This window comes from Passer domesticus, chromosome 3, assembly GCF_036417665.1.
Source record: "Passer domesticus isolate bPasDom1 chromosome 3, bPasDom1.hap1, whole genome shotgun sequence".
Lineage (NCBI taxonomy): Eukaryota > Metazoa > Chordata > Aves > Passeriformes > Passeridae > Passer > Passer domesticus.
The window spans coordinates 49,031,826-49,103,914 of record NC_087476.1 but is presented as its reverse complement, the minus strand read 5'-3'; the positions used below and the strand labels follow the sequence as shown (position 1 = coordinate 49,103,914).

The window sequence follows — 72,089 nt, the reverse complement described above, 5'->3', positions numbered from 1 at the left end:
GGATATAACAAGTACAGTTAGTAGTCACTGGCACATTAATTAACAGTGGGCAGTAACTCCCCTTCTAGCTGCCTGTAACTGATCCCGGCCTCTATTACTCTGTATCTAATAAAACTTCTAATAAACTATTCTATATAATTTTCATAAATCAGAATAATTATTCATCATGTACAGAAATTAAGTGAAACAGGTGGACATAGGTATTCCTATTCTGAGTGGGATGTTCCCACTCAGAGAAACCCAGCAGAATCAGTCCGGTGACCGAAACGTATTTTAGAGTGGAAGGAACAACAAAATGCCATGGTTTTAACAGAGCAGATGCCATTAACTAAAAAGCAACATAAAAAGCATTTTTGACTTTCACTTGCTAAATGTAATCTAAGATTTACCCACCACAAGCCAGAGGTCAATATCTCTTCCCTTCTAGCAAATGATGGCTGTGGAGGAAAACTAAAGAGTAATGTTCTTCCTTTGAACAGTACTTCCATTAGCAGGAATACTGCTCTTTCTAAGTGGCTTTGCTGTTGAAGCACATGACATTGTACTTGAGAGTTTTAGACCTTTCAAAGCAACAATGGCAACAATAACTACTTTTAAGTAAAAAATCTTCTTAAACATTTTAAACAGAAACTTTCAAAAAAAGTTTGTGTCATCACTAAATGATAGAACTTTGCCTTTTAATATTTAGGTTGGGGAAGAAAATTACTTCTTTCCCTTCCTCTGGGTTTATGTTCACTTTAAAACAGGGTACCCATTCTTCACTTACATATCAAGCTGAAGTAGGGAACCTATTTACTGATACGTGCTCTATCAGTGGTTAATAAGTGGATGGGTGGCTGGGGCTTAATTTTTTTGAAAACCCAGCAGAATACCCACGTTCAATTTTCTTGCCAGCCCTTTATTTTGCTTTCTGGTTTTTCACAGAATGAGTAAACTTGGAAGGCACAACAGTGGGTCATTTGGTTCCAACCTCTGCACTCAAGCAGGGTCATCCCAGAGCACACAGGAGGTGCAAGGCACACAGTACAGGATGGTGCAGGGTTCTCAAGTATCTCCAGTGGGGGAGACTCCACAACCTCTCTGGGCAGCCTGTTCCAGTGCTCAGTCACCTGCACAGTAAAGAAGTTATATCTCATGTTCAGGTGGAATTTTCTGTGCATCTGTTTCTGCCCGTTGCCTCTTGCCCTGTTGCTTGGCAGCACCCAGCAGAGCCTGGCACCATCCTCTTGGCACCCCACTTTTAGACAGTGACAGACATTGAGGTTCCCTCTCAGCTGTCTCTTCTTGAGGGTGAACAGGCCCAGCTTCCTCAGCCTCTCCTTCCAATCCCTTAATCACCTTTGTAGCCCTGTGCTGAACTTGCTCCAGGAGTTCTACGTCTCTCTTGTACTGAGGAGGACAAAAATGAACCCTGCACTCCAGATACACTCTCACTCAGCTCCAGTGGGATCCAGAGGGGCAGGATCATCTCTTTTTTGGGGCATAAGGAGACTCTTGTGCATCACAGAGCTGAATTAGCAATGCCTGTGAGTCAGCTTCTTCATTCTTTGCTACAACTGCTTTCCATTAGTCTTCACACTGTCTTATACTACGAACTGAACACAAAAGATATTAAGCTCTAACAGATCAATGGTAATGTTTTGTATAACATTTCCAAAAGAAAAAATTCTCCTTGAGAAAAAAGAAAAGTATATGTATTGCTTGGAACATATGCTTGCATCCCTGATAAATTTCCAGCTTTGAAAATTTCTCCTAAGGCTGTGTTGTGTTTTGTACAATTTGATAAAGTTGCATGTGGCTTCTACAAAAAGTGCAATATTATCTCCCCTTTATTTTCCATTGTTTTGGTTAAGACTAGACACTCAAAATGGTTTTTGTCACTGAACTGGGGAATTAAGTCATCTTTTCCTGAATAATTATTGAAAAATAATTATCAAGGATTTGTTACAGTTACTTTTGCTCATGTACATTTTTAAAAAATTATTAGCAGACAAAAATATGAGCACACAGTTAAGATACTCTAAGTCTGAAAATGGCAAGTATTATATTTCATGGCAAACACCACATTCTATTCAGGAGAATTAGTGTGTAAATGTGCCCTATACACTGTTTACAGAGGCCCTTCCTCAGTATAATAAGGTGCATATTTATGACAAAAACATTGTAGCAGAAATCAGAGTAATTCTAAGCCAAGGTAAAGGTACTTCTTAGACTGTAAATAGCTGTATTAGAAGATATATCACTATAGTTGTACTTTGATTCAGTCTTTTCTTTGAGAAGAAATCCTATTCATGTTTTAGTGTTTTGATATAGTCAGCTTCATTTGGAGGTATTCAGTGGTTTTTGTTTGGGAAACCATCTAACAGGCACTACTCAGCTCTTTATGAATAGAAACTCAATTTCTTAAGTATAATAGACCTGTTCATTGGGTCTGTCCTTGTGTTGAAATTCAAAATATATGTTCATAAATAAAAAGTGACATTATTCAGTCCCATCCAAAAGGATAGAAACCTAAACATTTCTTTATTAAGGTAAAATGAGGTGACATGTAATGAAAAGGAGAGGCTTCTTTGTATCATAGTGTAGCTGGACACAACAAACAATGTGGAGTCTATAATATAACAGCTCTAAGAGATATGTTACAGGCTGCAATGGCAGTCTTCCCTGGAGTATTCTTCATATGGAGCTGAATAGCTGAGCAAGGCTGTCAATCTCAGAGCAGCTAAATAGCATATTTTTTGTTCTGAAAAGAGTGAGTGAGGCTAAAGAATGATTTGTAAATCTGGTCAGTATTTACTTATGTTTTTAAGTCAGGTTAATTCTGAATTGGCTGCTTGCAAAAGTGGTCTTGGCCAGCCTAAGGAGATTTTCACTCTCTTCAGTGAAAGATTATTCTCTAGGGCAAGAAATGTTTACCAGTGTACAATAAAAATAATATTTTCTCTAAGTCTTTTGGTTTTAGTGAAGGTGACTATAATTACAAAAGGGTTAATTATAAAATTCCTGTGGAGAGTAAGATCCTACAGATTTTTTTCTAAGGAGGTTTACAAACAGAATCACAGTCATAGAAAACTGGAGGAAATGCCAGTCTGCTTCTTGCTGTCCCCTTTCCCCTGGTATCTGAGTGTACCTGTGTCTGTTTTTCTCACAGTAGCCTAAAGCACCACCATGGAGCTTCTCCTGGGGTCCATAGAGGTTTCAGGGTGTGCTGGACCCCGAGGCTCCCTGCACCAATAACTTGCATCCATGGGACCACCCATCCCTTGCACAGCCCCTGTGTGGTGGGATGGATGCACCTCCGGGGCATCAGAGTGGGAAACATTTCCTAAGGCAAGATGAGCTGGAAGAAAGGATTATGGGGCACACAGGAACAGCTCCTGAGCATCACCAGTGCCCATTCAAAGTCCCTTTTTACCTCTCTGAATGGGGTACACTGAGGAGGTGCAAAGTACATAGAATCATCATAGAATGGTTTGGATTGGAAGGGACCTTAAAGATCACTTAATTCCAACCCCCTGCTCAAAGCCCTGTCCAACCCGACCTTGAACACTGCCAAGGATGAGGAAGCCACAACCTTTCTGGGCAATCTGTTTCAGTCCCTCACCACCCTCACAATGAATAATTTCTTTCTATTACCTAATCTAAATCCACCTCTTTCAGATTGAAGCCATTTGCTCTTGTCCTATCACTACACACCCTTGCAAAAAGATAACAATTTGTGGGGTTTTTGAGAAGCATGCTTCTAGGATTTTTGCTCAAACTTCAGCAACCAATGATGTCATAAACCAGAGGATGGAGCTTCAATAAGTTTTCCAGATTGAAATCCACTGCAGAAACTTTAAGCCACCAAGATTTAGGCATTTAATTTCCAAGTGGGGCCTACACCCCGAACCCCTACTCACTGGGTGTGTTGGGTTCTCAGCAAACTGGCAGGTGAGTTTGAAGATCCCTATCTGATGTTCTGAATAGAAGTGTTCCTGAGAGCTGACAGAAGTTGAATTCACAAAAACTTTTAGAAAAAATATTTTGGCACTCAATCATAAGATTTTTCTCACTGAATTCAATATGATAATTGTTTAATTTGCTATTTTAAATTAAGTATAACTTGTTTCTAAAGTTATATCCATTCTTCTTGTATTTCAAAATATCAGTTTAGTAAGTAAAAGGGAGATATTTTATTACCCTTTTCCTTTACCTCTTTTTAATTATGTTTTTTTTTCTCTGTTGTTTTGTGACAGAGACCTGGTTTGCTCATTCTTTCTGTTCTCACAGTGCAACTTGAGCTGTGTTCAGTGTTATGTTACTTCCTTCCTGCATCAAGAAACCTCTATCATGCCCAATTTACACTCTTTGCTTTCACTGCACATCATGTCAGCATTCCAGGCTGCAGTTAGTGGTGATTAAATAAGATAGAAATGCCTGAAATCCACTGGTGATCCTGCCTGAAACACAGGAGCTGGCAATTTCTCCGCTACTTGTTCTGTGCAAGTTCAACTTGCTTATACTCTTTGATTAAATGCAAAGGTTGGATTTTTTTTAAAGACAAGAAAAATCCAAAACCATTAATAACCTGGAAAATTTATCTTAATTTGGTTTAACAATTTATAAAACATCTTTGACATATGGCCTCAACATTTTCACTTCCACTGGGGTAATATTGCTAGGGCATACAATTGAGTTCAATTGCCTCTAGGTACAAGCTTGATTAAAAAAAATAAATATATATATATAGCTAAATCAATATGAAAGTAAGTAGTTAAGTAGTCAAAATTTAGGTTTGAGTGAGAAATTTCCCCAAAGCTATATTCTAGCCTTTCATGAAATTTGCTAGATTTCAAGTGACCTGTTTTGCTAAAAAAGTAGGATTTCTGTAAGCAAACTCTGCCCAGTGAGTGTATGTGGCTCTTTGCATGCTACTGTCCATCTCAAAAACATCTGAATGAAGAACAGAGGCTGCCATGATATTGGACTCCTGTCTTAAGAAAGCTCCATGAAACTGTATTCCTAAATCCTGAGAAAATTTCCAGATAAATGTAAGAATCACACCAACATTAATACTTTCTTTGAAGGCAAATGCTGCAATTTGAGCATAAAATCAACCAGATTATGAGTGAGCAGAAAATCCTTGCAAGGCAGCCACAGAAAACCTCTCTGCATGGCTTCTGCTGCTCATGGGATTATCCACTTAAACTCCTGTTCCTCCTCTGCTCCTGATGGTGAGGTTGGGTTGGCCATCTCCTCTAGCCTCCACCCCCACTGCAGGTGTTGGTTTCTAACAAAATCTTTCCCTGTGAGAGTCCCTGGAATTGTCACAGAGGGGCTCCTCTGGATGCAGTTATGAATGCACAGCTGATCAGACAGCAAGAGAGGGCTTGATAACCTATGGATTGATGCTCCCAAACACGTCTGTTGGGACTGCCTAGCCTATGGTATCATTCTAATTAATTTATTTCATCATTATGAAAGCCCTCCTTTAACTTCTACTGCCCTGCCTTGCTGAAGTGTATCATCCATTAGCCACCTCAAGTGTAAGGTTCCTCCCCTTAAGATCATGACTTCAAACCCAGAAATTGTCCTGTGCTGGGCTGGGATATTGTTTGGGGCAAGGCTCTGCTGCAGCAAATCTGGATTTCAGCTTGCTTGCTGTGAGCTGACCACTCCAAAAGGAGCAAACATGGAGATCAGGCAGATAGATAATGAGTGCTTGCTTTAGCAGGGTCTTTGGATGCCACAGGGGTGTGGAGAGGAGGATGGGTGTTCTCCTGCAGAGCGTGATGCCGGTGAAGTCTTCAAGGCAGGATCGCTGTGACAGGACTTCCTCCTCTGATCGGAAACGAGATAAGAGTGAAACTCTAACTAGAGGGCCTCTTCTCAAAAGTAAGATTTAATGGCTTCTAAATGATTGTGTGTCTATCTAATGGATTTAGCCTGTGGCAGGAAAAAAGGAAAAAGAAAAGGGTTAGGAAATCCTGGACTGAAGTCAAAATGACTATGAAGCAAATCTCAGCAAAATAAATGAGTACAGGTTCATTCTCTCCAAAAGCATTCAGGGAAAACAATAGAATTGAAAAGCAATTTATGTTTAAAATATTAACAAAAATAACTAGAAGCAGTTTATGTTTAGTACTCTAATAAAATACCTAGATTAACTTTATTCTTTTGGGAAGAACTGAGTAAAGACCAGGACTAGGTCTTTTATTTTTGCTTACCCTTTAATTATTTTCTCAAGACAGTACTAAATTAGAGATAAGCACGGAGTATGTAATGGCTGATAACAGCACACAGTTCAGGCAAGTGAAACGTGTGCCTTGTCACAATATTGATGCGCTTTATTTAGGAATGTTCAGAGACTGCCTTTGCAACAGTGTAAACATGACCATTAACCAGAGTGAAAAGGACAGCATGAGTATGGCAGGCACAAGCAGACATCTGCATCACCTGACAAAAACTACACCTTTCCAGCATTGAAAGACATCAGCGGTGTAAACAGAAAAGCTGACATGAGTGGACAGAAAACAAAGCAAATATGACCAGTGGCATTTTTTAGCTGTAAGTTTGGATCTCTGCTCTTTGGGGTAGTTGGTAGCATTGGCATGTGACTTGTGAGGCACTTCATTATCATCTGCCTGCTCTCTTCATGAACTGTATTTATTTTCATTGATTCTTACATATTCATACTGTCAGGTACTCAGGCTCTAAGAAAGAGAGAGGTGAGGCACATGCTGAAGTGGGCTCATGTGTATTTGCACTGACTCCAATACAATCCCCTTTTTTTCCACTTCAGTGGCTGAATAATCAGTCCCACATGGGACAGATCCCATGCAAACTCTTTTCCTCACCTGAATCTTTGGACCAGCCTCCACTGACGATGCTGTGAATGATGGGCTCCTGTGCTGTCTTGTATATGTTGGAGCAAGGTGTTTGGTCCCAAAACTGGGAGTAGGAAAGACGGAAATGCAAATATGAATGAACCTTAAAGACACATGAGCAGTTCCTTCCTCTCTGCTCTCTGAGACCTGCTGAACTCACAGCACAGAGCATTTTCATGTGAGCACGCTTTCAGAGACTGGCCTTCCGGATCCATTCTGGGCAAGTGGAGAACAACTGGCACAACTTAGAACAATATTATAAGTTCAGGACCTCATAGCACAAGATTGTAGTCCCCACTGTAGAAAACCAAAGGCCAAACCTGCTAGGAGGTGCTGATCTCACACTGTCCCCTTGGTTCATCCCTCCTCCTGCTTTCGGTTTCTCAGAGGCTTCAAATAATGATTCTGCCATTGGTGCAGGTTAGTGAGCACAGTTCCCCTTCTCCTCTTGCCATTAGGGTCTTTCATGTCTTATTATCGAGGTGTCTAATCTCCCTGCCCTTTGTTGAGCATTGCAAGCCTTGTTGCAGCTGTTCTGTATGAGTTTAATGTAGCTCACTAGATAGATGTGTGGATGAGACTCTCCAAATGCTTGTGTTCTGCTTAGATGTTATCATGAAAACATAGCAGCCTTGACCTTTCACATGACTTAGCCAGCCATGAATGGTGGCAAGCCCTGCCCCCCAGCCACATAAATTTCATGCCTGTTCATCAGCTGCTGTTATGCAGAAGAACATTTTATCTCACTTACTTTTGACGTCTTAATTTGGTTGCATGGCTTTCCTAGAAGCTACTCTTTGTATATTTTCATCCCCAGCTTTTGCTGGAAGGTATTAGACAACAAAGTGCTGCTGGGACACTTTCATTTGTAGAACATGAGCTAATTAGCACTTTTAATGGGTTTAATGGATTGCACCAGAGTCTTATAGAAACAATGCTTCTTATCTAGCCAGCAATAATTGGGAACACAAATGAGTAGATCCCATTCTTCCTTGTAATTGCATTAAATCAGCTGATGTCTGAGCTGGAGCAGTACCAATGTGAATCCATCTATGAAAGCTGCTACACCTTCCACTTTATTTTGTCTCTGTGCTCATACATGTTTGTACTTGTTTCAGTGAGAATAGCCACATGTGCTGTTTCTACTGGTGTGCAGTTCCCTTTACGTTTTGGTACCATTTACTGTTCATAATGAGATCCTACGAGACGACACAGCTTTGTGATGAAGAGCTGCCTTCTATTTCTTAATCCCCTGTTATGCAGTGTTACATGTATTAGATGGTTTACATATTAGATGTTAATTAAAGGGGAGCAGATGGAATCTGTCAGCATCAGAAAGGCTGTGTGTTCCAGTTTGTGAGCCAGCAGAAGCAATCCGCTGGTTTGTCAGGATACAGCCTGCTGAATAAAACTGTCATGTGTGAATGGACAATCAGAACTGCAGCTTCTTTGACATTTAACTGCAATGTGATGGATTAATAATAAAACAATTATAAAGTAGTTAAGGAAAACAGACTTGCTGAGCAGCAGCTGCTGCCTATATAAGTACATCCTTGATGGAAAAATAGTTCTAATGCAAAACATGAAGTGTTGTGCAAAAATTCAGCACTTTTGCTTGTATTCACTACACTCCTCTCACCTTCCTGCAAAGATATTTATTTCTGCGTAGTAAATAAATATCTGTGCAATATTTTTTCTACTGCTGGGGCATCAAAATTTCTCTGCATCTCTTACAGGCAAATGAACCTTTCAATTTTTCAAGTATGTAGAGTAAATTGAAGAGTGGGATTTGAAATTACTAAGTTACACAACAGCTTCTGGTAGGAAGACGGCAAGTGGTGATGCTTCCAGGCTCAGCCTTTTACTCACCGAGTCCCATCTTTACTCAGAAACATCCTCAAGCACTGAAGCAGGTAATTTGGTCCCTGTGGTGGTAATTGCCACTAGCCAGTGAGCTGTAATATTATTTATTTATTATATATTATATAATATTATATTATTTATTTTCTCTCTATGAGTCTCTTCTCAGTGGTGCACTGAGTGGTGCATGATACCTCTGTGAAGGGGATGCTCAATGACAGTTGTGGTAGTACATATAGTGAAACAAACATTTGGCCCCTTTTAAAAATTAGATAATGAAGCAACAGTTTTTTACAGAAAGCCCTAAGTAGTCTCCAGAGAATTTTGTGTGGGGATGAGCTGTGGAAAGATGAGAAGCAAATGGAAATAATGGCTGGGTATGGGAAAGAAGGAAAGGAGAAGTAGAAGAAAATGTAATGGATAAATATCAACATTTATGGGTATTTATCAAACTCCTAGTTTTGACTTTCAACATGTCCTAGTGCTGTTTCTTCCCCCAGGTCTGGAGCCTTGGTTCACCTAAACTGTATTTTTATATCAGCTTAGGACCTGACAGAGAGACATGAAGTGAATCTGCAGTGTGAGGGAATGAAAGGAAGGAAAGGGGAAAGGAAGCTGTCAAATGGGTGACAGTGCAAGCTTGTGTACAGAGCTCTTTGGTGGTTTCCAGCTTTTCACATCCTCATGTAAAGCAGCAGTCTTCTGATGATGGGATGCAGCTGGGGGAGTGAGTGTTAAATGCCTGGGGAGAATGAGGTGAGCTCCCAGCTGCCACACATTCTAGTGCATGACTGGACTTCACCTCTCCAAAACAAAGAGGTGCAGTAACAGCATCACAGCTGGCAGCAGCTTAGAGAATGACAGTCATGCCCACTAAATGTGTTTATGTTGGTGGGACTCATATCTGGAAAGCAATTGTCTCAGTTGGAGACAATTAGTTATGAAATAAATGAAAATATATTTTCTGTGATCTGATGACATTGCAGAATTTCAGTATTCTGCACTGTGAGAAATGCATTTTTGTGTTAAAAGGAAGGACCAGATCTTGATTCTTCTGGAAAATCCTTTTCAAAAAAGGCTGTACTGTCTCAGGGATTAGTGAGCAAGATTGTGTGCAAGCGGCTTTCAAGGTCACATGCTACATATATTAACTCCTGTTTTACATTATGGTAGTGGCCAGGCTTCCCAATCCATTATACCAAGTACTGACAAACAGAAAGGTTGCCAGGTTCAGAGCAAACTGGGGGTTTAATATCAGAGTGGCATTTGGTGCTGTATCAGATGTCTGGGATAAATCTAGGTTATACTATCAGAAAACAGTTGCATTTGTTGACCAAATTAATGTGACATTAGTGCTTTTTATGTTTAAGAAGACCCATGTACCAGAAAACATGCTGATTACCTTTAACCATATTTTTGTAGCTTGTAGCACCTTAGTCTTGGTCATCTTGAACATAATTATTTCTTGGTTGTCTTGAGTAGACTTTCATTGTTTTGCTTTAATTGTTTGCAGTTATAACTGCTAGAAAATAATTTGTTTTAAACACGGCACAGCAGCGTCTGCTAAATCTCTCAATTTTTACTGAATCCCATTCATAATTATCATGTCTCATCTATATTAACATGATGCCTGACATGGATTTATCTATTGTATATTTTTTAATGCCTTATATTGTTTTACTTAAGTGGTTGCTGATATTTTAGATATTCCTTTAATTTCTCTGAATTAAAACTGTATATTGCTTTTTATAGTGGAAAAATTTCCTTTTCTTCCCTTCTTATAATGGTTGTAATTAAATATACATATATATATCAAATGTTCATATCTTTTTTTAACTAGGAAAACATTTTCTAAGCAATCATTCCTTTCATAGCTGAGGAGTTGTATCTATTGGTCACCCATTCCTCAAACAATTCATACTTAAAACTGATTTCCAATTTTTGTTAGGAGCTGCTAAAAGCTTTTTGAAGATTCAAGTTTCAGGTATGCTGGTCTCTGCTGTAGTCTGTCCCCACCACAAAGAGGAACATTAGATCATAAAATTCTCACCTTGCCATATGTGTTTTCTGTATTTTTGAGTCAGTGATTTTTGGCCATCAGACAGAGGCCAAATACTGAATTAAGATGTAAGGGATGGAAGGAAACCACATCTTGCATGCAATCACTTAAAACCTTAAATCATAAAGTGCCCTGCATTTACAATGTCATTGTAAGAGGCTGAAGTGCCCTCTTGCAGTAAACCTTTCCTCAGTTTTAACAGCCAAAATTAATTTTCCTTTTAATTTCAACATTCAGGATGCAACCTGTGCTACCAGTATAACTTTTCTTCTGTGAGCTTATCCAGTTCACAGAGGGATTTTATGCCAAGTGCGTTTTAAGCTTCGGTGCAGTGCATGAGACACAGTAAAGCTGGATCTGATATTGGGCAGATGAAGAACAGGAGAAGTTCACTGCACTGAGGAGGGTCTGTGCAATTATTGACTGCATGGTCATGGTTCTGAACAACGTGGGCTGAAGTTGGAGGAAGTTGTTCCACTGACTTGATCTCAGAATATGGACCTGTTCCAGAGCTGCTGCTGAGGATGTGACACTGGCTAGAAGTTCCTTGTTGAAATATTTTACTTTAATTTCTTAGCAAGAGCTTCACATTAATTTTCATGTGCTGCACAGCTACATTAGAAAAATGTGTTTTCCTCCTGAGATTAATGTATAATGACATCTATCCAAAGAATGCTTAAGTATTCACACTTCAGAGAAACTGACCTTTAAGCCACACTTAGTGAAAGTAAGCTAAAATCAGTACTGCATTCTTGTTACCAAGGACACTTATAATAATCTTCTTAATTGTCCTTGACAATCTTATCATTAAAGATCTTGGCATTAATTAACTATATAATGTCTCCTGGTTGATAAAACCAGCCTTGCTGTCACAATAGGCATTGTATTTCCAGGCATTCTTTGCAGGACTGTATCTATACCAGGGGTCATTCATGCTACTAATGTTGCCTGGATGACACACAAACATTTGGAGCACTTAATTGTCTGAGAAGTGAGCTGAATGAAGGCAGTGGTGTCACTGTAAAATATGTTCCAACTCAGTGTTTCTTAAGGGAGCTTTTATGCCAAGATTAGTATCAATGTTTAATTGACAGCCTCTTCACTTAGTTAATTACCTGGGCTATTGTAGCAGAAAGAGAGAAATGGACAAAGGCATTTGTGATATGAATCACTACCAATACAGAAACAAATATGTGAGTCCTGTGAAGACCTACAGGAAAAATACCGAGTCTCATCTTTCTCCTGCTGGAGTATGATTTTTCAGCATTTTCAAAGGAAAACCTGAATCACCTCAGTAGCATTGGTGGTTCAAAGACAGCTGGGTTCAATGCTTTTGTAATTTTCAGATGACTGTTAGGAATGATTGCAAATAGAAGGCTGAAAGTTCAAACTGTGGGCTCTACATCAAAACACAATCAGACAGAAATTGCATGTAATTCTGTATCTGCTCACACATCACAAAAATTTTAACTTCTTTTTTAGTAAATGTTTTCTTAAAAATGGGCAGACTAGAATTTCAAGTGTGGTCTGCAAATTTCTCATATATTAATGCACTGACCGTGGATATGCTTAAAATGTTAGTGTGCATAAGGTCTTTCAAATACAAATGTGGGAATACAGCAGTCTAGCAGTCTTACAGAGAATGCTTTCCAGAAGGCACAGTCAGTCAACTTGGTGTCTCAGCCTGACCCCTCGGGTGTGCATGCAGTACTTACCTCCAGCTGTGCCACCAGCAAGCACTAGCCAAAAGTACACAGCTGCTGAAGGAAAGCAGTTTATACCGTGGTTCTGTGTTAATTTTGCTGGGAACAGCAAACTTATCCTTCTGTCTCAGTTCATCCTCCTGCCCATAAACAGAAGGAGACAACAAAGTTTTCAGTTTTGGCAGCAGGATCTTGGAGGGCTGTGTGACTTCCTACCAATGACCATGGCAGAAATCACTGGAACTGCAAATGAAGAAATCCCTGTCCTTCTCTCTAAGCAGACCTATAGGAGCCAATAGCCTAGAGCAGAAATACTCCTTATATAGCAGGATGACAGTGTCCTTTTTTTTTTTGTTGTTCTGTGGTGTTACATAACCCCTTTACTACCCTGTTGTTGTCTATCAGCACAAGCACCCATAGGACTTAAGCAGAGAAGTGGGAAGGACTATGAAACCTCTTCCATTTGGTAGTGCCACTGTCCCTCCATAGGGAACAATCAGGGCATTATGAAACTGAGCTTGAACTCTAAAACCCCTACAGACTATCCTCAAAAGACTGGGGATCCAGGGCAGGCCTACCAAAAGAAAAAAGATTTTAAACTAATATACTTAGCACCAGCAATCCTCTGATTCAGACCAAAACCAATGATCACTTGCAATTTTAGAAGACCTTGGCATGAACACCACTACTGTGAGCAACAGCTCAGCCCCATTAAGAGTCTTCAATTTCCAAGTGTGGACTCATCGGCGCACCACATCACTTTTTAACAGGTATTTCTGGGGTGCAGTTTCACTGCTGATTAACACTGTGAGCCACTGATGAAGAAGGAGTCCAGCTCTCCTCCTCTCTTGTTAGGTGTCCTCTCTTAGGTTCCTGGTGCCCAGCTGCTGCATGGCCAGGCTGAGCCACCTGCTGGCTGCTCTGGCTGAAAGCTGCCGGTGAAGAAGAGCAAGGCAGTTGATGGATGAAGTGTCCTTCTAGGGGAGAGCCACCATCTAGCCTGGCCTCAGCATGTCATGGATCCATGTATTTGTGATGTTCATGATGTGTCTGAAGGCAGCCAGAAGTTCACATAATGGTTCATTTAGAAGAATTGTTAATTTTAGTGGAGATCTAACGCAATCTGCCAGTCAGACTGTATTCGTCTTTTAGCACTTTTACCATCAAGCTTCATTAGACACAGCTTTTAATATGGAAATCATATTGATTATGAAAAGGAATAGACCTGTGTTGCATACTGTCTTTCTTGGTGATCCTTCCAGGAAGTCCTTCTCCACTAAGGAAACGGGTAGCAGGTACTGGGCACAGGGAGACTAATCCCCATTACTGCTGCCATTGGGTCTGAGCTGGACACAGACATCTGTGAATCTCTGAAATGTTTGTGCCCTGTAAAACATCAGGGCATCCAACTTTTCCATACAGAGCACTTATTATCTTTTTCTTCTCTGGTGGAATAACTCAAATTCACAGATTCAAATAAATTCTTTCTTATGTGACTCTGGTTTTACTTCACACATTTCTTTGCTTTTCCTTGTGGTTGTCTTTCACCTTTTGTTAGCCATTTTGCAGAACAGATTTCACAAAACACTGCATGTTCTAAGGCAAAGAAAAAGGAATTGCCGAAGTTTGGATTCTTGACCACTCTCCTCCAGACTACAAGGAAAGGGTTAAAGTTAATGCAAGAGTTTACTCTCTCATTTCCATTTTCCACAAGGGAAATATGAACGCTAGTGACTCTGTTGGGGAAAGCCCTCAGCTGAACAGAAGGGAAGACATAGGTGCCAATGAAATTTAACAGTAGAGTAAAAAGATCACACTCCAAAGCTTCTGTATTTGGATCCGGACAAGGTCTGAACAGAGGTTCTGAAGGCCACTGATGCTTGAACCCTGACTTGCTGTAGACTGAAATATGTCTTCCAGTTTATTCAGGGGCAGGGCTATATTTCATGGCTTTGGATACAGCTCACAAGCTTCCATCACCATCATCCTCAGCCCCTGCCAGATTTACAACTGAGGCCAGCTTCCTGTTACTTCAGGTCACTGTCATTTCATCTGCCTTTAGACACTATGTTTTCATAACTTTGAGGAGTGAATGCTACATTCATTTTCAACAGCTATGTTTTCACCCTGACTGCTCATTTTGGAAGGCATCATATGTGTCATAAAAGCATATCAAACAAAAAGTGTATCAAAGACTGGGCCTGTAAAGATGTGCCTTTAAATAACCTGTAGGAGTAAGAACATCTTGTTCTGCATCAAGTTCATCCAGTTTGCTTGTGATATTGCAGTATATAAACCAACCCTTTTTGTGCCTTTCCTCATAGTATTGTATTAGTCTTGTAAAAGTTCAATGACTCAAAAATGAACAAAGTATTTTGAAATTACATGTGTCATGGGAAAATATAAACTTGGAAAGAATGAGTTGGAGATAATAATAAACTGATTTCTGGGACTTATGTTCAGGAAAACAAGTCGCAATGAGGTCCAATTCTTGGCTACTTGTCCCTGTAGAGACAGCCCCTGGTAGGGCAGAGTGGTGACTATTGTCCAAAAACTTGACTTGGTAGCCAACTGCATCTGGGTGTTGGTTTCCTTGATACCCACTGACACAGGGGATTCCTTGTATGAAACGATCTCATTGCTCTGTGAGTCAAACTATCCTAGGCCTTCTGCTTGTTTTACTGCTGAGGTAAAGGAAGTGAAGCTCCAGAAAAAAAACAACTTGTGACTCACAGAGAAAAGGTGACAGAATGATAAGTAGGGCACACTTGACTGCTGTTTTCATCAAAAAAATCTTTCCTTTACTTAGTTTTGCTACAAGCAGTAGCTCTCTCTGTGTCTTTTTTACTAGTTCTCCATTCTCCATCTTGCAGAACTTCTGCTGTTATTTTCTCTGGCAAGTTACTAGAACCTTGAAGTAACAAAAAAAATTAACACAGGGGAAAGACTATACTGGAAAAAATAATCTGTATGGAAAAGTGCATCTGCTAGTCTCTGGAACAGTCTTCACAGGCAGACTCTGCAAAGGGTGTACTTCAAACAGAACCAGGCACTGATCAAGAACAGAAATGGCTGGAAGAAGATAAATAAGTTTAAGACATTTTGTTTTCATCTTGTCTAGCCCTGCTTATAGGCCATGCCACCTGAGGCAGTTGCAATGGCAGTCACCATCACACTGCTACCACTTGGATCTCAGAGTTAGTTTCCCATAAGACTAGTCACTTGGAACTCGTATTTTTGGCTTGCTGGCTGTCATTTTAAACAAAGTAACACTGATATGTGCTTAGAAAATTTATTTCTGAAGCCATAAAATCTAGACTTTTTATATATAAATTGTTTAATATGATTAAATCTCCAAAAGAGCACTGGGATTATCTTATCTATTTAAATACCCTTCCATAAAATGCTGAAGACATTAGTTTAAATTTTCAGTCATTAACCAGGTAAAACATGTATAACATCCTTATTTTAGTTTTAGATTTTGTGTGTCACAGTATTATTGAACAGTTTGATGCATGACAGATCTTTGGGTAGCAATGGCTGCAAGGTGAGACCTGGCTACAATAATAAATGTTAAAAAAAGAGATTAAAAAGTTAAACAATAATTTACCATTGGTACATTGAAAGTCCCAGCAGGTACCCACAAGGCACATCTCATAGGAAAAGCAGTATTGGTGTAAGACCAACATAAAGTGGCACGCAAGTCTGGGACACAGATGGTGGGGGGGGGGGGGGGTGCAGGAAGGGATAAAGTGGTTAAAACTGCAGTTTTCATTTCATTGACTGCTGGCAGCTGGGTGGTATGACTGTGACTGCCTCTCAATGTAAGAGATCTCCTGATGTCCAGTGCACAGGCTTGGTCCATGATCTGTGCACGTGTGCAACAGCCACAGCCCATTTGCAGTACAAATAAATGGTTTGCTATGCAGAGAGACACAGCCCAGGGAACTGGTGTGCCAGTCAAGGGGGAGACTTCTCCAAAGTGCAAAGGATAGCAGAGCTTTCAGCTCACCCTGCTTTTAAACATCTCCCACAAACCCAGAGTGCTGGAGTGTAGGTGTGTCTGCCAGCTCCTGTGTGGCTGCCTGCTCCCTTGCTTTTGCAATGAGCTAAGCTGTTGCAGGCCAGATACCATTAGCTGGGATACCATCTAACTATGTCAACATGCTCTTGGGCATGGTCTAATAAGCTCTGCTGAGAGGCAGCATCTGCTGCCTCAGTCTCAGCTTGGCACTAACAGGGATGTGTCTGCTGTCTTTTATCTGGCTGGCTTGGTCTCTGAGATGAATTATTCTCAACGTCTGATTGTTCACACCTTGAAGGAGGATTTTCTCCAGCACAAAACAACATTATTAATTCTCTTCTAAGATATAAGGTTTTCTCTCCCATTTTTAGGAAAATAATTTTAAAAACTCTTAAAATGGGAAAAAGCTTTCCATCCAATCTGATGCTCTGCAGAACTTGTAGACCTCCCCATTTATCCCATGATACTTTCCATAAGGATGGAAAGTGCTCAAACCTAGCGGCTTCAAACTGGACCCATATAAGCTGACAGAGACCACTCACTGCCTTCTGAAGGGTGAACATTTACGAAGGATTGCTGTAAGTGAATGTCATCTACTCCAAGGCAAGATGAAATCTTGAATAATTGCCAAAGATGAGCCAAGCCAAGGGACATGACTTGGCTCTCCCTGCCAGAGTCTTGACGGGGCCAAGGGAACTTGCTGCACATATGGCAAAGCATATAAATTAAACAGTTTTTGACAGTGGCCACCAGAAAGCAGTGTCAGCATCCTGTCACTGCTCTGCTCTAGCCCGGTGTCAGAGGCTGCAGCGAGCAGCTCAGGGTCAAGGACACAAAGAGCCAGGTCACACCTGAATCCACCCCTGCACGCTGCTGGTCATGAGCCCTCTTTGGTATGGCAAGGAGTAAGAAGGGAAAAAGCCTTCAGTTCTCAGTCCAGCTTTTATTTTGCCAGCTACTGGCATCTAACCATGGAAGAAAACACCGTGGCTTTTTTCACTTGTTTGTTTCCAGTGCAATGTTTTTGCAGTTTCCAGTGCAATGGAGACTGTGTGAGGACAAGAAAAATGAGGTACCAGCACTGGCCTTTGTGAAAAAGTAGTCACCAGCAGCACTGTTTAGCATTTCACATCACAAATCTGTTTGAATCGGATACAAGCCTAAATCCCATGGAACAGGAGGCATGATCTTCCTGGGATTAGTGAGCACACTCTGTTAATGTATAGCCTAACTTTTGGAATCTGCAGCCTTAATGATATTTATATGAAAAAAAAAAAAAAAAAATATAAATTACCCTGCTAATTCAAAACTAATGGCAGCTGAATGTACTATAATTTATCTCTAACTTGTGGCTAAGCATAAGATTCACAGTGCCAAAAATGCAGAGAGATTTTCCAGATATTTCCCACCAATGAAAGAAATGCCTGTAATGCCTGATGGTGGAGTTGACTTACACCACTCCAGCACCCACAGCCCTGCACAGGTTGGGAGGCATGTGCTGGAGATAAGGGTTTATGATACTCCAGCCAACATATAGATCAGAATACACTTTCTCTGCTGAATCACCTGGTACTTCTCCACAGTTTTTAGCTCATATTTCTTGATAAATAGATTAGATGAAGGATGAATATGTGAAATAAAGCTATGATATTTATTTCTTTTTGTGAAAGATAAATGAGTGAAATGGCAAAATGTTGCACAAACCTTTTAATACCAGTGCCAACAGACAATGTTGATAACTCTGTATAATGCAAAACCAACATATACTATAACACAGATGTATGAAGAACAGACCTGTTGTATATGCAAAGAACAAAACTGACAGTAAAAGAAAGTCTTTGCAGCTGTGAGCTTCCAGGCTAACTGAAAGGGTAGGATCCATGCTCATACTGACACATGGGCAGCTGAGTCATGCACAGCTTGAGAGGGGTAGCCTAAAAAGGGCAGTCAGTCTGCTGCAGCCCGGGCTAAATCTTGGGGGCAAGTCTGCTGGCTGAAAGAACTGAGCATTTTTTACAGAAGAAGAAATCTATGGCAAGTGACTCTGTCTGAAAAAAAGACAGCAAGAACTAGTGTTCAATAGACCTCTCTGTACCTTTTCATCAGCTCTCTTGTTAATGCCTGATATCTTCTTTACGCCCACTAACCTTTTTAATTAACCTAATAACTTTATAGGTTGTCTTAAACTCTCACTAGTTTTCTAGTGAGAAACTAGAGACTTTGTTTCTTTAGACAAGGAATTCAGAAAATTTGGAAAAAACCCAATTTGATCATGTTAGTGTTTGATTGAAGCTGAGGTTCAATCATTTCACAGGAAACACAACTGTGTAAATCAAGAGACACATCTCACCCTGAGTGTTTGTCTAAAATAGGTCAGATGAATCACTCCCTGGAGAAAGGACTACAGAATGCCTACAGAGGCTACATAATTAGGGCTTATGACTTTTAAGTTAATGAGATGAATCCTGTGCTGGAGAACTGTATTTTGCCGCGTACTATGGAAAAGGCCAGGCACTGAAGGCTATGTACAAAACTGAGTATTTTAAATGCCCCTTCATCATCCCATCAGAATGGTCTGAAAACCCTGCTGGTGTGGGGTTGAAGCAGCACATGGGGATATACTTCAAGGCTTTGCCACAATGTGTATGCACAACAAAGCAGAGTTAAGATTGTTCAGGTAGTTCTGTTTTAATTGATAACATGAAATAATTGGCTTAGCTTGGATTTTCCCCAGTATTGCTTAGACTGCAGAAGAACTTAAATTGTCTTTTAATGAACTTCATTTTATCTATCTAACAATTAATCTACAAAATACTTTCTTTTTTCAAGACTTTGCACACTGAATCATATAGTTAAAAAAAAAAAGTCTCAGGTTTATCTTCTATTGGAGGATAGTGTATTTAGAAAACTAGAGTAAAGGTGGACTGTGTAGCACATAAAGCAGACACATTTTTTTTTCCTGTATCGTCCCACTTCTTACCAAGACCTTAAGGCTCTATGGTCAAGGAAAATAGTGACCCAAGAGCATATTAAGGTTTGTTTACTTATTTAATATTAAGATTTTCTCTATTTTTATGGGAAAAAAAAAGTGTCCACTGAGGTCTCAGCCCTCGGACCTTGTTGTTTCCCAGAGTTGAGCCTTTTGCAATGGCCAATATATTTTCAATAAATTACAATTACATAGTACCAAAGTTTTGGCACAGAGAAACATTCGTTCAGGAAAAACAGCACTTTGAGAACAATTTATGCATGAAAGAAGAGTGCCCAAACATCATAGTTGCACAGAACAAAAAATCTTAAATATCAGGCATTAGCCAGCATGCCCTGAGAGCAGCTGTCTCTGCTGGGCCAGGTACCTGCAGCTATCCCTGGATTGTTCTCACAGGTAGCAGTGAATCCTTTGCAATCCAGTAGCCTTGATGGCAAATGGGAATCTGGGCCTCGGCGGGCTGAAGGACACAAGGATGGGAAGGGAGGCCCTGCTGCTGCACGGGGATGCTGAGTGCCAGGAGCCACGTGGGATGATGGTTAGAGGGCAGCAGGAGTGTCCTTCTGCAGGGAGAGATGGAGCGAGCAGGGCAGCTGGGAGGTGGTGGGGCTCCGAGTGGGGGGAGATGAAAGGAGGAGAAACTGAACACAAGTATGCACGCCTCCAGGTCTCCAAAGGCTAAAGCTGTTAAACTTTGGAACCACACTAGCTCCAGGAAATAGTTGAAGTTCACATCCTATCCTCACAGTCTGCTTTTAGCTGCACATTTACTCTTAAGTTTATTTTTAATTTTATGGCCAGTCCACATGCCACTTGTTGGCCTATGCTCCCGGCCCTGCCATATTACTTGGGCATTTCAAAGAATACTTTTCTTTTTTTTTCTGGTAGTACAATGCTAAATGACATTCTCCAACTTTCCTTAACGGTTTATGGCAATTTTTTCCACATTTCTATAATAACTTTCATTTCAGGTGTACACAAGATTATAGTGTAAGGAAGGTGGTTAAGAAGTTAATGAAGGTTATTAAATTATAACAACTCAGAAATTTGTTACTTTATTAACAAAATTAAGTGCTTTAAATCATAATGAATCTAGGAACGGAGGAAATAAACCCTTGAATAAGTCCCAGCACTTCCTAAAACTGGGAACCTCAATTGGCACCTCTGAATTCTGCAGAGTGGGATCTGGTCTGAGGAGACCAGCACTGAGTCTTTATCACCTCCCCCTGCAGGGGCAGATGGAGGGAAAGGATGGGGAAGAATGTGTCCAAGATCTCCAGCCTCTTAGCATTGCACTGCAGAGGGAGGATGAGGAGCAAAGGGAATCCCATCAGGGCATGTTTCTTTAGGTTTTCCTGACCCATTATGGGACTAGAGGAGAAAATCCATCATCCAAGGGAACATCTGTAGCAGATGGATTTTCCCCACAAACACCGGAAGAATCTGAAAACCCACAGTAGCTGCAATGATGGCAGCTTTGACAATAATATTCATCTTGGCTGAGGTCAGGAGCACACTTCTCTGTATGTGGAACATTCACAGGGAGTTAGTCACATAAACCCAGACAGCAAAGCCAGCCGCAGCACAGAAGACTTTACTGTGTGTCAGGGTTGGAGCTACAGTGAACTCATAGCACTTTGAAAAGAAAATATGCTTAGAGCATCTCACTACTCACATACTGCTCAAAGCCTTCGCACAGTTGTCAGAAGCTTCTTTTTTCTTTTTTTTTTTTTAAACTATGCTTTGTTTTCAGGGACACTTTTAAATTTATAAGTCTCATTACCATTGGGCAGAAAATTTTATGATGGGGTTTCAGAGGCAATTTTCAAAGAAATGTCTTAGTTCAACTCCTTAAAGAATCCTGCATTATACATATAGAAAACTCATGCATTCACCTCTGCTATTAGGGCTAACACTTCCCACCAAATTCCTGCAGACAGTGCCCTTGTTCACGTGAAATCAGCAGTGACAATTTCTGTTGGATTTTGTTAAGTTCCTGAGTGCGTTGTAGAAACCTGGCAGACACTGGGAAAAAACGAAGGTTTAACTGGCACCACAATGGTGTTAAAATGGGGATTAGTATTAGCATGTGCTTTGAATTCAGAGTAATAGAAGTAAAACCAGACGCGTTTTGTTTGGCATGTATTTCATGTCCCAGTGAAACTGGCATACCACCATTTGATCAGGCACGAAGCCATCCCAACAGATGGTCCCCAGCAGCAGCAGCCAAAAGACCATGTATGAACATCAAATGTGTTTGAGAAGGGCAGGACTCCAGGCTGCCAATGTCAAAATTGTTTTCCATTCCCAGCTTCCGTGCTGATGGCTAGCAGTGCTACGCAGCCCCCCCCCCCCACTGCACTGGGGACAAATCCAGCATCGTGGGGAGGATTTATGATCAGGAGCATTGTCAGGCCTTTTGTGCCCACCTTCATCTGGTCTCTTGCAGCAGGCCTTCATCATAGCAGCTTAAAAATGCTCCTGGACCCATCATTTGTGTTTAAATAAAAAGATGGAGAAAAAGCAGGCTTCTGCTGCATGATATTCTCATGGCCTTCATGCATAAGGGCACCAAGAGTGCTCACAGAATGGGTGCACCTGAGAGACAGACACATTTCTTTCAGGGCCAAATGAAACTAGCACAAACACTTTCTGTGTCAGTGCCAGCCACTACACATTGTAAGGAGAGATTTTTTTCAGTTTGCAATTAGATGGCTGCTGAGCGAATGTGCTGATCATGTTCCTGGGCTGCAGCCTACATAAGTTGTGAGGTTGGCTTGCACAGGTTTAGTTAATCCACTGTGGATCTGAATGAGACCCAGCTCTTCCCTGTCTCAGTCACCACATCTTTGTGTACAGCAGTGCCATTCAGGCCCTGTTGAGCCCTCTGCTTTCCTGTGTTATACTTGTGCAGGGATGTGCCTTCATGCCCAAGAAAGGCTGGAGCACTGAGATTACAGCCAAAATCTCTGCTTTTCCCTCCCATTTCTAATCTTACTCCAAAACAGATTTTTGTATTGCCAGGCTCAACACTCCCCCTTACCACATGGCAGGAGAAAGGAGGAGGCAAGAGAGTCTAAAACCTCGGAAGAATGTCTGTAACAGCATTTGGGCATGCTGCCCCCTTTGCCCACCAGTGCCCAGCCTGGCCGGGGCACAGCCAGGAACACGGAGCAAGGGTAGTGGCAGGAGCTGCCTCCGGCTGGCTCCTCATGGTCACGTCTCTTGCTGGTGCTCTGTGCAAAGGCAGGAGCACCCTGAGGCCACCAGGCTCTAAGGCATGATCCCCACACCACATGGAACGCAGGGGTCACTGGCTGTGAAGAGGGTTTTTCACCTCTTCTGCTTCATCTTCTACATGGTATTCCACTCTACAGGACATTTTAGCCTTTTGAATTACAAAGGTATCCTAAAGTTCCTTTGGGGTTCACAGAGCTGAGGATCAGCCTCTTTTTGCTCAGGTTCATGGCTTGATTGCCATCCACTGTATATCATGGTGTTGTCCATCAGGGAGCTTCCTGGAGCTTAACAAGCCAGACATGCAAGCTTCACAAGCATGCAAACATAGACATATGTATTCCAAATAACTTCTCTCATTGCTGAAGCGCAGCCATCCCGCCATGAATTGTGGCAATTTTTCAACAATGTGCAGCTGCATTACCAAACCATGCAGGATAGGAAGAAAAGGATACCTTATTTCAAGGAACTCAGGAGGAACCCGAGGTTGACTCCATAGGATTAATCCCACGTGAATTTGTCTCCTGGCCACGTTAAATACTTGGCAAGTGGGAAGGAAAGAAGAACATTTTTCCTTAATACTGGGGCTTTAATTTGCTTATATTTCAAAGCTTTTGTGTGTATGAACCTTGAAAATAGCTTGTGATTCAACATCAAATGCTTTTGTGCAATTGTCCTGCCAAATGAAACTTGTTTGAGCTTCACTGATGTTCCAATACCAACAGTTGATACAATCTGGCTAAACCTTAAATTTCCACTTGTTATGTTCTTTGAATGTTTCCAATACTAAATAAAGTGTCAAAAATGAAATGGATCCATGACTATGTTGGAGTGCAGAAAGAGGGGTTACATGCACTGATTTGTATATTCAGGGAATACCAGAAGGTCTTGAATCTGGCAAGGGTGAAAGAGATGGTGCCAAACTAACTCCAAACAGCTTTTTCAACAGCATCACCCCTTGTGAGGCCTCAGGTAGAGCAGCTCTAGAAAATGCTGACACGGTCAACATGATGGCACTTCCAGCAAAAACTTTCAGCACCACTTAATGAATTACAAATTTTTTTCCTGGCTCTACCTGCAGGTCAGTGGGAATTCCTCAATCACAGATTGAGCAAGCCTGAGTCTGGGGCCAGAGAGAAGGAGAATACGTGGCTTAATATTAACACCTTTGCCTGCACCTCCTGAGTGAAAGCTCATCTAGGAATAAGTCAGAAACAGTTCACTTGCAGCAAAAACTGAGCAGTTTTGCTCAGGTTTGTTTGACTTTTCAGGTACTTCATGTTTTCTACAGGTCTGGTTCTGGGTTTGCATCAAGCAGCAGATTCTTTTTGGGTCTGACATAAAGCCCTGCTTATCACTCTAACAAATTTTTAAATAATATTTTTTTACCCATTTGAGGCTTATGCTGGAAAAGAGGACAGAGGCATTTCACAGTTTTGTCTTTCTGTTGGGGTTGGTGGACACTTCCATATAAACTCTTAAAAGGACTAAAACAATGAAGTCTCCAGTTGTATCTTTGCCACTTCATCTAGAGGGAGGTTTATTTTTCTCTTGTGAAAGTTAGCAACATTTTGGAGTGAGATGTGTGCCTCACCATGCTTAGGGACTCTGATGCACAGTATCAATTTCAGTTTAGATTTTTAACTGGGTTCTGAGCAGTTCAGTTCAAGTATTTACTGAGCATATGCATGGGTTTCCCTTTTAAATTCTTCTTCCAGTGAGCAGAAGGGTGCTTTGCTTCCCTGAGAGTCCTGAGGTTTTGCTAACAGGGAGAGCTGGTGGGGGAGTTTTCGAGCTTTCCAGAACTGTGCTGCCATCTCCCGATCAAACTTGAGGCTTCTCCTAAAGAAAGCCTACTGGAACAAAGGCTAGCAACATTTTTCCTTCTCTTTCCAGAAAGGACAGTAGAACCAGAGAATCATTTAGGCTGGAAAAAACTTCTGAGATCATTAAGTCCAGTTCTGAACACAGCCCCGAGTTCACCACTAAACTTGTTCTATCGCTTGTTACTCGGGAGAAGAGACCAACACCTACCTTGCTACAACCTCATTTCAGGTAGTTGTGGAGAGACATAAGGTCACCCCAAGCCTTCTTTCTCCAGGGTAAATAACCCCAGCTCCCTCGGCTGCTCTGTGTATGACTTGTGTTCTGCAAGGAACCCCATCCCTTTCCTCACACCTGCTCTGTTTGCCATGAGTGCGTGTGCAGAGGACACCCACGGGCACTGAGGCTGGGTTCAGAGGAGGAGCAGAGCTGCTGGGAGCTGCTTTCGAGATGGGTTCTCCCCAGTTTTTGCAAAATTCAACCTTGACTTTTAGGAAAGCTTTTTTGTTTGGTTGGTTTTTTTGGGGTTTTTGTTTCTTTGTTTTGGGGTTTTTTGTTTGTTTGGGGTTTGTTTGTTTGTTTGTTTGTTTGGAGTTTTTTTGTGGGGTTTTTCGGTGTTTGTTTGTTTGTGGGATTTTTTTTTGTTTGTTTGTTTTTTTAATGCACAATCACACCTTTTCTGATGCACTCACCATTTGCCCACATGCATGATACAACTTCAATACCTACAGGTCTTTGCCCGGTCTCTTCCCTCCTCCCCACCTCAGTATTGAGACTTGGCATCGCTCTCTTTCCCCTGAGGCTACATGAGGCTGCACCAGCCTCCTTCCTTCCTGCCACTCGTGCCCTTCTTCTTCCTGGGGGGTGACTGCTTTGCTGCGTCCCTTTTAACCATGAGACCAAGGACGCTTTTGGGACTTCCCCCGCCGCACAAACACTGGGTGACACGGCTCTCACCATCATGGGTTCAGAAACAGCGCTGCCGGCTGTGAGCCGCACTCCGAACCTCCTCAGGAATGACGGCCTTGCGCGCTCCGCGCTCCTCCCGCACCGCACCGCGCCTGCCCCGTGCGCACACCTCGCACCGCATCCCGCACCGAGCCCTTCTCTCACTGCACCCCGCGTTTTTACCGCGCCCCACACTGTGCTCCGCCCCAAGCAGGCACCGCACCCGCTCCGCACTCGCTCCGCACTCGCTCCGCGCTCCGCACCGAGCCCTGCGGGGCCGCGCCGCCACCGCCAGGAGGCACCCCAGGGCCGAGCAGGCGTCAGCGCTCCTTTGCCTTCCCTTACTTTATGTCATTCATTTTACTGTACTTTATCGCAGTTTTATTTTATTACTTGGGTTAGTTTGGTTTTTTTATTTTTTTTTTTATTTTGATTTCTTTAATAGTTTCCTTTTTTGTTTCACCCAGAGGCAATAAACCCTACATGTGGTGGGTCCAAGAATGCCCTTGGCAGCAGGGCTCTAAGATCACGCTTGCTGCCTTGAAAAGAACAACTAAAGCATTAAGTGCCCCGCCGAGTATTTGTAGCGGCAAAGGGTTTCCCTCTCAGCTATTCAGAGACTCTTTTGAATCCAAACTCAGAGGGGTATTTTTTCTTTAGCCCCTTTATTCAGGTTTATTTATAAATAAAAGTATATGGCTCAATAAGTGAACCATTATTGAAAATGCTTATTAGCAATAAGGCATGAATTTACTGCTATGTTCCTTCTGACACAGGAGTACAGATTTAATGGTAGCACACCACCTCTCTTACAGTATGATTTCTGTCACTAAAGTAATGGCAAGTGGAATAAGAGACAGGTGGTGGTATCTATAAACTCTGCTAATGGCCCCATCAACATATGTTTAATGTATTTTAAACTATACTTCACATCCTACTGTTGCCAGTACATTTCCTCTGGCACCTCTTCTCAACAAAGAAATTTGGAGAGGAAAGGAAACATTAATAAATCCAAAGTGTTTAATTTGAAAGCAGATATAAAGCTTAACACTCTCATAAGGAGGCTTATTTAACAAGAGATCTGCTCATTACAGGCCTCAATAATTTTGTTGCTAGCATTAGTGAAAGCCTTTGACAAAGCAAAGGCTTTTTAGATATAGTTATGGCCTTTCTGCTGTGTTTGGTGTTTGATCATGTCATGCAACAACATCACCTTCTAATGGATTACAAAAGTCGGCCAGTCATGAGACAACTCTGGGTAAATGTTTGTTGGGAGGAAAAAAGGTCAGTCTACAACAACAGCATTCCTCCTGGTTAGTTTTTAAAAATACATCTTCCTCTGTGTGCTGCACAGATAGATTTCAGGCTTCAGGCACTCCCATTTCACCTCCAGACTTTCAGAGGCGAGCTTTGGGTGGTGACAACTTGTCTTTCTCCTCCTCCTCCTTGTCCCTGTGCCCGAGGTGCTGCCAGAACAGCAGGGCTGTAATCCCCGGCAGCGTCACCGAGCGCTTCGAGAGCACCGATAACAGCAATGACAGCACCAACAGCCCCTGTGCCAGCACTGTGTGTCCAAAGCCTTGCCAAAGAATTTGGAGTGAAATCAGCTGTCTTCAGAGTGCAGAGATCCCACAAAGAATGGAAATCTGCAGGCACAGTCTTCTGTGAGTCTGTGAAATCAAGACTCTGATCATCAGGACTGAATTCTGCCTAATTTACTCACGAAATTTCTACTGAAACCAATATTTAATGTGGCATATCCTAAATGTGCATTGTGTGAAACAGCTGGCATTGGACAGCCTGGTTTAGTAGCACTGCTATAATCCATCACCAGACACACTTTCTCCCAAAGAGTTGTGTTTCTTGAAACACATCATAACTGTGATTTTGGCATGCATTTCATGGGGCTGTGCTTGTCTAGCAATGACGGCAGCCAAAATTCCCAGCCGAATACTGCAGTATTCCCAGCATGCCTCTGATTAGCAGTACCTAAGCTGAAATCACTCAAAATTACCTATTTTCTTGTGCCCTCCTCAGGATACAAGGCCTTTTCCAAAAAAGTGGATATTTGGTGTGTTACTGAGACAAAGAAACTGTGTCAGTTGTAAAATGCCAGTGCAGGAGAGATGAGGAATTCTTAGGTGCCAAACCCCAGCGGGACTTTTAGCATCCCAACTCCTATATATTCTTATCTATGGGGTCTACATAATGTACACCTGTAGGAATCAGCTCCTCACAGAAGAGAGCTGCCATTGTTAGCTCCTGTTGAAGTTCCGGAGACAGAGGAGATGCTTTCACTTCACAGCTTTTCCCTCAGAGAATCTGTTCAGGAAAGGTTGTTCAAGGTGTACTTTATCTCCTGACAAAGAGTCCTGCTCCCAGAGCTGGGCACTGAGCATCAGTCCCTGCTGATGTGGGTTGTGGGTGAGAGCAGTCACTAAAGAGCTACTGGCTTAAAAACAGGATTATCCTGAGAGCAGTCATGGCAACTGTGTCCAACACACACTGTGGGGAGAGGCTGAGCTCAGATACAAATTCATGGGCTCTCCCTCAAGCTAAAATTTTAAAAAATCTTTAAAATAAGGCTGTGACCACACCTTATTTATTTGGATTGATTTTCTCATTACAAGTACCTGCTTAGGGTAAAAAAAGGAAGCAAACCTGAGAATTAAAGAAATTACTAGACATTTTTAAGTCCTCTACAATGTACTTCAAAGTGCTATTTGCTATTATAGCTAATAACAAAACCATTTGTTATCATATTATAGGAAAAAATAAAAGCATTTTCTATTCACATATAAAAAGAATTCAAGCTGTTTTTGTGTTGCCACTGCTGTGCCATTCTTGCTGTGATTTCCACCAGAACATTCATTTATGGGGCTTTTTTCAGCTATTAAAGAGGATTGTTTCCACTCTAATGAAATGAAGCACTTCAACATGCACTTAGTCTTAATTGAAAGTCAATGAATCTACTGATATATGTAAAGTTAACTTCCTAAAAGCTGGACTGGAATATACAGCAACCTGAAGGATCCGGTCCTAGGAATGTTTCCTCTTTCCTCCTTATCATTACAGAGCATCTTCCCTTATATAGAGCAGTGCATCCTTTCCCCTCATTTTAGCCAGTGCATCTCTCTGTCACAAATGATGTTACTCATGAAGAACCCCAAAGAAACAAATCAGCCACTAGAAATTCTTTTTTGACTTTGCAGTTATGATCCCAAACAACCGAAGTTAGACTTTATCTCTCAAACCCTGCAATAAAAATTATAAAAGAGAATCAGTTATGAGATCTTCTCCATGTTGCAGTATCACTTTTGGAGCACCTTTTCCCTCTTGCTTTACTTTTTGATTTTGCTCAAGGGTCAGTGGTAAGGAAAAGAGTTGAAGATGATCTCCCACTTGCCTCTTTTGGCTTTTACTTTCATAGGTCTGTATCTCCTGTCTTCAGCTTGCCCAGTCCCTGATTTACCCACCCAAAGAGGGGGATGAGCAGCTCCTCACAGTGCTTCATGAGGTGGACACCTCATGCTGTCATGATGGAGGCAGAGGGGACTGGATTTTAGCATATTGCTAACAAAGTGGAGCCAAGCTTCCTCTGACTCTCCTGGCTCCATGCTTGACTGGGTGTTTATAAGGCACACAGGCCAACAGAGGGAGGGTTTGTTAAAGAATATGCTGCATATGCACACACTGGGCTAAGACCAGCACCAAGGCTCTCAGCTGCAAGAGCACAGCTTAGTGACATTTCCTTACAACTCCCTTTATAGAGCTGCTGCTTTTCCTGCATGTGAAAGAACAAGTCTGGGCTATTTAAGATCATTCCCAGCTTTTTCTTTGCCTGTGACTGCCCATGTCTTGTTATTTTTTTTCTATAAAATTCAGCACATAAAATATTTATTTCACTGATCTTTATTTTCATTTAGTGTATAAATACCTCTACCCATTCATCTTTTTTACCTCTGTATTCATTCCTGACAAGGTGCTAGTAGTTCTCTTAGGTACCCTTGAAACACTGGACTTTACATACAATCCTGCTGAGCCTCTGTGTGCAGTATAGTATTGCAGTTTATTTCCTTGGGATTGTTTGTGGTTCTCCCTGAGCTGCCCATTGATACTGAGGCAGAGATGGTTAACAAATACAGGCTGGGAAAATCAGTTGATCTTCCGTTTGCTGAAGGCCTGATGGAGAGCTGTGCTGCAGTAGCTAATGCAAAGTTCTGGTTAAATATTGTCCTACCGTTTGCACTATACCGTCTGTTGTTTTTACTCTGGGGGCTTAGCAGAGGTTGGAGGCAGTATTGACTTTGTAATTAAACTATTTTAACTTCAGGATTTTGTAATCACCGCACTTAAACCATCTGTTATGGTACATGGCAATTTCCCCACCCCCCACTCTGCTCCTCCTCTCTGAGTATAAAATGCAATCACGATTTTAATTGCAAAGCCCCCCTTAGGATGGGGATAGAAGGGAAAAATGAGGATAATTTCCTTTTTCTAAGACAACTTGCAAAAAGTGCACGGAATTTGCTCCCCTTGAGAGAGGAGGTGCACATAGGACTTCCACTCCTGGCTCCTCCTGTCCCAGGAGCAAAGCAGAGGGCTCCAGAGTGGGCACATCCCTTTTGTGACTGACTTCTCAGCCCTTGCCAGGAACCTCCACTGGGAGAAGTAAGAAACGGGGATGAAGTCCCAGGTCAAACAGGGCAGAGGCTGGCAAGAGAGGTTGCTCCTGTGTGGAACCACCAAGACCTTCGTGCTTAGGGAAAGAAAAAAGAAGAAAAGGTTAAGGCAGAAGAGAGAGAAGCAGATTTAGAGAAGCTATTTTTGTCTGTTGGTCTACCTAAGAATGTCCCCTGCTGACCAGGAAATTCAGCACCTTGTAGCTGAAGATCTTAATGCTGCTCAAACAGTAGCACAGTATAATTTTGCGCAAATACCTCAGGATTTGCCTACTCCTGCAAGAAGCATTAATTAGTATGAAGTAAGCCATAGTAAATTGTTCCAGGGGTAAAATGATATGGCATTGCCATCAAAATGAGCATCAGTACTTGGCAACTCCAAATTCTGGGCCTTCACCAGTGCAACTAAGTCATTGCAAAGAAGGTTATCTTAGTTACGACAGTAACAAAGACAGATATTAAATCCTGAGCTATCTTTCTCTGCCTTGGTAAAACAATTTCCTTTCTTACAGCTGTGTGTGATTCTTTTGTTTTGTTTCATGAGTTGTTCTAGTCTGCAGTTTTAGCAGATCCAAATGCATGCTGAATGTGTGTTCAGATGAAGCAGGGCTTTTGCTGGATTCCTGCTTCCTGCTTTGCTGCTCTGAATTTAAAACACTAGGTCAGGCAATTCTGTGCCCCCTTTGGTTAATTATGTCGTTTGGTTTTGTTTAGTCTTGCCCCAGTTTTGTGTATTCACCTGCACTCTGTTTCTGGCAGTCAGCTTGGCAGAGCTCTTTTGACCAACATGTGAGAGAGACAAACGCACTCTCACATCTTGTCACATAAGCCTGAGTTATTGAAAAGAGAAGAGAGAGTGAATTGGCAGGGGATCTTCCCAGCTGTATTCATCAAAAATCACTTTTTTTTCCCCTCTAATTTGCCAAAGACTAATTTTCTTTCAGGACAGATCAAATTGCTAAATCAGGCAGCAAATGTTCAATATACCTAAATCTCTGATCCGAATGTTCTCCCACATATCATGTCTGTCACACAGGTTGCATAGACCTGTGCTTTAATCTCAGCCTAATTTTGTTTGGCACTACAGCTTTTTAAACTCTTCTTGAGGGACAAAACAGATAAAACAGATCTTGAGAGAAGCAAATTTTTGCTGTTTATATAGTGTCAGGTCTCCAGGACTCCTGAAGCTGATAGAGGGATGGCCACCCTTTGGTGTGTCTCAAACTGCTTGTCCCACTGACTCACTTCATGAACCCCTCACAGGGAAATCACTAGTTCACCAAAATTCCTGAAGGCTGACAGAAAACTGGTGAATGCAGTGTGATTGTAGGTAGCAAAAAAATTCCATTTACTTCCACCCCATCTGACAGCAGTAGTCATTTTTATCAATTACATTTGCTTTCACTAATTTCAATCCCACTGTAACGATTTCTTTGCCTAAGTCAGGACCCCATTGTGCCATGCTGTAGTTGGGGAAAACTGTAGCATTTGACCCAGTGCTGCTGTAGGCCAGTGACATGAAGTGAGAGCAGTGCCCATCCCCACCCATCCCCACTCTGAGTTATGTTTTTATCTCCATGGCTCTCCACCATGCACTTTCCTGGTATAGCCATTTCATTAATGCCAGCCTGCAGGAACTGCTGAGTGTGCAACACTTCAGAAGAACTGTTTGCTTACTTGAGAAACTGAATGCAGATGTGGAAGCCTTGCCTTACCTTTAGAATTCTCAAGAAGACAAAAGAATGGAGGATAGCATTTTCAAATGTGAGACCAGCAGTCATGGAAAGGCTCATGGAAATCATGTGAGCCACAATTCTAAGAATGTCTAAGAGCAGCAAGGGCTAAGGAAAGGGACTTCTGAGCAAAAGCATTCCTTAGGAACATCCACCTGCCAAACACTATTTTGCCTGGAGATAGATGAAAAAGGGACAAAGTTTTAGGCCTAAATAATACAGTTCTGTTTTCATCTGAGTTGTCCTCAGGGACAGTGATACATCATGTCTTGACTGCTGGCAGAAGTAGTGGGAATGTCATTCCCAGCTCTTTGGATGCAGCAGGAGATCTGGGAGGCTCCCCTTGAAAGACTGTGAAGGGATGGAGATCACACTGATGACCTAGAGAAGACGTGGACACTGCAGTGGACAAAATATTGGTTTTTTCCCTACTTTTCTGCTTGGTTAAAGGCTGAAGCATGAGCATAACTGCAGAGGATTGACTGTACAGTCAGGAGATAAAGATCACTCTGCAAACAGAGGGGAAAACCAAGCTGACTATATAGATATATTTTTAGTTTCCTCTGATAGCACCATTCCACTACATGTAAACTTTGGAGCAGGATCAGAGATCTGATTTTCTTACAAATGAGCAGAAACCATGACCAGCTGGAATAGCTCAATATCAAACTTATTCTATGCCTTAGTTAGTATTTATTGATTTAAGTGAAGTGTTATCTCCCCAGTACTATGGACTGAGTCCATTTCAGTTTCATCCTCAATATTTCACTCTTTTAAAAATTAATTTCCCAAGAATTTTCCACATAGCTTTTACTTAGACTAAAACTCACTTTTCAATTCTAACAGAAACTTAGTAGTAGGAAACGTTTTATATTCTCTTCAAAAATTCCTTAGACATCACCCCCACCATCAATCATACAATGACACGTATTTTGGTAATTTCAGAAGTGAAAGAGAACTGTTACATCCAGGGCACCGAAAATACTTCATCAGTTCATTCTCAGGAGCCAGAAGTTGGGTCACTGCTATCTGAAGCATATCTGGAGATTGGCCATGTGATCTCTAAAATGCAAGTGCTCACCTAGAACTGAAATTTGGGGACTGTCAGAAAATCACAGCTGTTGTGGATTGGGTGTGGAGGAGCACAGACCCGGTAGGTCAGTCATGGGATGGCACACCTACATAGGAAAAAATGTTTAGGAACAAGGGAATGATGCTGTTAGAGGATTACATACATCTGGCCTCATGTTTGAAGGTTATCATACTTTGAAGATGAAGCTTGGTGTAAACCATAATAGAAAGAGAGGAAGGCCTATTACATATTACACACAGGTAGTATTTTTATTGCAATGGAGATTTTCAAAAACACGTCATTTTAGTAAACTTAGAATGATCTTTACATATTTTGCTGCAAAACAAGTGACTAAACAATGAAGTCTGTACAAAACTGAATTGCATGGGAAAATTGAACTTGATATCAAAAAGACATATAGTACTCTAAATTTCACTGTATGTCTCTTTTTACTGCAGCAACCAGGGCACAAGGGCAGTATGAACATGTGGTCCTTTATTTGATCAGGGATAATAATCAACTAAGCCAAAAGGAAGGGAAGTAGATTTTCCTAGTTCAGTTGCTAATATAATCTTTTACGTGTTCCCAGTTGTGTAACCACTGCTCCGTGCAGCATTGTAACATGCAGCCATTGTTAAATGGGAAAAAAACTGTGCAAATAGCAAAGAATCCAAATGCAGAGAAATGGTATTTGTTGTCACTCTCATTTTGCAATGGGCATGATATTTCAGATCTCAGGCCTGCTTTCCTCCTGTTTTGCCTGCTTATGCCTTCATTGGCATAAGGCCTCAGGTCCTTGCATGAAGGGATTCTGCTGAGACTTGTAGCTGCTGCAAATGTCTGGTGACCATGGAAGCAGCAGAGTTTGCAGTAAGATCTCCTGCTTTGCTGACCTTTCACCATCCCAGTAGTGTTGGTTACTTGAGGTCTAACCCTTAGTAATACTGCAGAATCTCTCTTGAGGCTACAGGTCCTACAATCCTTCTGTTAAAGGTATTATTCTCATCTTAGGTTGTGGAAGATGCATCTCCTATCCATCAAAGAAGTTTCAGCTAATGACTACTTAGACATGCATTACACAATTACTACTTGATCCTGCATTACACAATTACTGACCTAGTCCTAGACTTTTACTTCAACTCTTGTCTAGAACTAAAGACTCTTATTAATGTCAGTAATAACCCTAAATCCTTGAAGGTATTAAATGCATAATTAGTTCAGGTTAATTGCTTCATGTTGGCCAGAACCCCAGCCATAACTTCAGATTGCACAATGCCAGTCTCAGAAGTATGATTGATAATGTGATTTCTATCACTTAAAACTCCAAATTAGTCTCACTTGTTCCTTCTAGATCTGGCTTTATCCTAAATGGCCAGTCTTTCATTTTCAAATGTAAATTTCAAATCAGTTCTAAGTCTAAAGGCTAGACCTTGAAGAATCATAACTAGATCATCTGGTCTGAAAGTAAGCTTTGTGTAAGCTCAACAGCCCCTGCTAAACATTCAGAAACATGCAGAAACACCTCACTTTTGCCTCTTCTAAATCAATAATAATTAAAATTCTGAGTACAATAGTAATCTATATTGTTCTCTCTACAATCTGTTTTTTTCCCTAGAATTCAGCATAGTTTGTGGGTCCCTCTGAGCAAGAGTGTTAAGTCAAGCTTGATGGCCACTTCTAAATCCAACAATATTTTGTGGTCTCAGCTTCATGCTGACCCAACCTCTGAAGTTAACCCTTATGCCAAAGATAAATCAGATTTAACCTCCATCCTGAGTACATCACTAGCAAGAAAGCATCAAATGTGCAAGAATTAACTATATTAAGTTAAACACACAGTGCAAACCTTTATGGCAAAAGACACAAGCCAAGCTCAGGCATTATACAGGCTCATCCAACAACATAGCCTGAATCCAAGCCCATAAACTCAGTCATAGATATTCCCAAATCCTACAAACAGGATGGAAACTAAACCTACAACCTGTTTCAGACAGGCAATTTACCATAGCTTTACCAGACCTTATTTGCAACAGTCCTAAGGCCCACATCAACCAGCCCATCCTTGCCCAGGCTACATCCATTGGCTAATACAGAATTTAATCCAAACTGTAAAATTAGGTTAGTGATTTCGGTTAAACCATAGCCCAAAACTATTCATACAAAAGCCTGTTACTTATAACCTGGAGCATATTTAACCTAAAACTAATTCTAATCTATCTTCAGTTTTCAAAAGCAGGTTCAGCCTCCTGAATTATGCTGATCTAATCACCAGCAGGCAGCTTCAACCCTTTTAAGTTTTGCTTGATGGTCAGTTTTACTTTTAGGATACTAATGTTGATGGTGTGGGATGCCCAGCCTGTAGCAGTTCACCTCTGTCCACAGGTATGGCATTAATGACTTGTATTGATTCTTTAGTGTCAAATATCTGCTTTTTTAAGTCTGACAATATCTCTACAGGTTTCCTCCAAGTGCTCTAAGAGCAGGGATTTTTTGTACCATTGTTTATTGCTCCATAAGCTTAAAGTCCACTCAGTTCCTACCCCTGTGTATCTGTGACCTTCTAATAGTCTGCACCAGGCACGAGACTCTGCTAAATGGCTCTGCACCAAAGATTCCCTTTCTCTCAGTGACCAACAATCATTTATATACAAGATGGAGACAATGTTGATCTGATCAGTGATTTGGTGTGTGGTATGACAGAACAATACACAGGTTTACCATTTGCAAGTCATTTCACTGTGCTTTCACTGCACATTTAAGGGTAAAAGTCAACTTTCTTGTTAATTTTGAGTTTGAAGGAATATTCCCATGGTCCTAATTACCTTCAGGATCAAAGAATTGCACCCCTCTTCTAGCACAAATTCTGCACAGCGAGGGCATGGGCTTATGGCACACAAGACAATTGGTTCTTCTCCAATATTGCTTCATCTTGGCTGATATCATTTGTATTAGAATAACTTTTACTTTAGAAGTGGAAGCAAATTTGGCTCGCTCACCCACCTCTTTTACCTTTCCTAGCCCTAGTTCAGAGTAATTGCTACTGACAATTAGATCAAAAAGGTTTAATTTTTCATGTTTCTTTCTCAAAAAAAAAAAAAGGCTTTGTTTTTTCCTTTAGGAAAGATTCATTTGACACTGCTTGAACTCAATAAGTACAATTTTTAACAATGATTTCTAGGCATGTATTAATACCAATGTATTAATGCATTCACAGAAATGCAAATGAACTTACTAATACAAAACCACCAAATAGCAACTCCATTCATTCTTCGTATAATTTACTGTAATGCTGTTACAACACAAAAGATAAAATCTTCCCAAGGGCTATTCACAAAAGCTATGAGTTATTTCATTTTATACAGACAAAACATACTGAATTCATCAAACCATTTATTTGATTGAACTAATGGGTCATAAAATGGAAATTTCTCATTTGGGTTTGCTAGTTACAATTATGATGGGTTTGTTTTGTTCTGAAGCATTATCAACTGGCTATTTGAATATTAGAATATTTTTATTGCTGTTTGCTCTTGACAATGAGCTGCAATTTCCAACAGTGTGGCACTTCATGCTACTTTGTGTTCTGCAGACTTCTGGAGAATCTGCACATTTAATGACATACGATCATATCTTATCTCAGATGATATGCAGACATAGCAATTTATTGGGGGGGGAACCCAAGAAAACCCAACAAATCCCAGTGCAAAATGGTTTACATATCAACAATAAAATTACTGGAAATGATGCATATAAATCCCATATCCTATATGAGAAATTATGTACACAGCGTTTATTTTGTGTAGAGCCTAATGGACTAAGCCTCTGTCTGCTAGTGATTGCCTACTTTCTCTAAATTCTACATATTCCCCTCACATACGTTCAACAATCTGGAAGTTTTGACCTTAAATTAATTACTTGTGCCATGTCACTGGTTAGCTGAGGGAGCCAAGGGTCTCAGGATAGTGACATATCCCTTGCTCTGGTGGCATATCCCTCACCATCGTACTCCCCTTCCCATCTTAACTCCTTGGAACAGGAGGTATCTCCTCTCCTGTCACTGACTATAGAGGTGATCTGCATACATAGGGAGGGAGCCTGACTTTTATAGGACTAATTTTAGGACAAAATACATCCCAAACAGTCATGAAGAAAGAACTCTTTTGCAGTACTTACTTCATTTGCTACAAATCTTTGTCCAATAAATATTGAAAAATCTGTGTTACCATTACATCTCATTGTGAATTTGTATAGAAACCAAAGCTTTCTCCCACCTTTATAGTACTTTTGGTCACAGCCTAAGTCTTCATCCTGAATTAGGAAGCAATTGAGTTGAAGTCTTCCACTTCTCAATTATTGAACTATGGTGTCTTTTTCCTACATAAAGTGTTTCATATCCAGAATTATTCACAACCTAGCCCAAGCCAATGTTTTTGATTGCTTTTCTGCAGACTTCTCAAATAGAGATAATGAAGGAAGTTTTACAGAATTGGAATGAAAAGCTTCATCCTGGTATCATCCATTTTCCTCCACCAAAAATGCAATTTTCTTCATTTCTACAATATTCAGCATATATTTAATGGACTGAATGGGAATGGATTTAAATCCAAACCTGAGTCTGGTGTTGGGATAATCAGATTATAAAATAACACCTGCTATTTCATGAATGCATAGCAAGAAGTTTGTTTTGTAAGTGTATTCTCTTCTCTGTCCTCTCTAACACCACTAGTGAATATTCTTGGCTTCTCCAGAAACATAAATAAATGTGTGTCTGTGCACAAATTATCATGCCATCTGTAAAACACTTTTAAAAATTAAAATAGCTATTGAAGGGTTGCAAATTTTTTAATAATCTTTATTACTTTCAGTCTCAGTTTACACAGTTGCCCTAAACCAGTGAAAGCTGATGAATGTATTTTTATGGATTTCCATCAGAAAAAACTTTGGGCTCATACCACAGGTAATTCTGAAATCCCATGACATTTACTAGCATAGTTTCATTTCCTTCAGTTATCCAGCTACCGTAGCAGGCTACTGCAGTTAGTTAGTTTATGATATTTACATGTTTTGTTGGTTTTATTTTTGAAGAGGAAGAGAAATAAAGTTTCCATAATATGTTTTATTTATTTCCTGAGGACTTTCACTTACACAAGTAGGCACTAAACATTTGAAATTGACTTTCCAGAGAACAACAGTAAAAAACTTTATAGTTTGGCTTAGTTTCATTTAAAACAGTAAAAACTGACCTTGTAAACATTTCCATAGGAGGTAGGATACATACATTTGACAATCTGTCAAATATGAGAAAGTAAACAGTTACTCTGTGGTCCTAATAAATAATGAGCAACACAGGCATTAAATAAACATTTTATATATATAAAAAAGATATAAGGGAAACACTAAAATAGCATTTTTAATAAATTAGGAATAGATGTAATAATTTCTTTACAACTTATTCTCGCGTGCAAGAATCACTGTCTCTTTCTGCTTACCCTGAATTTCTGACTGAAAATCTGTAATGGTGAGAGCAATCCTGAGAGATTCATAAGCAGGACCCAATCTAAATATAGCTATTTTTTGTATGTGGGGAGCTGATAACATTGCTAAAATGGCTTCTTTAGCAACTATATGTACTACTTTTATCTTCCACCAACTTGGAAAGGGGATTATCATCACAGCCCGAATGTCTGGGATTGGAAAGTAGGCTTAGGGCACAGACACGTCTCTCTCAGGTTCCTCCAGCAGCTGCTCCCATGAAGACAGTGTTGATTGGTGGTAAAGATGGCACCATATCTCTGTTTGGTGGGGCATGGACCTCCAGATTTTCCTGGGAAGGGAATTGACCAGATGCTCCATACATACACTGTGAAGAAGATGTGGTTTGCAAGTTTGAAGCTGTGGGGAAAAAAAGGTTACCGTCACTGCAAATTTTCAATTTATTGAATTTAACAGAAATCACAATTCAGTTTCATTTGACGGAAACTCCTATCTACAAGGTACATTATCTGAAGGACAGAAATGTCTGATCTTCTGTGCAAGATTAACAGGTAAGCAGTAGGAAGGTGTAATCTTGTGTAGAAATAAAGTATCCTAGTTTATATCTTCCATGCAATCCTTTTTGGAATGTGAGACCCAACTTGGCTGCTATTTGTTTAAGGCATATACCAAAACAAACCCTTCAGGATTCAGTATTTCTGCCTAAAATTCACTGTCAGTGGGAGCTTTGCCTATTACACATTTGTTGAAGCAGAGAATGGGGGACCAGAACACAGGAAGTATATACTGAGACACCCCTGACCCAGGATTCACTTGATCTGTTTGACAGTGAGGATCTCCAAGAGACTCTAGAAAAGCCCAGTCTATTATTAGTTTACTTAATAATCAGAAAGTGCTTTCTAATACATATTTTTATGCAACTCAGGCCAATCATTCTACTGCTCCTAGACAATGGATTATAGATCTCCTTATGGAAGCAAATTTATTAAACTCAGTTTTAAGGAAAACACATCCTAAGTACCGAGCTGCTTCACCTCTATGTTTCATTTCATATACAGTGTACGTGAGCTACAATTTAATACCCAGCATTTGATAGGATAGTGAAAAGTTCACAGCTGCTCCTCAGTTGTTGGCTGTACTTACACATAGGGGTCCGGCAGACAATAGAAGGTGAGGAATCTGAGTAGTAGGAGCCTGTTTGTTTTCTTCTGCTGTCATCCAAGATATTCAGTGGATCATGTACATCACTGTAGGATGGCAGTGGCCGAATGCTGCTGACACTGCTGATTACAGAAACATGTTGGTCCACCATTGTTCCAAGTCTGTGAGATTCTGAATAATTTATGCTGTTTCCATAATATCCTAATTGAAGATTGAAAAAAAGAAGATGAATGAAACTACGGGGTAGTGTATGAGCCTGTGACAACCTTGGAAAAACAGTAGTTGGTATTGGATGAAGCCCTTCACAATAAGATTATTTATATACACACACAGCTCAGGAAAATAAGCAGCATATGTAAAGACAGACCCGAAAGAGAGGTGGTAACAAGGAAACCAAAATATGGTAAGGGTTCAGTCATGCCTTCAGTTTCTTTCCTTCTAATTTCAGAATCAAACATAGCCTGCAATCATTGGTCTTAAGAGATACCATGGGGAGTCCTATGCACAGTTCAGTGCCTCCTTATGAAGCTTGAAATGAAGGAAAGCATACATGGAAAGAAAATCTGCAGGGTAATATGCACTCACTGCATAGACAAATCCACATGAAAGTAACATTTCCACTGTGTCTTTCCTCCAGAAGAGGGAGGTGTTTTGCTGACTATACCACTGAAGCAGTAATTTTACCTTTGAAGTTTGAGAAATGAGTGGGACGAAGTCCCAAACTATTGCTAGTGCACATTTTTATACTTCTTTCCACCCTGCAACTCAAATGGTCCATTATGCTGATCCCTGAAGTAAACTATCTTGTATCTCCTCTGTTTCACAGCAAATGTTTTGGGGGGTTTTCAAGATATTGTTAAACCATAAGATCATCCTGGTTTTGCTTCCTTTGTGCAAGATATGGTGATGATACCAAAGGAAGATTAACATAGGGCAGCAGATAAATTTGAGGTCAACTGAGAATTCACCAGAGGAAAATAAACCCTTAAGTAGCTTATTAAGCTGCTTTACAATCTCTGTGTGTTATCGGAGAAGCGAAAAACAGGAATGTATAAATAAAAGCTGAAATACATCTTCCATAGAAAAAAATGCAGAGAAAAGGTGTTTTACTCCAGCAACGAAAGAGAAACTAAAGGAAAAAGAAAATATGTATCATTACCGTTGGAAGCATTAGCAGGATAAGCTGCTCCTGGACATGAAGATACTGAGTTGTTCAAGAAATTGAAACTCCCGCTATTCAGAAACTGCATATTGTGTGTGTCTTGAGACATGTTAGAGGGACCATAGCTGGAAGGGGATCTGGCATTGTAGGGAGACACGGCACAACTGTTGCTGAAGTAGTCTCTGGAGAACTGCTGTTCACTCAAGGCATTGAATCGACTGGGCTCTGCTCTCTGGTCATAAACTCCTGAAGTGGAATGGGCCTGTGTCCTGAACATAGCCTGGTAGTTGGAATTGTTTCCATAGTAATTCTGATTAGTCTGTGACAAAGTCTGGTAAAGGGGTTCTGAGTAGGAAGAGCACTGTGAATGTGTCGATAGCATGGGACCTGCACTGGGAGGTCTCACAGCCATTGGCCCCTGGTTGATCACACTTCCTCGGCTGACCATGGCTGGTGAGATGGGTGGAGTCATGAGGTGACCAGTGCTTTGAGACAGCTCCATTTGATCTGGAATCAATAAACATTAACTGTGATTAGTGTCCATACCTCAGTACTGTTGTTAAGACACAAACCCTTTAATGAAGTGCAGATAACCATTTGAAACCTTTACAAAAGACATGCACAGGCCCCCACCTATATAATTCACAGCTTTAATTTCATGGCTTCAGGGTATAAAACTTCTCCCTTTCATTCTTCAGCTTAGAAGTGCCACATTCAGTGAGAATTCCCAACAGTTACACTCCTCATGTGCTCCAGGTTTACTGCTCATTCTCTACTCACAAGAACCTCACCAAGCCAAGAGTTCTAAGATAGTTTTACCATTTTTTCAAGAGGAACTATTTATTACTGACAGGGTAATTACAATTGCTGACTTCTGTAAATCTCCACAGAAGATGAAATGTTGTTTACTAGAGGTCTTCATAAATGCACGTGGTCATTGTTAGTCCTACAGCAACATGCTGCCACAAACTGAAAGACTAACAATCAAGTTAGGGAAGGAGAAGATGGAAGAGTTGATACACACCTGTCAGCTGCATACTGTCCCCATCTCCTGCAGTGAAGGGGTTCAGACCAGGAGGTGCACTACTGGGCTGGCCAGCTGACAAGGACACATAGGTTTGCTCTCCTAGGCACTCGTTTTTGACTGAAGTGTCACTGGGCAGAGGAGCAGCTTTGTTGCGATTTGCTAGGAAGCAAGAGCTTGGTGATGCAGTGAAGGTGGCTTTGCTTGCATCTGGAAGGGTAAATGAAAACCCTTGTTGGCTGTTATGTACCCTCACTGCACAGAAGTTCTGTTTGCATCATTTTCCCTGACCATAGATCTACATCACACAGTTTCAGCTCCTTACTGAAGCCATCATATTGAAAGCATGAATCAGATTTATTTCCTTGAAGTAAATGTCAACAATGAAGTCAAAGTAAGTGTATTAAGAGTGAATCAGGATCAACATTTCATCCTAAAGAACTAACAATGGCAAATTTAGAATTCCTGAACTCTCTTTTCATATTGATATCTAGAGAAATGCATTTGTTATATTCAAGAGTTCTTCAGCTTTTTGCAGACTATTGATAAAGTCAGTTTTGCTGTTCTTCAGAGGAAACCATGATTTTACCTTATGGTTTCAAGTACTTCACCTAAACACACAAGGATAAGGCAACTGTCATGTAGGCCAAGTTTTTCTTCTGGAGGCTGAATTGAAAGAAGTGCAGCGCTTACTGTCAGACGAATTCTATGCATATTTCCTGTAGTAAAGTGCAGATTTAGAGTAACAATAACCAAAAAATTAAGGATTGACTGCCAGTGCTGATACTAATAAAAAATAATTCTGCAAGTTTCTGAAGTTTCAATGAATTTTCATTATTAATTTGGACCAGAACTTGATTCAAATCATTCTTCATTCTTTTTATAGCAAAGGACCTGAAACATATGATTTCAAACTGTCTAACTTTGAAGAAGCTTAGTAGATGAAAAATGTTAAGGATACTGTTTTCAAACAATTTTATTTCTCTTCCGTAAAGTAATACTTCAACCACATGATAAATAGGGATCCAAACTTGTGTTCTGATGTTGGGATGAAGGGATATTTGCACTCTGGTAACAGTTAATAGATTCCTGGTTGAAGTTGTAATTACATATTTAAGCTTTGGGGAAAAAATGGATTAGCAATTCCTGCCCTTTCTGCTACTTATACCTCTTTTTGCACTTCAGTTTATGGCCATTCAGATGTACCTACAAGTCTTTGCTGCATCCAAGGTAATTTCAGTGATCCTTAGTACTGACATTCCAACAAAATGCTATGAACTGAATTGTGGTAGGAAGGTGGGCATGAATTGCTGAGTGAATGGTCACAAACTTTCGGAGAATTTGACAATGTTGCACATAACCACACCTTCAGGAGAACACTGTACACTTGCTTCTGCTTAAACAAATACATCAATTCCTAAACACACTGGAATACAAAGAAGTAAGCTCTAGTTACCTAAATTCTTCATGTATTTGTCCAGTAGATTCTGGAGTTCTTGTTCTTTGTCATTATTGAACTGTGTCTCCATGGCAAGCAGGATGTACTCATCTAGTAACATGCGGATCAAATGAAAAGAACCTTTTGGAGGAGAAAGAGAGAGAGAGAGTAGCTGAGTTATCTTTGTGACCATCTCTCACCACTCCACAAGAAGCCAGTGAAACAAACAAATAATTGTGGACTTTAAATGACCTGGCAAGACCAACAAGGAATAGTGCCTAACTTCTAGCTCTAATCTCTCTTTGCACTGGCCCACCTAGCTCAATTGTTTACTGTCCTGTAGGCTATTTGACCACTAATTACATCAAAGAAAAATACTGATGAAAGTGAGACATGCTTTATACTTGAAGAGAGCACACAGTGGAACTAGATAAGGCTGAAGTCTGCTAGAATGCCTCTGCTCTATTTCTGTTTGCCTTGTGCTAAATAACCAGACAATAACTGGTAAAGTCTTTGACCTTATTTCAGGGATATATCACATTAAAAAAAATATGTGTCCCTACAGTAATTTCAAATACCCTCTGAATTTTAAATAACAATATACGTATGGCTAAATATATGACATTGCATACTAGAGTTTGTTTCACTTGCTCTGCCATCTTCTCTCTTATATAAGGCTCTTTCTGAGTGTTCCCAAAAATGTAAACATTCCTAAAGATGCATGTGGGACCCTAAATTTTTAAAAGCCACAAACACTATTAAATCGATCATCTGCTGATTCCAGAATTAAGTGTGTGATGACTGCCAATTTCTTTTTGGGTTTTTTTTTGGTTTTTTTTTGTTTTTTTAATTTTTTTAAAAACATACTATGTTTTAAACTTATATACGGCATTTTTTGACCAAACTGATCCACAGGTAAAACCAATAACTTAAATCTTTTTTCTCTTACACTGAGATATGCAGTCATTGCAATATTAAAACAAACAAAGCTTCTAGCACTTAAATGTCAAAGCAGTACCAAAAAAGCAATTAAAAAGAAAAATACCATTTACAAACAAGCCTATGACAGAGGTCACCAGCAAAATATTGCTAGCATTTACTGTGAAATATTAGTTTGAAAAATACATCACACAGTATTTGTGGCTTTGATCAAATAATTTTTAGATTAGGATGGGTTCCTCAGCACAGGAAATAGTGGAAAGCTGGTAATTGCTGAACATATATGTACAAAATATGAGTGTCTTTATAAAGTTCAGGTACCAAAACTTGATGCATTGTTTAGAGTTAGGTTATGCATGACTCGAGCACCGAAGAAGCTCCATTTCAGAAGGAAGTCTTGAGCTCTCTTCTTTAAAGACCTCCCATTTTGCTTGCTTGCCTGAAAGAGAACAGTAAAATACTGTTAGGAATGCTCACTTGCTTTGTGCCAACAGGAGAGAAGAACTGAATATCCTTGAGAGTCAAGGACTCCTTAACTCAGGCTGATGTGGCAGAGTCAATCAAGCTGCCTGATTCAAACTATCTCCCTGCTGTGTGACCTAACTTGGTAAAATAGCAGGCTCCACTCCCTCCAGTGCAATCACAGAATGTTGTCCGTCAATGTCAGATGAAGCAAACTGCTTACTGCTTGGGCCTGATGGGACATAAAGTACTCCATGTTCTACTATTAAAGGTGTCAAGTTGTTCTGTAACTATAGAGGTGAGGAGGAGAGAGAGGCTGGGAGGCAGGAAGGAAGAAAGGATGGTCCCACCCTCTGGCACTGTTATTCCATAAAAAGAGGGAATAGAAATTAGTCTTTGTACTTTAATTTAATCTGTGTAATACTGGTCAGAATCTCTCTTACAGAATGGTATCTTACCATCATGATGATCAAAGTGATGCTTTTAATACTGCTCATTTCATACAGTCACTTTGCTCTGGCAGTGATTTGTTTGTGTGGTAACATATACCTTGTTACTTTCTCAAACAGCAAGCAGAAAGAAGATGTTGTGTGGGCTTGACAGTAGCCACACTTTAGCATGAACAGAAGGCAAACAGCAGTGGAAGGATTACATGTTCTGTAAATGATTAGCTTCTGCTCAAGTTGACCTAGCTTCATATCAAAACTTGTTAGTACTTCTTCCCTTAAGTACAGGAAAACAATTCTAGGAACCATACTCATTAGCTTTAACAATATGGTATCACATAGTAGATGCTGAATGGAGAATTGCTTCATCTTTTCTGCCTGACTTGCTTATCAGGAATTGTCTTCCAAAATTGTGGAATGAAATTTAGACCACAATCACTCCAGTCTAAAATAAATTGAGATTACTCAGCTTCAAAGGGATTTTTTTTTTGCCTAGGGAGATTTCTGTGTATATGAGGACTTGCTTTGGCTCTGCTGCCCTGAGTAATCCAAAGCTGTGCTGCTCACAGTGTCAGCAATTGTGTCAGCAATTGCTAGGAAACTCAGAGAACTTTAAAAAGCAAGAAATTATCACTGCCTCCATTGAAATTTGGAAAAACAGGCAAAGAAAGGAAAAAGGGCATGCCTATGGTTTTCCTGTAAGTAGCAGTCTTTCTTCTGCCAGCCAGTTGATGCTGACTGTACTGTCTCATCTTTTTGCACCCATTCATATCAAGATCCTACCTGAAATGATGAATAAGATATTGCATTTTCAGATAAAAAAAAGTCTGGTGAGAAGACCAGCGTTCAGCTATTAGCCAACAATATGTAACACCTCATTCTACTAGTTTACAGTAATTAGAATCACAAATTGGGTAAATATCTTTTAGTCAGCTATAAGAAAATATCCTTTCTTTTGTTCTGAGCTGTAGTTTATTAATCCCTGCATAACTACAGGCACATAAAATACTTGTGATGAAAATGCATCATGGTAATTGGAGATGGGAAGAGGAATCCCATCAAAACAATCAGTTACTGAGTTAAGCACCTTACAAAGCTACAGAACTGTATCTTCCATCCTGAAATGTAGAAATTCTTCAGGAGGCTAGCTACTTCTGAATCCACAGGCTGCAGTAACTTATACCACACACAGTACTACCTAAATGCCATGGAAGAGAGAATTGCTTCTCTAAGAAACAACTTTGGCTCACCTTTCTCAGAGCAATCCCTCTGTGATTCTGCAGGCACACATAATATCAGAGGGTTTCTGTCATGTACAGTTTGTGAAAGTGCTGGCTTTAGTGTCTTAGCTACAATACTTAAGTTTGTCACACACATAAGACCACTCAGCATGATTAATCTGGACGAATATCGCTGGAATCTTTGACACCAAATTACAAACTTCCCTGTCACAGTAAAGGAGATAGGAGCAGAGATGACAATTGCTTTGGAAAATCAGTGGGACTGCATAAGGAGTTAGGGGAGTAGGATTTGGTCTGGAGTCAGGCAGAACATTTGAAAGGTACCTTGATAACCCTTTGCTCAACCACAGTATCCAACCATTCAATAAATGATTCCACAGTGGCATTCTTCTTTAGGAGGTCCTTCAGTTCTTGGAACACTGTAATAGAGTCATCTACCATGTAAAAAGGAGAACATATCATCGCACTCTATTCCAAACATGAGAAAAAGCCACTCACCAGCCATATGACAATATTGTAGCATGGAAAGGAAAATCAAAGAATTAGAGCAGTGAAGAAATAAGTAATTCCCCAGCAAAGCAAGCACACACACATCCATCACACACACGTATTTTAATTACTTAAGCATTACAATGGTACAGGTTGTAAGACAATTAAGTTTTATAAGAAAATACAAGCAAAACAAGATTATTGTATATTCCATTCCTTTGTAGATTCAATCTTGAAAACCTTTCTAATACTACATTTACTAATAAAGCTTTCCCTGTAATATGGCAGTTTTGCAGTGTCTTATGTTTTCTTCATATTTTACAAGTTTCTCACAATAGGATATAAAGTTAATTTCCTCAATTTCCATTTTCAAAAAAGTGCCTGAAGGACCAGTTATTTCTCTTCTTTTTTTTTCTTTTTTAACCAGTGTGAAAGAAGACAAAGAATAAAATAAAAAATAACTACACAAAAAAAGTGGGAAAGGGGCAACTCAAATGAAAATGTGAACAGGATTGTGAATCATTAAAGAAAACAAACTGTTATAACAAAAAAATAATATTTACAGGACAACACATTCCTTTCAGCTCTTGAAACTCTCACCAACATGACTCCTATGACAAAGTTCTCTTTTTAATAGAGAAAATGACTATATTTATTTTTTAACAATGTATATGAAAATTAACCAACTCAAAATTTTTACTTCACTCTATTTTGTGTATAAAAATAGCTGCTACACTAAATAGAAAATTGCATATATTTTTAAAGCTCAACTTTCAGAAGAAAATACTATTGATTTTTAAAAAAGTAAACTAGTTAAAATATCCATTACATTAGTCCATAATGAAATGGAATTTCAGACAAACCTTTCAATAATTGATCTGTGCAATATCCCCACATAAGATAGGGCCAAGTTTCAAAAGAGGTTTGCAACTGACATGCAAACGAATTTTTCAGCAACCATTTAAAATCATCTAGCTGGGAGGACTTTCCAGCACAAGCTTCTGTTCTTGTAGGATATGCCAGGGCAATCAATTGGTTTTCTTAACCTACTGAAGTTTATGGTTTATGAACTAGATTAGAGAATGCAGAGTCTGTGAGTGCCCTGTCTCAGTCAGTCCAAGCAGATTGGTGTGGCATGGAATGAAAGAATGTACTTTTAATGGTAAAACTATATCACCATGGACTTACATTCACTGTAGACTTCCCCATCAGAGTCTGTGCTCCCTGAAACTGCAAGGAGGGCCTGAGAACCAATACTGTTCAAATCGACTTTTTCAATATCTGACACCATGGAATTCACCACGTGCTGATCAAAAAGAGCTGGACGAGCAATCTGCAAGAGAAAGCAAGGTCAAATCCTGAGACCCTGTTGTGGTTTTGCCCCAGATGGCAGCTTAGCACCACACAGCCACTCACTCACTTCCTACACTGCCAAGGGATGGGGGAGAGAATTAAAGAATAAAAAGTAAGAAAACTTGTTGGTTAGGTTAAAAGCAGTTCGATATTTTTAAAAAGAAATAATAAAAATAACAACAACAATAATTTAAAAGTTTAAAAGAAACACCAAAAAACAACAGTTAAAACAATTTCTCACCCATCAACTGGCCAGTGCCCAGTCAGGTCCCTGAGCAGTGGTCCCCTGCCAAACTTCCCCCCAGTTTTATTGCTGATTTGTGGTAAGGAATATCCCTGTGATCAGCTGGGGCCAGCTGTCCCACCTATGTCCCCAACTAAATTGTGCTAATTTTTTATTCCAACTTACTTGCTGGCAGTGTGGTGTAAGAAGCAGAAAAGACCTTGGCTGTGTGTAAACACTGCTCAGCAGTAACTAAAATAGCCCTGAGTGATCTATAGTTTCCAGTACAAATACAAAATATCGACCCATACTATGATGAACAAAATTAACTCTGTCCCAGCCAAAACTAGTCCAGACCCACACCTGGGGAGCACCCAAAAAACTGCTCAGAGAAGAATCTTATGTTTAATTTTATTGTCATGGCTGGGTTTATCACAGATTAGATGAGATGTTTCCCTTTCATTAGACTCCTGATGCTCTTCTAATGTGCCTTCCTATCAGATTATCTTCACAAGAGCACCCATATGCTGCTTCTGTATTTATGAAAGAGAAAACCAAGTCAAGAAGAATCTCTGGTGTGCCTACAGTTATTCATGAGGACTATCACCTCAAAGCCAAAGATTTGCCATCACGGAAGGAAGTTCCTCAAAAGGCATTGCATTCTTTTGGATAATCTACAAAACCATCACATAGATGTGACTCGTCATTGCAGACACCTGTATCCCGACAACATAGCCTTGAAGTCTCCAACTACCTGTCACTCCCATTTCTTCTTTCCACTCAAAACTTGAATAGAAATAGAACAACATGGACAAGGCAGCGAATCTTTGCTAGGCAAGAAGAATAATCCAGTATTTTCCAATTTGGTACTAAACAAAATACACATATATTCCACTTGATAATTTTATTGAAAATAGTTACTGTGACGGTAGTTCATTATAACCATGTTCTTTGCTCTATTTTCTGGTACAAAAGTTTAAAGTTCTGGTCAGATCTCTTTATGGTCACTTTCTAATTTCATGGTTAAAACTACAAGATTTATGTCTTCCATAGCTGAAGGTCAACGTTGAAAAAATAATGCATTGTATCTCATAGCCAGAAAGGTACCATGACTACAACTGACATTTTTGAATGTATAATCTTTTTCTGTTTACCTGTGCTAGGTGTAGGAATGACGTCTGTCGTTTCAGGGAAGAAACAAATCTTCGTGCAATAGGCAATTTCTTATCTATCAGGCTTTCTGGTAGATTTTCCAAAGAGGAAGCCACCCACTGTTCCCAGTTTTTTGCAAAACTTCTTATATCTGCCAGTAAACTATAAGGGAAACAAAAAGTGATTTAGAGAATCACCAATAAAAATTGTCTGACATTAGTTTAAATAATTGGGTTTCAATCTATGGCTAACAGACTTCTGAACATATCTGGAAATTCCTCCTCAGGTTTTACCAAAAGAAACAGGAAATGATCAATCACTGATGTATATATTGAATACATGTTGATACATACCTCCTCTGGGAAAAACTGTGGGCCAATTAGGACACTAAAGTGCTATCTAATATTTTAAGGCTATTCTATAGCTGCTCTCAGAGCTGACACTATTTTTCTATACATACTCTATTGTTCTAAAAATGAGCATAAATACTGTGAGAAAATTTATCTATAATATGGAATTACTGGTATTTATCTGGAATATGCCTAAAAATCGGAATGTACCATGATTATTTTGAAATACCTACCTTTCTGGCATTTCTTGCATTGTTGCAGGGATGAGTACATCTGTAAGAACCTTCAAAAAGTTAACAGAAAATGACATCATGCTTCCACTGGCCATTCACTCATGTCTGTCTTGTCTACTTAAATTGCAGAAAATTTACACAGAATAAAGCCATTCAACCTACTGTCTAGATATTTATATGCCTGGATTTCTCTAATCACTATTAGACAGGAACATATGAGACATTTATATACTTATTGTGTATCTTCATAGCAGTAAAATGAGAAAAAAAACCAAAGAGAACATGCTATCCCCCATGTCTTAAAGAAGGGAAACCAGCAGAAGTGAGTTGCATAAACACTTTGTCTTGTCTAGCATCACCACATCTCTGTAAAGCAGATACTCAAGGATGTCCCAAGTCTTTGAATGCTGTTGACTCTTTCTTTCTACCAAACTGGACACGGAAATGCAGGCATTCAGAGTTTAGCCATAGAGTTCCGTGTAGCTAAGTGTGGTGTGGAACAGTTTTGGCAAAAAAAATGTGCCATCTGGCATGCCCCCTAGGGAATATTACTGTGGAGGACAAAGCTGTTAGACAATATTCCAGAAATCTCCTTTCTGTTCATGTAAATAGTTTGATGACAATACGATGTAATTCCTTCTTCCTTCTGTCAGATGTCAAAAATATCTAACATGATTATAGATAAGAAACAGTGAGAAACAAAGAGGCACAATAGTAAATTTATGAACTTCTGAGAAATTCAGTCTTATTCAATTTATAATTTAATGCCCCTCTAGTATTTCTTCTTCTGTCACATTAAATCTATCATAAATGAAGTTAATATTGAATCTATTGAGACAACACATTTAGAGCAGGAAAAACCTCATAAACTCAAGGTTCATTATAACCTCTACAAGTAAATGAGGTTTAATGACCCATCTCCTGGGCAGTAATTATGATTCTCTATGCTAATTACCTTTGCTTTACTATGATAACTAAAACACTTCTTACTTTACAGCTTTTTAAGCTTTTAAGAAATACATATTTTCATCTTTTCTGGATCTTTCCCCCATATTATGTACAGTAAAGAAAGACAGATTACAATAAGGCATCAGATCTAAAAAGCTTCAAGTGTTTTGTTTTGATGGGTTAGTGTTTACTATTAAACCAATAGTTATTTCTTCTCATCAATATCTGATATGAAATCTGTTAGAGAGACACTTATATGAGAACCCCTTCCTATTTCTATGGCATGTCCTATCAAAGAAACTTAAAGTACTTTGCATCTACTAAATAATCATGTGATCTGACTTTCCACATTAAAAACTCAGGAAACTTTGGTGGCAAAATAATGTTTTTTCCCCAGCACTCTATAACTTATTCCTGACCCTTCCTTGACTCCTAAGGGTCACTTAGTTTCAACTTTTTATGTGGTCATGCCATGAGTTAAATCAAAGGACTCATATGGTACAAAAGCTCCCCAAACCAGTATTCCTTGAATTTTTTTGAAACCCAGAGCAGCTTAGAGTGTAGCAGTTTTGCTGGTACATCCATCAGCAAGACAACAGAAATGAAAGGCAGCTGGCAGGAGGGGCAAGGATGTCTTAACCCAGTATTGTTCCAGCTTGGTACCATGAAACCATGGCCTGACATAACCTGTGAGCAGCAGACTGGCATTTGGAATCACCCAACTGATGTGCCACAGACTCTCTTTTCTGGTAGAAATTGCAATAATCTTTTCAGTGAAAACAAGGCTTCAGTTTTCATCCAGGATTACCTTAGTCAGCCTTGTCAGTGAGCACATGAGCATTTCTCTAAGCTACATTCAAGGAAGTATGTCAAGGTTTCACTGTTGCTGTGCTGCCCGTGGTCACACACCAGGTGTTCAGCTGAGCTGAGACTGGAGTTCAGCTCTTACAGGTGCTCATTTTATTTCCTCATTTCAGTGATTTCCTTGCTGATTTACAGCAGAAAGCAGTCATGTCATCCTGTCATTCTATCTTTTTACAGATGCAGAAGCTGCGCTGGGGGTGAGATTATTCAGGTAGCTAAATGCTTAACTTACCTTATACAGTATTGAGTCACAGACACAGAAAATGTCAATGATGATGGGATTTTCAAGCAGAGGAAGAAGATGGTCAGGCATTCCTTGCCAGAAATGCAATAGGAAATGCTGGATCTAAAGGAATAGGAACCAGATTCACAGACATAAATCATTCTGTTTTGTCTTCCCATGCATATGAACCAAAAGTGTGTGTTCAAACAACCTTACCTCTTCAAAGTTCCCATTAATTGCATTGTCAAGGACACACTGACAGTGTGTTTTGTACATCATGATAAGAGTATCTACCTGTTTTGGAAGAAAGAAATATTAAACAGAGTTTCTTAAATCTTTCCTTTACTGCTACAGTAATCAAAGTTTCTGCTTTGTGTAGCTAGTATTTAAACACATAATATAAACTTACAAATAGACAGCCTGTATATCCAGAAGTGATGAGGACATCACTCATCTACAGCTTTATCAACTGCTTTATATCACTATTATTCAAGCATTATTTAAGTCATTATTTAAGTCAAGCACTGATGCTGTGGTCAGACATAGCATCTGAACTTGTATACACTGTGAAAATGCAATAGCTAGATTAGTCAGTCAGATGGTAAAGTAAATTCACCTTTCTGAAGCTAAGATTAATCCCAAAGAGCAGTGCAAGTTAATCATTAGGCTACTATAGGCGTCTATGAGTGTTCTGAAACATCATCTAGTTGGACAAATGAGAAAATAGCTGCCAGTCATTTGGTCAAAGTTTAATCACTGCCTCACATGAACTCAAGTTTTAAAAGCAGAACTCCCTTTCATCTCAGCAAGCTACTTTATCTGAATGGAGTGTTCCTTTTTTAAAAAAAAAAAGTAGTAATCTTTAAGAATTGTAGCAAATTACAAGACAAGGAATACACAAACTCATTTAAGGAAAGAAAAGGGCTAGCAAAACCATTCTTATGGTCCTGAGTCACAGAAGGTTTGTTACAGTTTATTAACTTCTCTAGCAAACTACTCTCAGATCCTGAATGAACCTGGTGCCATCCTATTGCAATAGGTTCAGGATGCAGATTTCCTTGAAAACAGACCTTTCTGACTTTCAGAGCTGCTTCTTTAACTACGTATCTTTGAAAAGCAACACCAAAGTGCTCAAGAGCATTTTAAAGATTTGTTTATGAAAGGAGTTGATGGAAGTATAAAGGTTGGGTAAGTTCTCCAGAAATATTAAATGCAGGAACTACCCATCTATTTTAGTGCAGACTGCTGCATTTATGGGCTCTCCAGACATCTGAGTTGCAATCAACTCCTTAAGAGTTTAATGTATGGGCTGTCTTTAACAGAGTACCTAAATATCTTAGTTTCAGTAACCTTTGGTCAAATAAGTTGAAGGAGGGAAAAGGAAGGAAACCCTGAAGGACAGGAAAGAAGAAAAAAAGAAATGAGAAAAGAGCAGCAAGGAAAGAGAATGCAGGATACACAGAAATTCATCTTTCCCACAGCCTCCTCATAACTCAGTAAGTGTGTCCCCAGACAGTCATGCGCAATGCTGCTGAGCCAAAAATGAAGAGAGAATGAATTGCCAGTTTTTCTCCATTGTTGGAGCAGTAAAAATCAGTTTGTTTATACTGCTGTGTTGGGTCTCCAAAGAACCTCAAACATTTGTCAGATTTAAATTTAATGAGAATGCTGTCTATATGAGAGATGTCACTTTACTGATGGAGACTATAGCAGCAGGTAGTGCACGCTGCTAAGTATAGCAGTTCTTGGTCTTTCTTTATGAATGGTAAGATTTCCAGCTAAGCCAGCTCCTTTTGTTTAGCTTCTCCCTAGAGGAATCCTAGGCTTCGCTATTTTCTCAGAACAAGCTTAGGAGGAGGGGCTCACAAAACAGTGTGTCTCAAACCAGTCACCATTATCACCAGCACTGAAGACTAAATTGAAAAGTTCAAAATGTCTTTCAAAGGATTTCTAGCACAATGTAGCAGTTTGTAAGGGGACAAGAAACAACACAGATGTAACACACAGCAAAAGAATCAAAGACTCATAAAAAATGAGAAGTATTTCCAACTGAAGAGTTATCCTTAGTGTAAGTAATGCCAAGTATAGATTTGAGGAATGATTTAAGTAATTTTAAAAAACCCAAACATGTTCAGATTTTCAGCCGTTTTTCAAATAATTAAGGAAAGACAGTAAAATTCATCTAACTATTTGTTGTGAATTATTTGTTCTGTTCTAATCAGAACAAATTTTACCTTAAATCCAAAGGCATTTGTAAAGAATACAACTCTCAGTTATTTGTTTGTTTTGCTCTCCCCGTCTTACATACCATCAGTTTGTAAAATACTGGGTCAGTTAATAGGTAAATAATTCAACCACCTTTCCATTGGAAAGTCGGTTAATCGGTGTTAGTAAAGGTTTGCCCCCTCTATAAATCAGTCACCTCTGTTTGATTATGGACATTTCTGGCTCTTTCATGTCAATACCTCAAAGGCTAAGACATGAAGAAACATTCTGTGGCAAATTTTTGATCTCTTAGACAGAAGAGAAGGAGCTCACTTTTTACCTTGTCTTTAGAAATGCACCCTTGAAGCAAAAGGTGTTGAGCACTTGGAAACTCTGGGAGGAGTGTTCCAGTTTTGGAACTCAGAGAATATTTACGAGTAAAACCACCCTGAAACAGAAGGGAAAAAACAAGAACATTGAAATACTGTTGCATCTGAAACCAAAATTCATGCTAAACTCGAATATTATTTCATGAGTCTTTCAAAGTTCCACAACACTTGATTTCAGATAATCCTTCAAAAATATTGATGCTTACCTAGACCTGGACCCCTGCTCAGGAAGGTTATTAAATGTCTATATCTATATATATAAGTGTCTGTATCTAAACTCCACAGAACACTCTTAAGCTCTGAAATGTTATGATTAAGGTGAAACCCTCATGCTCAAGAGAAGAAATACAATCTGTGCTATGGTTCTGCCCTTACTGGCTGAATTGTAGTTATTCTCATAGGACTGCATTCAAATCTAAAAACCATTTGGCTTAAACTCTTTGTTCTATCTTAGCCTAACCAGTCCTTATGTAAAGTCAGTATGCAGAGCCACACGCTGGCCTTCTGTGTATTCCTGTGGAAAATCTTACTACTACTGTGCAGATTCCCTCTGTACTAATGTCTGAAATTTCTGATCTTGCATAAGGCATTTGAATGGAACTTGAACCTTTTCCTGACCCTTTACCTAGAGTAAGATTTCACTGAAGTGGGAATGGTAGGTATACAGTAGAGCATATAGTGTAAAAGTGTGCAAATGAGACTATTTTTCTGTAAATGCTGACTTTTAAATTGGAGGCCAGTTTCAAGTGACATTCTCTCAAATACTAAATTCAGAAAACCATACCTGTAACTGACTTATGCAACATAAATATAGCCCTATTTTTGTAGGGTGATATGTCAGACAAAACACACAGCAAAAACAAAAGCAAATGAATGTAAACTAATGTAAACTAATGTAAACATGTAAACTAATTTTGCATGTGTTATCTACTATTCAAACACATATAAAGCTCTAAGTAAAAGAAATTGCAGAAATTTAGAAACATTAGTATTTCTTCATGTCAATACTTCTACAGTGTTATAATTGCCTATCAGGAAATAAGGAGGGTATTTTTTTAACAGGAGTAATTCTAATGATTTTATTATGCAATTACCCATGAAATCTATTAAAAGCTCTGATTCAAAGGGATTTGTTCATTTTTAAAAAAGGCAGTGATTGTGGTGCAAGGTTTAAGAGAAGATAATCTGCAATGTTTTTTACCTTGCTAATGGACTTATATGACTGTGCCTTAGTTCTAGGCTTAATATTTTAACCTGATGCCACTTGCCCTTTCAATTTAATGCCATCTGTTTCTAATGGCCATTTAACATTAAGATAATGACAGTAATATTATCTGCCTAATTAACCATGCAGACTCTAATGGTGCACTAACTGGTTTAGATAAAAGAATTTGCTGATATCTCCCCCTACAGAGAGAATACTAGAAAATGTGATAAAACATACCAGAAGTAAACAGTGTCCCTGGCACTCAATAAGTGTTCATTCAAATGCCATTTACTCAGTATATTTAGACAATCAGTGCTTTAACATCTTTTCAATGTCTTTATGTCCCTGCTGAGAATTACACCTTATGCAATTGTTGTAAATCTTTTTGGAATACCTAATTGCATGTACTTTCAAGCAAATGAAAAAGGACATATCTATCACCTGTGCACACTAATGAAAATATAATGCCAAAATTTCAGTACACTGAGATTATGGTAATTCAGTTTTGACCATGAAAGACTTTTTTCCTCTTAAGACCTGCCTGAAAAATTTTAGATGATACTAAGTTAGACAATCCAGAACTCACAATGATGTGCCCTTTCTCATTTATTTCCACTGACTTATCTGTGAACACTTTTTTTCTGGGAGAATAGAGGAACTTTTGGTCAGAAACAAGACAGATTTGTAGGATTGTCGATTCCAAGGCAGACTGGGAATGCCACATCAGAGATGAAAGAAAATATGCATCCATTTATACCAAAGGAACCCGATATATTCCATCCCAAAACTCTGAACGAATGAATGCTTCAGTAGTGCTCATGAATATGTTTGGGATATCCCGTGGCATAGCACTATCTTCTTTTGATAAGATAGCCAATTATCTGAACAGGGAAAATGCAATGGATCTAATCTATCTGAACCTCACTAAAATACTTGACATGGTGTCACCATGGGAAATGATCAGTTATGCTGGTGAGAGTGGGGATTAGCAAAAGAATGTAAAAATATTTAAGAAACTGACTCTGGCTGAAATGCTAACAAGTTCTGTTGACAAGGAAACTACTGGGTTGAAAAGGGATTGAAGTGAAAATTCCCAAAGATCAGACTTAGGGCTGATCTGACTGAACATTTCATAGACTAAATTGGTTGACATGAGCTAACAAAATCATCAACAGAGAAAGACCAAGAGGTCATGTAGAAAGACATGGATGGCTTTGAGATAATGGTAATAAGGGGGATGAAGATCAATAGAGTAAAACTATACTCTCAGGGACAAATAAAAATGTCTGCTATCAGCTAGGAGTTGCTTATCTGGAAATTAAAAAGGTGGAAGGCTTACTGTGTATCAGTTGATCAGAGAAGATATGGTTAGTCTAGTAAATTAAATGGTGTCAGGAAACATTCCCAAGCAATACTGGAACAGTATCACTCAGAATGGCCTCTGGCATTCTTTTGGCCCATACCAATTAGCAGTATCCCAAACACCTCCAGTTGTATTCCAACACGTACTGCACATTAGAGACACTTCTTCATGGCAATGTAGCAGAGATGTCCCTATGTCCTTTTGCAGGTTCAGTTTAATAATATGGATTTGGGATATTCCATGCCAGTTGAACTCAGTACCAAATAAAAATACTTTGAGCAGCCCTTAACCTTTAATGCACGATAATACATAATTTTCTTAACAATTTGACCAGAGTGACAGTGACTATACTGTAGTATACAGTAATAAAAATGTAGCCTACCTGTGGGAGGCTGGAGAACAAAAACCAACAAACCAGATCCCTTTCTAGGGCTCATCAGAAGGGATATTTCCAATAGCAATTGGAAAGATACCATTTACAAGACCTTATGATTTATTTTACTCTAAATATATTCAAATCAGAACAAGTACAGTGGAAGGCTATATGGCTGATATAAATTACTAAAAGCTGCTGTTTGTCCCATCCAACAAGCAAAAGCAGCAAAAAGACATAAGAACAAAATGTCATGAAGAGCAAAAAATAGAGAGAAGCAATACTGACCAGGAGACACAAACTTATTTAAAAAAAAAAAAAAGTTCTTTTCAGCTTCCAGTCAGACATACATGATTCTGAAAAAGACCTCCTGTTAAAGTAACATGTAAAAAAAATAAAGCTGGAGCTTGATCCTTTGCTTAAATACGGTTATGGGTAACTGGATTGCAATGGGGACCCTAAAAGATGTTTTCCAATCTTATTTTTCTTTGAATATTTAGAGGAACAAATACTCAGCTTTGTTAAGAAAGGTTATGTGGTCTAATATTTAATGAAAAATAATGCTACAATTCTCAAAGAAAAAAAATGTGAAGGAAACCACAGGTCACATAATACTTGTATTATAACAGAAGTAAAAAGAAACAGATTACAGTGCTTACCTCATTCTTTAGCTTGCTTCCAGAGAACCTTTGAAAATAAACACATTTAATTATTTTTTCCTAGGCAGAATATTTGTAGAGATTATATAGATGTATGATCTATTAGAAAAATTATCACATTTTTCCAAATGCAATTACAGGGTTTTTTTATGGTTTTTTAAATGTTTTTTGTTCTTTAACTTCTTCCACTGATTTTCAAATGCTTGGGGATAACAGGAAACCCACTGATGTCTTATAAAACATGAAGATTAAGACCACTGACTAAAGTATAAAATCCAGTTTCATGTTTTTGTTTGGATCTTTGCCACTTCACAAACAGCAAAAGGTTGGCATAGGTGCAAGTCCATAAAGTCTTTACTGGGAAATACATGCAGTTTTTAACAGAGCTGAGTAAATTCAGAGTAGAAAAAGTATCTATCTATCTATCTATCTATCTATCTATCTATCTATCTAATTTACATTTCTTGGAAAAATTAAGAAATCATAGTGATTTCCCATTCTTTTTCATTACAGTACTATTTTGATCTAATTACATAAATTTCTGAGACAAAAGATTCCTTAATTGGCAAAAATATGTTGCTGTATAGTGAATGTCCTGTTAAGAGTCCAATTGAGAGATTCCCAGTGAAGTCATTGGACTATCAGACAACCCTTTGGTGCAGAAACCAGAAAGAACATTTTAAATTACAACTACTAAAGTAGAGAATGTGCAATAATAGCGATTCTAATTGATCATTATAATGATAAATGTTGTTTGATTATTGTTATTTCCTGTACCACTAGCTGCCAACTGATAAGATACTGTGGGCAATATGAAGTCTCATAATTATTAGAGGCAATATCATTGTTTCCTGCTGTTGAGATGCTCCCTGGCTGTTTCCTCCTCTCTGAGATGCTCTCAGAAATCCAGAGGCTGAACAGTTGAGGAATTCCTCCTGCCCAGGCCTGGCACAGGTGCCTGACAGTTCCCACCACATGATAATCCAGCATGTGTCACCTAGACAGTTCCCTTGCATGTTGATAGTTAAGTATAAATGAAGGCATCACTCAGCTGATTACAACATGGATCTAATTAACTTCAAGGCTAGATGTATTTGTTTTGGACTCTGGATTTCCACATGTTCAGCAAAATGTACTGCATGAACAGCAAAAAGGAGTATCTGCTAGTACTGCTCTTTCAGAGCCTCAAAAACTAGAAGAGACGTAAAGGACAGATTTATGGATCACTATATGCAGCAGCCAGGAATTAGGAATTTTGAATCCCTACATTGCCTGATTTTTTCATTATCCAGAAGCTTGTTCTTAACCCCAAGCAACTGCATTACTCTCTTCACACACAAAAACCCAGCTACTGTGATGGGCCAGACTGTGAAAAATGAGCATCTGGGCTTCTGCTTTAATTCAGATAGGGAGGCAGCTGAACTTCTGGACCCTGAAAATTCAATATCTCATACAGGTCCTAACACAAATAAAAGATTCCCAATTAGTGAATCTAGTGAGTAGTCCTGAAAATCTTAGACAGTATCTATGCCATCTTCATGTGAGTGTATTCCTTCAGAAATCCAGCACTGGGGAATTTTGCAGAACCTCCACTTTCTTTGCACTCATTGCTACTAGACTGTGCCTGCCTGACATAAACTAAGGAGTAAGAATCATTATAATATTTTAAATGAAAATAACTGTCTTTTAGTCAACAAAATGGACAATTTGTTCAAGATAATTCTGTATTATGAAAAAAAATTACACTGTGTACCAGCAGCACCTCCAAAGCTCTGGATACATATCAGAAAAATAAATAGAATATTCCAATCTATTATACCCTAAAGTACTGCTGTGGAGAGAACCCTCCCTTTTTAAGCATCATTGGCAGCATTACCCTCAATTTGCACACTCGTCTTATTGCTTGGAAAAGGTCTCTTTGGATATGACCTAAATCTGCCACCAGTCAAATTTTCTATGTGTGATTATAAACTCATTTATTCCTTTCCTTTCTCAGAGTCCCATTTATCCAGGTATACTGTCACAGACAATGAAAGCCGTCATTCAAGCCATATGTGAACAGAGACATTTGTTTTACGAACTATTAATCTTTGGCAAACCAACAGGCAGCTATCGTAACGTATTGATCCTGCTAGCTGTCCCTTAAATAAATATAATTAGAGCTTCCTGGGTTAGGTTTAAACTGATATTAGCCAGTCAAAGGACCTGTAAATATTAATCTACACTGACCCCTCCCTCCTGCCCCACAGGTGCCAGCTTCACACCGTTCTCCAGGCGTTTCATAATGGAAAGCTGTCCTGGGCAAAGAACTCACAGGGTGACACACAGACAAACAAAATTAGAAAAGTGTTCTGCAAATGGGATTTTGCTCCCTCATCCAAACTTGAACAAATGTTCTGCTGTTAAAAGTTGACAGCTCTACACTGACTGTGGTGGGGTCAAACTGGAAGACTCAAGCAAAATACAGAGATCAAGTTTTTAAACACTGAGATAACCATCAATTCTAGTTCTGGTAGAAACAAAAATTAGAGTCCTACATATACCTTCCTAAGGGAAGGTTATAGTTAGACTTTCACTGATTTCAAGTCTCAGAAGTTATTTTACCTGGTTAAGCCCTTTCCAGAATACACAGAGTGGTAATATGCACTGCTTTCTTTAATTCCAATTCCATAATAGTGATATCTGCAGGAGAAAAAAAAAAAGGAAAAGAAAAAACAAAGGAGCATTTATGAGTGACATGTCAGGTAAACCAAGCTGCCAAATTGAAAGTAAAGCAAGCTGTCACACTGATTTTAAATTCTTTTTGAAAACTTTTCTAAAGGGGGTCTAAAAATTCCTTTCAGACATGGAACAAAATCTAGTCTCATAGAAAAGAGTGTTGTCATGATTTGATCCAAATTCAAGGGTTAAAACTAAAATACTTTATCTCTTACTAGAAGAATATAGCTAGAACAGAAAACTCAGAAACTTGTTACATCTCTTCTCCCTAAAATGTCTTCTGTTTCACTTCACTTCGTTTGCTTGAAAGAGTGCTGGGTTTGATCTATCAGGTTCATTTTATCGCACTTGCCACCATTACATTTAGACAATCCCTCAGAGCCTTTCTCAGTTGAAAATAGCTTGCCAGTGTACCTTATAACTTAGTGTTCAGTCACCTATGACTAACAATGATAGTATGTCATTCATTCATTCTTCTGTCAGGTTATGGGCTGACTAAATTATTAAGCCATTTAGGCACTTTTCATCCACATTCATCTCCCTTGTTGCTCTCCTGGAGATTACTGCTCCCAAATACAGATTGAAAAAGGAAATATGCCTATTGCTCAGGTTTTGCAGTGCTCACACCCAGCATCGTAACCAAAGACACCAAAGATGCAAAGAAAGTTGGGTTGGTGCTAAGAAAACTGGCTGTGCAGTAGCTACTTACTGCTTTCCACTGATTTTGCTACAAAATAAGTGACCTCTGAGAGAAGGGCAGGAGAGCAAGCTGGGGGCAGCTCTTTCCTTACTGGTCATAGCAAAGTTTGCTTGAGTTCATCTATCAAAGTTGATAGGCCCTGTCTTATAAATTCCACCCAATAGATTTTAAAACTGATTGTGTTAAACTTTGTCTAAGAATTTGTCTAAGAATGTTATATGGGTAGAATAGAAAGGTTAATTTGCTTTTTACTGAAATTAGCTTGAAAGTACCATGAGCTGCTTCGAAGTACCACTTTGCAACACATTGCACCAATTTCACTCAAACTCCTTGAAGAAATGCTTGAAGAAATGCATTCTAAAGACACAAAACCCCAGCAAATAGTTCATAGAACACATCAACAAAAGTGTTACTCTCATCTCATCTCATCTCATCTCATCATCTCATCTCATCTCATCTCATCTCATCTCATCTCATCTCATCTCATCTCATCTCATCTCATCTCATCTCTGTTGTTCCTGGTGATGACCATTAAAAAAAAGTCACAATATTTTGTTTGTTCGTGTATGGAACTGTTACAGGTAAGAACAAAACCCTCACGTACTTTATATTTACAAAGCTGGTTAAAGGCATTAGATACAAATTATGCCTAAGAAAATGTTCATTAGGATGATATATTTGCCTAGCCTAGGCAGCTGTGACAATCTCAGCTGAAATAATTTTTCTGTTTCTGGACAGTCTGTTGTGTGCATTCAGAATTTTACAGCCAAGAAACATGACAGAACGTGGCACCATTGCTTTTACTGTTTTCCTGAATATTTCCTGAAATTATTTCCTGAAACTGGTGAGTCCACATAACACTGCAAGATCACTGTAGCACCTTTCAACCCCTAGGAAAGCTGAAAGTGTCTCCCCTTACTTAAAAGTGTCACAGTTTCCTTACTGTGCCATAAGATGTATTGAAAATATACAGGTATGGATTCTTTGAAATGACAGCATTTACTTTCTCTTTACATGGCAAAGGGTGTCCATTGAACAGGATGAAAAAACAGAATAGAGTTGTGACTGCTTCTTTAACAATGTTATCTGTCCATTTGTCATTGGCCATGTAAGCAAGCAGCTGCCCACGTCTCATTCCAACAGTTTAAATCTCTCAGCTTCAATCACATGCCATTTTTAAAATTCTAAAATAAAGACTTTTACACTTTCACCATAAATTTGGCATTCCCTCCAGTTAAGGCTGGAGTGGACCAGAGGCAAGGAAAAGTATTAATTCTTTATTAAGTTATGATTCAATATCTAGATTATTCCACATCTAATTCAATATTAATATATTTGGACAAGGAACAGGAACTGTTGTATGATTTAGATTCTCAAGTATCCAATCGTAGGCAATATACTTGCTCCTGCAGGAATGTCCCAGGATATCAGAATTTATTATTGAGACATCTTGTTATGTAGAGAATAGATATTTTCAGTACATATTCATTGTGTAATAAAGGCACAGCATGTATCGTTCCCTTTTTCTTCAATAATGTGCAGTTGAATTTTTACTGCTAAAAAAACAGAACTTTCCATTCACAACAGAGAAACTATTAAAAATAATATAATTTTACTTTTCAAGCTCTGTCTGGCATCCTCCATAGAGTAATAGGGTATGAAGATTATTATTCTCTTACAAGCCATTAGTTTTGGGCTCCCTGTTGAGAGCAGTATAACCATACCAGACACATTGACAACATCTTTAACCTACATCTTCAAATGCTTTCTATCGCTTTATGTGCATATTTTCATGTTCAGTATATTTGTATTTTACTATTTATTTTTTCTGTTGTGTAATTAACAAAATGTAATCAGTTACTACAAGGAATTTACTCTCAATTTTTGAGACAAACGTTTTATACAACAAGCTGAACTACTTTTCTCTTTTAATTTCAGTGGTTTGTTGTAACATATGTTCCTACACAACTTGTAGCTCTGATTTTAGCACACACTGACACAAATGATAGCTGATAAGGAAATGATAGGCTTAAGCTGTTCAGGGACTTGCAATAACTTCTTATCACAGGGCCAGCTGCCATATCAGTTTTATTAACCCACTAAATCACTCCTAATAAATAAGATAATAGTTTTCAGACATGATGGATAAAAGCTAAGATTCATCATTGATCAAAGTCTACAAAGAAATTAAATTGTAACTTGAGCTCAAACAGTCTTCCCGTGTGTATGGACTGAGCAGTTTGTACATTTTCCCAAATAGCTGTTTCAGGTGATTTGTGTATTGTGAAAGTTAAAGCTGAGTTCTAGGACTGACCATGGTATGTTCAAAATTACCACTGCATAAATCTTCTGGATTCAGAACAGAGAGCTGTTGCTTATGAAACACTAATCTAAGAGAGCAGTTTGCAGTATTTATGGTGCTGCATCTTCTTTCACTCAGCAGACTGAAAACAGAAAATTTCCTTTACTTTCAGCTATGTAGAGTGATTAGCATGGGCATGAGAGACTAACGTATTTTGTTAACAAAATTGTGTCCAATGTGTTGGATATTCTTGGCCAAATGTTTAAATGAGTTTTAGTACTGACACTTTTGCACAAATGGGTTGTTGGATGCAAACACAGAGAGAGATTCTGACTTGAATTCTAGGGATCATCAGATTCAGTTTTAAGTTTATCCTTTGTCCTGAACTAGAGATGACAAATGCTGTTTGGGAACAGAGGAAGAACTAACATCTGGGCATCTCACACCTTACAACAGCAACTGTATTCCATATGTTAGTGCAGAAGCTTTTCCTCAAATCAAATTCATGTTCATGAGGATGTCAGAAAGAGCTTGTTTCAGAGAGGGAGAAAAACAATTTCCAACACCTTGAAGATGATGGAAAAAGGAAATTCTTTTCTTTGCTTTCTTCTGATCACAGCCAGACTTTACCAATAGGTTACCATGCATGCTTGAAGTGTCCAGGAAGGCACTTTTTTCCCAGGGTGTTAACTTTTCTCTAAAATTTAAGAACAATTATTCCATCGGAGAAGAATTGTCTTCTTCATTTTATGCTTTTGCAGCATCTGGAGTCCTGGGCAATGATCAGATCTCCAGGGCAATATTGCTATATAAAACATTACTGCTAGGAATAGTGAGTGCTAATACTGCTCCTGCTAGCATTATATGGTAATAAAGATAGCAGAGACAGAAATAATATCATGTCACTACTACACTACTGTGCTTTAAAAAATATGACTTAATTGCTACTAACAACTCTCCTACTAGTCCCAGTGACTCAGAAACAGCTTGCAACATTTAAGAGTCATGCTAACATAAAAAGAGAATAACTAATAATTTATTGAAACTGATGAACAGTCCCTTAACTTTATTATTAATTTAATGGAAATACTTGTGTAAATAATATTTGTGTGACTAACTGTTACTTAGAATGAATCAGAAATTCATTTACTCCTCATCAAGTCTGTATTTCTGAGGGGGACACGGGCCACAACACCACAGATTGAAAAATTGATTATCAGAGATCATTTAACTGAAAAAGGCTATATTTGGATTAGATATTAGGAAAGAATTCTTTCCAGTGAGGTGTTGAGGCACTGGCACAGGTTGCTCAGAGCAGCTGTGGATCTCTCATCCCTGGAAGTGTTCAAGGTTGGATTGGATGGGGCTTTGAGCCACCTGGCCTAGTTGAAAGTGTTCCTGCCCATGGCACAGGGGTTACACTAGATGATCTTTAAGGTCCCTTCCAACCCCAACCATTCTATCATTCTGTGCTCTATAATTCTATGATTTATACTGACACTTCTATTTGACTACTTGCTGCTATATTTGGTCTCTAAACTTGAAATATTGTCATTTGTGCCTTTTGTGAGGTCCTTTTTAGCACTGCAAGATCAAGGTAAGTGCACCTTAGCAGAACTGAGAATTGAATAAGAAAAGCCTCTGAGGAAAACTGATGAAAAAATACAGAGAAACAAGTGCCAGATGTTCAAACAAAACCTGATGATGCCTCATTTCTTTGAGGAAATTGTTCAAGAACAGTTAATCCATATGAAAATATGGCACATAATACCAACAAGGTCAACAGGGATATGGAATCTGCCAAAGAAATGTTTGGCATGCATTATTTCTATATTAATATTGTTTCATGTCTTTGAGAAAAGCGGACTACAGTGACATATACTCAAATACAATTAATTTTGTAGCTATATACATGTTTGAAACATTCTCATTTACTTAATTGACTTATTGTGCTTAAATCATGCAGACACAGGATATGTTTGGAAGTTTGGATCCTCATTGGATCCTGTCTATCAGTCTGTCAGTTATGTCAGAACAAGTATATAATGAGCATATGGGAGGCTTCTCCCTTGCAATATCTCATTCATTGTAACTAAGTAGTTCACCAAATCTGTTGGGTTATGAACCTGACTAAGAATTTACCACAACACTGATGAATTAGCACGTTCTCAAATATTCCTGTACAGATTCTGAATGCCAGACCTCTTAAAATCTTAAACAGAACACCAGCAGCAAAGCTATGTCTACATCATCTTATGCCTGTAATCACAGCTTAAGTTCACCACAGCAGACAAAATCCCTCTTTCCCCTAATAAATAACCTTTCTAATAGTTGTTCTCCTCAAAACACCTCTATTCAGCATTTATAGGTCACCTACAAAAAGAGAAGTTAACTTCAGTTCCAGTTTTCCTCTATACATTGCAGGCTGTGTTCTGTTTCCTAAAAGAGGTGAATGGATTACAAATTTGTAAGACTGTGAGAGACACTGTGCCAGAACCATCCTCTGTTAAAACCAACAATAAAATATTTTTTAAAAGGAATAATGTTCTATGAAGACTTTATTTCCTTTGGATTTTATTTTTTATTAATGGTTATTTAAAACAAATGCTTGAGACATGCTCAAGAAATAGAATGTCTTTGCAAAAATTTTGAATTTAAATTCTTCCCCACCTTCATTTTTTCTGCAACAAAACCTAAAATTCACAAATGACATCTCATTCATTCTTCAGCAAAACTAAGGTGGAACAACTAGCTATTTCTTGTATTTCTAAGGCAGGAAGAAAACCAAGTATAACAATATTTAATAACTCCCCAAAACTATGAAAATTAAAAAAGTATCTTTCAGATATTTCTAGTATATTGCAAAGCACTTAGGAAAACTAGTCTTGTAGACATTTTTTTTCTTTTCAGTCTCCTTTTGTTTTGAGTTTTGCTTATAAACTGCTGAAAAACAAGAGCAACTTTGTTTTTCAAGGCTAAGTGGCTCAAAATAAAGAGTTTTCCTAATCAAAGAGAATGTTTTGAGTTTCTCTTATTTCCATCATTATTCTAGTTTTCTATCTTATTCATTAGCAAAATGGATGTGAGGGAATATGTGTATTACCACTCTTAACAACAGTATTACACTAAATTATTCATGGCCAAAAGCATAGTTCCAGAACCAGAACTAATAAAAATTTTAGCAGCAGGTGATATAGAGTTGTCTATAATCTATTCCTACAATCTAATATTTTACACATCAAATACAAAAATTAATAGGATACATTATTTATAAAACAACTGCACTATAGATGGTGTACTTTTCAGAGTTTTATAAAATACCCACAACAAAGAGCAGAGGTATACCTTAACTTCAATTTAAAACAATGCTTTTTCTGGTGGTGCATTTAAGTGAACCCATATTGTTACATAGAGAACACAATGAAAGGTGTTAGGTTTGCAAACGAGAAATAAAGTCACTATTTGTAGGAAGATGAGAAGCTATAAAAAGACATGTGCTATAAACGATTTTTATATCTAATATTTTGACACATATTTGCAACATATGCATGGGTCTATAAATGCAATGACAAGATTTAGAAGCTTAATCAGTTTAATTTAAAAGTTATGCAGCAGTGCTTTCAAACTTAAATGCTTACGTTTGAGCATCAGTTTCAACATGCACATGAAAGTTATCACTTTCAGTGTACCATCTGAATAAACTCCCCTGCCAATTAGTACATATTAAGGAGACGTGGAAATACAGATGATTGCTAAAATGTGTTCTATAAGCAGATACATATGTAATTGTGCCTTACTTTGAATGGCCCCGTGTTCCAAGCCGCCTTGTGGTAAGGAGAGGGAATTTCTGGCGAATGGTCTAAAGAAAAAATAACTGCATTTATTTCTAACACTGGCAAACTTTCTTAGCGATCTGTTTATAGAAAAATTGTAGTGTAAACATATGGTCTAAGGTAGTTCATGAATTTAGTTAATATTTTTGATACTTGTGGCACAACATAAACGATTAGTCCACGTTTCACACTGTAGTCTTTCTTCCATCCTTGTCCATCTTGCTGTGTATCTCCAGTCTTCCCACCTGTTTTCCCTTTCTAAAATCTAGCTGTCTTCACCAGAATCCTATTATGTTCAAGTTCCTTAAGCACAACTGTATTTTTTGCTTCAGAGATTTAAACAAAATCAGGAAAAACTGCCCTCTAGCTATTCTATTTTCAAAGACAAAGAACTAGAATGAAATTGATTTTTTTATTTGAAAGTGTGATCTGAAAAATTAATTCGGTAATAGAGGTAGATCTAATAGATATATCTAATAGACAGATCACTGTCAAAATAATGTTTAAATGGAACCTATTGTCTTTCTCATTTATACTGAAACTGTATATGAAAACTAGATATTCACTTTTTTAGTATATCCAGTTCAAGAGGAATTAAATAGGAAATTAACATCTTATAAAACAGATCTTAAATCCATTATTTAATTAAATTAATGCATTTTTCTATGTATAAATCATTGCTAGATCAGTAGTGCTTAAAAAAGATGATCCTTGAAACATTTTTGGTTTCCTGTTTCACTAAATACTCGGGATTTAATTTGAAAAGTTCACATCTCTCTTACATTAAATTACTTCAGGATTAATTTTAGAGAAGGGTAGAAAAGAGAACGAATCAACAATTTTTCATTTGGAAGCTCTTTGTGTTATTAATTTCTTTTCCCCTTCTAGTAGTATTGCCTGTATCACATCTCACCTTACACTGCCTTTAGTATAATTATAAATGTCCTCCATATCAGATCTGGTTTTGTGGAAAGAACCTATTAATGTCATGAACAAAAAGGGAAAGAAAAGAAGCATTCAGAGAGAATATTTTTTGTTGTTGTTGTTGGTGGTTTTTTTGGGTTTTTTTGTAAACGAACCAATAAATCAAAGGGAATTTCAGCTTCAATCTCCTGAAGGTGAAATGCCTTCATAGGAGACAGTGTAGTTATAGTTAGTCTGATTACATGTACATTATCAGTAAAAAACATGTGAATTTCAGACGAACAGAAGAATTCTTACACAGGTGTACTAAATTGTGACTCTTCCAAACAGCTGATCTAACAAATTATTAAGGCATTTAGTTATTACCTTCCCAAAAGTTGCAGCACAGGCAGGTTCCAGCTTCTCTTTTCTGCAGAAGTCTAAATAATGTGCATAAAGGATGCATCTTGGTAAACAAACTCCTTCACACACAATGTAGTTTTCTTCCAGCCTGTGTAGAGAAAGAAACTGCCAGAGTAAGAAGCAACATGCCATTTCTCTTAATTGCATTTCCCAGTTTTTGGTATCTTTTTTTTGGAATTCCATCCGAGCACACAGATGAGTTTCTCCTGAACATGACAGGCACTACAGACAGACTCCACACTTGCTGCTTAGGCTAGCTGCAGAATATGGAAAACTGGAGCCAGATCCCTGTTCTTAATGAGTCTTTTTCAATGTCAGGACTTTTTTGCTTTATTTAAATAACTAAATTATCATCACCTAAGAGCCAGCCTTAGTCTGAAAATAAGAGACTTAACTAGACTATGAAAGACCTGGGTTTAAGTCACTCCTTTGAAAGGATTTAATACCAGGCACCTGGACTTGCATCTTCTGTCCCACTGTATCCTCAACAGCTGAGCTAATGTCTCTTTTCTTCATTGTTTTGCTTTTTAATTTCCACTCTGGACCTAGAAATGCATCAAACCACAGTGGAAAAAACAAAGAACAGTGTTTTTTGAAGAAGGTGAATTTCTAAGTAGCTTCCCAATCAGTTTACAGAATACAAGTGCTGAGTTATGGTCATTAAAGTAAAATTTTTAAAACTGAAGCAAAAACCTGACTGTTTTTACTTGAAGAGAGCCTTTGGTAAGAGCTGGGTATTTCTCTGTCCTGTTGGTTTTTTGCTTTATCATTTAACATTGTTCACTACTCTTGGGATGATGTGCAATAAATTTGTTTCTCAAATTACATAAATTTGTAAGAAAATACTGTGTAGTAAGCACTGCACATGGAATAATTTTGTATGGACTTTCCAGACATAAATCCTTAACTATTTACAATCAGAAGTAAACTAGAATAATGAACTGAATAATTTGGATTAGTCTAATTTTTCAGATAGAAGGAAAGATATCTCTATTGACAGTCTGCATTTTGTAATTAAGGTCCCACTTAATTCAACAGAATTCTTCCCTAATTTCAAGTGTATTTTAATATAAACATTTATCAATTAATGTCTGCAGAATTTGACCTCTTATTTGGTTAGCTTTTTTTCCCCAGATAAAATAAACCAAAGTTAGGTCCTCAGTGGGCGGGAGAATATAATGTAAAAGAAATGCATTATAAGACAGTGAAAATTTAACTGTTCACAAATGCAATTCTTACATAATGTTTCATTTCTACATTTTGATGATACATTTCATTGATAGCCACATAGTCTGAGAATCTGAGACTTCTATTATGTGACAAATCTTTGATAATTTCAGAACTTAGAAATCTGGGGATGGGTGTACTTATTTGTAGATGAGGCTCATCCAGAAGAAACCCGCAAAACAAAAACAGAAAACAAAAACCAACAAACGAAACACCCCCAAAATGACAGATTCTTTCTAAAAGAGCTGTCGCCTTCCTGGCCGGCTCAGCTGTTAGAGAAGGGTCCCGCTGAGTGTGACGGACACGCCGGCTCGGTCCTGGAGCCCCCAGGGCGGGCAGCGGGGGCTCCCTGGAGCCCTACCATTGCAGGGTGAGCTGCGTCTGCTTCTTCTTGTCCTTCATGATCTGCGTGATGCTCCTCTTCGAAGACGGGCTTTGGTCGGCGGCTGTCAGCGCGCCGTCGCGAGCATCCGCATCCTCTTCTTCCGAGGAGAGGGCTTCGCTGCCGAAGCGAGTTTCTGAGCGCCGCGGGGGACAAGAAGAGAGGCCCGGGGGCATCGTTACGGTCCCGCAACCAGCCGCCCCTCCCGCCTGCCGCCCCTCCCGCCGGAGCCCGAGCAGCGGCTGCCGCGGGCTGAGCAGCGCTCGCTGCCGGCTCCCCGCTTTACCTGCCTTGATGCCGGCGGACTCGGGCAGCGCCTCCCGGGCGCAGGGCAGCAAGCTTCGCCCCAGCAGCCCCGCGTAGCGCTCCTCCTGCGCCTCGGCGGGCACCGCCTGCGCGGCCGGGAGGTGCAGGAAGGCGTCCCCCTGCTCGGGTCCCTTGGCCATGCTCCTCAGCGCCGCCGGCTCCGTCCCGGCGCGGCGCGGGCGGCGCCCATGGGCGGGGGGACGGCAGCGGCGGCCGGGGCGCCGGCTGAGGCGTGGGCCGGGGCTCTGCACCGCGGCCGGAGACCGTGTCGGCCGAGCGCCGCCGTGAAGGGGAGGAGAGGCGGTGCGGGGGCGGCAGCGGGGGACAGGTGTGCCCTACGGCGCCGTCCAGGGAGGCGACATGGCTCCCGAGCGGGCGGGGACGGCCCTCCCGCCCCGGGGCTCCGCCTCGCACCGGGGCCCGCTGCCGGGAGGTGTCTCCGTCCCTGCCTCCGCTTCCCCTCCCGCCGCCCTGCTCGGTCAGGCCAGAAGGGGACAAGGCACGCCTGAAGGCCGAGGAGGTGCGGGGGAGCCGGCCAGGAGCGGATCTGCCGGGGATTTAATGATTGACCCCGCCGGCGGTGGCTCCGGCGGTGTCAGGGAGCAGCTCCCGGGCCGCCACAACACGGGTCCCCTCGTCCCTTCAGCGCAGAGGCGGCCGCGGAGCCGCTCCTTGTTCTCCCCTCCGGCGGAGCGCGACGGGCGCTCTGCACTTCGCACCTCCTGACAGCCTCAGGGCTGGTCGTGGGACCCTTCCGAGCACTGTCACTGTCCGTATTTCCTTAATTCCCAGCGTAATTTTGTGGGTGATGGAGCAAAACATCTTCATTTTGTACATTAATCTGGCAGACGTGTCTTTGCTTTGCTCCACTTCAGCATGCTCACTGAGAGATGGCTGG

General features: G+C 39.5%; 1 protein-coding gene across 1 annotated transcript; it reads right to left on the bottom strand.

Annotated features, from left to right (window-relative positions):
* Nucleotides 1–37,633: 37,633 nt before the first annotated feature.
* Nucleotides 37,634–71,331, bottom strand: RFX6 (regulatory factor X6). Its single transcript, XM_064415774.1, has 18 exons — nucleotides 70,865–71,331; nucleotides 69,241–69,364; nucleotides 67,915–67,976; nucleotides 61,002–61,079; nucleotides 58,398–58,425; nucleotides 54,747–54,854; nucleotides 52,418–52,495; nucleotides 52,211–52,324; nucleotides 50,167–50,216; nucleotides 49,586–49,745; nucleotides 48,044–48,188; nucleotides 46,691–46,800; nucleotides 44,539–44,656; nucleotides 43,297–43,419; nucleotides 41,841–42,050; nucleotides 40,814–41,323; nucleotides 39,637–39,855; nucleotides 37,634–38,892 (listed from the first exon to the last, which is right to left on the bottom strand). Exons 1-18 carry the CDS (start codon nucleotides 71,329–71,331, stop codon nucleotides 38,726–38,728), a joined length of 2,871 nt encoding a protein of 956 aa, XP_064271844.1. The 3' UTR covers nucleotides 37,634–38,725.
* Nucleotides 71,332–72,089: the final 758 nt, after the last annotated feature.

Coding starts and splice junctions, on each gene's coding strand:
- RFX6 (XM_064415774.1), bottom strand. CDS start 71,331: ATGGCCAAGGGACCCGAGCAGGGGGACGCCTTCCTGCACCTCCCGGCC. Junction 44,657..46,690: donor TTGAGCAAAGGGTTATCAAG/GTACCTTTCAAA, acceptor GTTCTCTTTCAG/GCAAGCAAGCAAAATGGGAG. Junction 38,893..39,636: donor TGTCTGCCGGACCCCTATGT/GTAAGTACAGCC, acceptor TTTTCCCCACAG/CTTCAAACTTGCAAACCACA.